This window comes from Eretmochelys imbricata, chromosome 6 (genome assembly GCF_965152235.1).
Source record: "Eretmochelys imbricata isolate rEreImb1 chromosome 6, rEreImb1.hap1, whole genome shotgun sequence".
NCBI classification, from domain to species: domain Eukaryota; kingdom Metazoa; phylum Chordata; order Testudines; family Cheloniidae; genus Eretmochelys; species Eretmochelys imbricata.
Window position 1 is genome coordinate 13,427,639 of NC_135577.1, and position 71,023 is coordinate 13,498,661.

A 71,023-nucleotide genomic window follows, 5' to 3' on the forward strand; every position below is an offset into this window, starting at 1 on the left:
CTCTCCGTCACATCGTGAATCCTAGCTCCTGACAAGTAGCAGACGTCTCGGTTTTCCTGGTCAGGGCGGCAGATAGATGACTCAGTCCCCCTGAGGAGACTCCCTGACCACCACCACCCGCCTCCTCCTCTTGGGAGCGGTGGTCGTGGAACCCCTATCCCTAGGACAGGGCATCTCATGCCTTCCAATCGGTGGAGTCTCCTTCTGCTCCCTTCCCTCAGATGTATCATCTAGTCCACTCTCCGCATTCGTACCATTGGAGAGAACATGAAAATGGTTGCTTACCTGTATCTGCATTGCTGGTATATGGACGCTCCCCTTTCTTCTTCTGGAGGTCACAAGCTGCCAAATTTCTTCACTGTCCTCCTGTCACTGCAGTGCAGCCTACTCTGAATCCTCAGAACATTGTGCCCGTAGAAGCATATCCTGACATCTGTCCAGGAAATTTTCAGTTTCTCTTAAGCAACGCAGGGTCGATACTTGTTTTTCCAGACCTTGAACCTTCTCTTCCAATGTGGAGACCAGCTTTCACTTTGTACAGACAAAGTCGCTTCTCTCCTGTGGAAGAAAGACAAACATGGCACATCCACTGCAGGTCACAACAGCTGAATGCTCCCCACCCATATTACCTTCTTTCTACGAGCTTCCTCAGGAGTTGTAGTAACTACTCAGAGAAGCCGTCAAGATGTAAGCCTCAGTGGGCTCTCCCCGGGCGAACTCCCAGGCAAACTCCCTCTGTTAGCCGCTCTGCTGCTCGCCGCGCAGCTGGTCCGCAGCTGACTGGCTTTTTATAACAGTCAGACCCACTCAAGGCTCACCTGGAACAAAGCACTCCCAATTCACGCTTTTCAAACCAACAATCAAGCACACGGTCAAAGTGATAATCAAGGTGGGTATCACTACAAAAAGGTTTTCTTCCCCTCCTCCCCCCTCCCCCCCCCGCTCTCCTGCTGGTATTAACTCATCTTAAATGATCACTCTCCTTACAGTGTGTATGACAGCACCCATTGTTTCATGTTCTCTGTGTATATAAATCTCCACACTGTATATTCGAATGAATGCATCCGATGAAGTGAGCTGTAGCTAACGAAAGCTTATGCTCAAATAAATTTGTTTGTCTCTAAGGTGCCACAATACTCCTTTTCTTTTTGTGAATACAGATGAACACGGCTGCTACTCTGAAACCTTTCTTGGACAGTGATATCCTTTTCCATGGCCACATAATCTAACTGAATATTTCTGGATGTGGTAGGGGTGATGACTGTGCACTGCATTGCCTTTGCAACTGGACTAAACTACACGCCTCTCTAAGCCACAGTCATTCCCCAGCTGCTTTTCCCCTTCCACCTTCCTGTGCGCACCTCTTGGTTCCCTGACAATGTGGCTTTGAACTGTCAATCTGTCTCAGGCATGTTTGAAATGTCTCATTACATTTCTCACAGGTTGAGGAGAAGCCTCCTTCCCGCACTGGTGAAGCAGTGGCTTCTAAACCACAACCAGAAACACAGGTAAAAAAAAGGAGCAAGTGACACTTGGGAATTCTGCAGCCATTCCATAGGTCAGCGACCCATTGCCAGCCCCAAGTGATGCAGAGAGAGGACAGGGGAGCTTCACCCCTCTTCCATCTCCTCTGATTGTCACTGTGTGTGTGTGTAAGGGAGAGGTTTGTGTGTGTGTGTGTGTCAAAAGGGGTGTGAGTACAATCCTGTGGTAATTCTGGTTTTTGTGGACTCTAATAGGCAACAATTTTTCTCCAACTCTCACAGGCCCCAGACCCACCACAAAGATCTCCTGCTTCTTTGTGTGATGGCCAAAAGGGACAAGAAGGAGAAATAGAGGTAAGGAGAGGGGAATGTGCAGCGACCCATTAGCAGCCCCAATTCAGTCAAGTAAGACAAGAGAGGAGCTTTACTCCCTTTCTACCACTACCACCTCTGACCATTACTGTGAGTGTTTAAGGGAAGGGGCGTTTGTATATGAGAGAGGTTGGTCAGCATCTTGTTTGTGCCCCACCAGTCCGTGCTAGTTGGCCCAGCCCAGAAGCAGAGCTCCACCGAGTGAGGCTGCTCCAAAGAAATGCCCTGGAGAAGTAACGTCTCTGTCAAGGTTCCTTCCCCACTCTGAACTCCAGGGTACAGATGTGGGGACCTGCATGAAAACCTCCTAAGCTTACTTTTACCAACTTAGGTTAAAACTTCCCCAAGGCACAAACTATTTTACCCTTTTGCCCTTGGACTTCCACTGCCACCACCAAACTTTATCTGGGTTCCTGAAAAAACGTAGTTTGGACACTTCTTTCCCCAAAAATCCTCCCAACCGCACCCCACTTCCTGGGGAAGGTTTGGTAAAAATCCTCACCAATTTGCATAGGTGACCACAGACCCAAACCCTTGGATCTTAGAACAATGAAAAAGCATTCAGTTTCCTTACAAGAAGACTTTTAATAGAAGTAAAAAGGAATCACCTCTGTAAAATCAGGATGGTAGATACCTTACAGGGTAATTTTAGATTCAAACATAGAGAATCCCTCTAGGCAAACCCTTAAGTTACAAAAAAGACACACAGAGAGGAATATTCATTCTATCCAGCAGAGCTATTTTCTCAGCCATTTCAAGAAATCATAATCTAACACATACCTAGCTAGATTACTTACTAAGTTCTAAGACTCCATTCCTGTTCTGTCTCCGGCAAAAGCATCACACAGACAGACACAGACCCTTTGTTTTTCTCCTTCCTCCCAGCTTTTGAAAGTATCTTGTCTCCTCATTGGTCATTTTGGTCAGGTGCCAGCGAGGTTACCTTTAGCTTCTTCACCCTTTACAGGTGAGAGGATTTTTCCTCTGGCCAGGAGGGATTTTAAAGGGGTTTACCCTTCCCTTTATATTTATGACAGTCTCGATTTCAGCCTCCGGCTCCTCCTCCATTAGCTGTATCCCCATGGCAACAACAGCCCCTATGAAACCACAGAGACCAATCCATCTGCCTGAAAACCTAGTAGTTCATGTGCAGCCTCCTGGTGGTATTAATGACTGTCAGGATCACGTGCTCGTGGCTCCTCCATACTTTCTCATCCCAGTTCAAAACTGGCCCTGGCATAAGTAATGGATGCCAGAAGAGGAATGGTGGGAGTTTTATTTGGATGCCCAGATCCAGAATTCCCTTAGTTCCTGGTACACATGCCTCAATGTGCCATGGCAATAGTCCCACTTCACAGCACCACGGGAATACTGAGTGGTTCACTTGAACAAGTGAAAATCTGTGTGGACAGAAGGATTAACAAGGAAGGTACCTCTATTAGGAAGATCAAATGATGTTAAACATTTTAACATAGGAATAGGCAAGGAGGGCTACAGGCCCCACAATTTTCTCTGTAGCCCTCCTCAGCCCGCCCCACTGGGAAATGTCTGTCGCCATCCTGCTCAAATGACATCATCATTTATTGCTTCCAGTGCCATTGTGACTGGCTTCCTTAGACAGTGATCTCCTTTTCCATAGCCACATAATATAACTGGATATTTCTATGTGTGCGCGCATCTGTTTGTGCTCACGCACAAATGCATAGCATTGCCTTTGCATCTGGATTAACTACATGCCTCTTTAAGGCACAGTAATTCCCCAGCCGCTTTTCCTCTTCCACTTGCCTGTATGCACCTCTCAGCTCCCTAACAATGTGGGGTTGAATGTTTTCCATCTGTCCCAGGCTTGTTTGAAATGTCTCATTCCATTTCTCACAGGTTCAGGAGAAGCCTCCTCCCGGCACTGGTGAAGCAGTGGCTTCTAAACCACAACCAGAACCACAGGTAAAAAAAAAGGGGCAAGTGACACTTGGGTATTCTGCAGCTGTTCAGTAGGTCAGCGACCCATTGCCAGCCCCAGGTGAGTCAGTAAGACAAGAGGGGAGCTCTACTCCCTTTCCTTCATTATTAACTCTGACTATTACTCTGGGTATTTAAGGGAAGTGGGGTTTGGATATGAGAAAGACAGGTCAGCATCTCGTTCCTGTCCCACACAGCCCTCAATGTGCCATGGCAACAGTCCCAGGTCATAGCACCACGAGAATACTGAGTGGTTGATTTGAATAAGTGCAAAACTGTGTGGACAGAAGGATTAACCAGGAAGGTACCTCTATTAGGAAGAACAAATGATGTGAACACACTTCAGTCCGATACAGTTAAATCACTGCTCTTCATGGGAACATATTAAATCAATGTAACATCACCGTGTAGACGTGGCCTAAAATAGGATTAAGGGCTGCATTTACACCACCTCTTAATATAACGAGGCCAGAAGCAAGGCTTGTCAGGATGAGGAAATTCCCCAAAAAGGATATTAAACTTGAGTATGGAGTGCAGGTGGAAGCTAGGGTAACTTATTTTCCCATAACAATGCTATCAACAAGCAAACCTCTCCGACAATTCTGATTCTAGAGGCCTCATGGTGTTCAGATTTTGATGACAATACAGCTGCCCTGTTTTGTAACTCTTGCTGAAGTTCCTGGGCAAATTAGTAAGAGCCAGTTTATTCTTTTGGTTTAGATATTAATGAATACTTTCTCTAAAACCCCACAACCTCTGGATGACATCTCTTCTTTAAGTCAAGAAACAAGATATTTTTGTCTTTTTAGAATAGTTTCATTCGCCCTTTCCCCCCACTTTAACTGTTAAGCATTTTAACCTAGGAATAGTCAAGGAGGCCTACAGGCCCAAAGAGTCTGTTGTTGCTCAGGAAAATGTTCCTCTCGAGCAAGCCCTAGGTAAAGAGGGTAAGAGCAGAATTTCTGTGAGGGGTGAATTGTTGCATAGAAAAGCCCTAGGGAAAGGAATCCTCATGGAGTATTTGCAAGCAGTTTACTGCAACTGAAGGGTGTGAAAGTGATTTAATCAAGAAAGTTTCAGTTCCTAATGGCCAGAAATTTTCTGTTGTGAATGGATCCACTGACTTTCCTGTTGAAAGACCCAGTGTGGATAGCTTTGAGAAGGTCTCAGAAGAAGTGAAAGCTGTTAAGAAAGTTAAACAGTCCTATAACCAAGTGGCTGTGTTTGGCCAGCTTGTTGGGGAGAAGACCCAATCCCAGTTTGACCATCTGTGGTTTTGGGGTGGCCAAAGGGCACGGGCCACATAAACCTTCCCACATGCGGTCTGCGAGTGCTATCGACCACCCCCAACCTAAGGGAGGGCTTGAAACTGGAAGGGCCTGATGTAACTCCTACAAAGGAATAGGAGAGATGCTGGGGCATCCATGGGAACGTTGGTGGTTTCGAACTTCCCCAGGTCACTGGCTAAAGCGACCCCGCTCAGTTCGATCTCGAAGGGGAGAGAGATGTGATGAAGTGGGACTGTTCTTAGTGGTTCCTCTGAATAGTGTGGGGGTGCCTCAGTTTCCCCTATGCAGTTCTTAAGTATCTAGGTGGTGCGATAAGGGTGTATGATCATTGCAGAGCCCTAGAAGGCAGGTGTGTGCAGGGGTCTGGACACAGAGAATGGCCAACACCCTGTTTCCTGGCAACTGATGGCCTGGGCCCTTCCCCCCTGCAAGGTGAGAGCTAAAGGGTTGGAGAACAAAGGAATCAGGTGACCTCCTGGCCCGGGAAAGGGACAAAGCCCAGAGGAGGAGGGGCTGGAGGGAGTTTCAGTTTGGGGCTGGCTGGGACATGGAGTGAAGTGCAGACGTGGTTGTCTGGCTCACTTCCCCCCCAAAATGGACCCAGCTGAGCGGTCCTGTTCTCTGCACCTGCAAACTCTGTTTTAGACCATGTTCCTGTTGTCTAATAAACCTCTGTTTTACTGGCTGGCTGAGAGTCACGTCTGACTGCAGAGTTGGGGTTCAGGACTCTCTGGCTTCCCCAAGACCCCACCTGGGCGGACTCGCAGGGGGAAGCGCACGGAGGGGCAGAGGATGCTGAATGCTCCGAGGTCAGACCCAGAAAGGTGGAAGCTGTGTGAGCTTTGTGTCCTGAAGACAGGCTGCTCACAGAAAGGAGACTTCCCCAGAGTCCTGACTGGCTTCATGGGGAGCAGTTCCAGAGCATCGCCCGGGGAATCCGTGACCACCTCAGCCAGCCCTACTGGAAAGTGTCTCTAGCCGGCCCGGTCAAATGACATCATCGTTTATTACTTCCAGTGCCGTTGTTACTGGCTTCCTGTGACAGTGATCTCCTTTTCCATAGCCACATAATCCAACTGGATATTTCTATGTGTGTGGGTGTCTATGTGTGCTCGCGCGCAGGTGCATTGCATTGCCTTTGCATCTGGACTAAAGTACACGCCTCTCTAAGCCACAGTCATTCCCCAGCCGCTTTTCCCCTTCCACCTTCTTGTGCGCACCTCTCAGTTCCCTAACAATGTGGCTTTGAACTTTATCAATCTGTCTCAGGTGTCTTTGAAATGTCTCATTCCATTTCTCACAGATTCAACAGAAGCCTCCTCCCCGCACTGGTGAAGCAGTGGCTTCTAAACCACAACCAGAACCACAGGTAAAAAAAAGGGGCAAGTGACACTTGGGAATTCTGCAGCCGTTCAGTAGGTCAGTGACCCATTGCCAGCCCCAAGTGAGTCAGTAAGACAAGAGGGGAGCTCTACTCCCTTTCCATCTGTATCACCTCTGACCATACCTCTGGGTGTTTAAGGGAAGGGGGGTTTGGATATGAAAGAGAGAGGTCAACATCTCTTTCCTGTTCCTCACACCCCTCAGTGTGCCATGACAACAGTCCCAGGTCATAGCACCACTTGAATACTGCGTGGTTCATTTGAATAATTGCGAAACTCTGTGGACAGAAGGATTAACAAGAAAGGTACCTCTATTAGGAAGACCAAAGATGTGAACACACTTCAGTCCTATATAGTTAAATCACTGTTCTTAGAGGGAACAAATTAAATCAATGTAACATCACCGTGTAGATGTGGCCTAAAATGGGATTAAGGGCTACATTTAAACCACCTCTTAGCATAATGAGGTCAGAAACAAGGCTTGTCAGGATGAGGAAATTCCTCATTAAGGATATTAAAATTGAATATGGAGTGCAGATGGAAGCTAGGGTAACTTATTTTCCCATCAAAATGCTATCAACAAGCAAACCTCTCTGACAATTCTGATTATAGAGGCCTCAAAGTGTTCAGATTTTGATGACAATACAGAGACCCCATTTTGTAACTCTTGCAGAAATTCCTGGGCAAATTAGTAAGAGCCAGTTTATTCTTTTGATTTAGATATTAATGAATAGTTTGTCTAAAACCCCACGACCTCTGGATGACATCTGTTCTGAAGTCAAGAAACAAGATTTTTTTTGTCTTTCTAGAGTAGTTCCATTCGCCCTTTCCCCCAACTTTAACTGGTAAACATTTTAACACTGGAATACATAAGGAGGGCCACAGCCCACCCAATTATCTGCGTAGCCCTCCTCAGCCTGCCACACTGGGAAGAGTCTGTCGCTGTCCCGGTCAAATGACATAATTGTTTATTACTTCCAGTGCCGTTGTTACTGGCTTCCTGTGACAGTGATCTCCTTTTCCATAGCCACATAATCCAACTGGATATTTCTATGTGTGTGGGTGTCTGTTTGCTCGCGCGCAGGTGCATTGCATTGCCTTTGCATCTGGACTAAAGTACACGCCTCTCTAAGCCACAGTCATTCCCCAGCCACTTTTCCCCTTCCACCTTCCTGTGCGCACCTCTCAGTTCCCTAACAATGTGGCTTTGAACTTTATCAATCTGTCTCAGGTGTGTTTGAAATGTCTCATTCCATTTCTCAAAGGTTCAGCAGAAGCCTCCTCCCCGCACTGGTGAAGCAGTGGCTTCTAAACCACAACCAGAACCACAGGTTAAAAAAAAGGTGCAAGTGACACTTGAGTATTCTGCAGCTGTTCAGTAGGTCAGTGACCCATTGCCAGCCCCAAGTGAGTCAGTAAGACAAGAGGGGAGCTCTACTCCCTTTCCATCTATATCACCTCTGACCATTCCTCTGGGTGTTTAAGGGAAGGGGGGTTTGTACAAAAGAGAGAGATGTCAACATGTCTTTCCTATCCCTCACACCCCTCAGTGTGCCATGACAATAGTCCCAGGTCATAGCACCACGAGAATACTGAGTGGTTCATTTGAATAAGTGCAAAACTGTGTGGACAGAAGGCTTAACAAGGAAGGTACCTCTATTAGGAAGACCAAATGATGTGAACACACTTCAGTCCTATATAGTTAAATCACTGTTCTTAGAGGGAACAAATTAAATCAATGTAACATCACCGTGTAGACGTGTCCTAAAATGGGATTAAGGGCTGCATTTACACCACTTCTTAGCATAATGAGATCAGAAGTAAGGCTTTTGAGGATGAGGAAAATCTCTAAAAAGGATACTGAACATGAGTGTGGAGTGCAGATGGAAGCTAGGTTATCATAGAATCATAGAATAGAATATCAGGGTTGAAAGGGACCTCAGGAGGTCATCTAGTCCAACCCCCTGCTCAAAGCAGGACCAATCCCCAACTAAATCATCACAGCCAGGGCTTTGTCAAGCCTGACCTTATAAACTTCTAAGGAAGGAGATTCCACCACCTCCCTAGGTAACGCATTCCAGTGCTTCACCACCCTCCTAGTGAAAAGGTTTTTCCTAATATCCAACCTAAACCTCCCCCACTGCAACTTGAGACCATTACTCCTTGTTCTGTCATCTGCTACCACTGAGAAAAGATCCATCTAGATCCATCATCTTTGGAATCCCCTTTCAGGTAGTTGAAAGCAGCTATCAAATGCCCCCTCATTCTTCTCTACTGCAGAATAAACAATCCCAGTTCCCTCAGCCCCTCCTCATAAGTCATGTGTTCCAGTCCCCTCATCATTTTTGTTGCCCTCCGCTGGACTCTTTTCAATTTTTCCACTTCCTTCTTGTAGTGTGGGGCCCAAAACTGGACACAGTACTCCAGATGAGGCCTTACCAATGTCGAATAGAGGGGAACAATCACATCCCTCGATCTGCTGGCAATGCCCCTACTTGTACATCTCAAAATGCCATTGGACTTCTTGGCAACAAGGGCACACAGTTGATTCATATCTGGCTTCTCGTCCACTGTAACCCCTAGACCCTTTTCTACAGAACTGCTGCCTAGCCATTCGGTCCCTAGTCTGTAGCGGTGCATGGGATTCTTCCAACCTAAGTGCCGGACTCTGCACTTGTCCTTGCTGAACCTCATCAGATTTCTTTTGGCCCAATCCTCTAATTTGTCTAGGGCCCTCTGTATCCTATCCCTACCCCGCAGCGTATCTACCTATCCTCCCAGTTTAGTGTCATCTGCAAAGTTACTGAGGGTGCAATCCACACCATCTTTCAGATCATTTATGAAGATATTGAACAAAACTGGCCAGAGGACCGACCCTTGGGGCACTCCACTTGATACCGGCTGCCAACTAGACATGGAGCCATTGATCACTACCCATTGAGCCCGACAATCTAGCCAACTTTCTATCCACCTTATAGTCCATTCATCCAGCCCATACTTCTTTAACTTGCTGGCAAGTATACTGTGGGAGACCATGTCAAAAGCTTTCCTAAAGTCAAGGAACAACACGTCCACTGCTTTCCCCTCATCCACAGAGCCAGTTATCTCGTCATAGAAGGCAATTAGATTAGTAAGGCATGACTGGGCCTTGGTGAATACATGCTGACTGTTCCTGATCCCTTTCCTCTCCTCTAAGTGCTTCAGAATTGATTCCTTGAGGACCTGCTCCATGATTTTTCCAGGGACTGAGGTGAGGCTGACTGGCCTGCAGTTCCCAGGATCCTCCTTCTTCCTTTTTTTTAAGATGGGCACTAAATTAGCCTTTTTCCAGTCGTCCGGGACTTCCCCCGATAGCCATGAGTTTTCAAAGACAATGGCCAATGACTCTGCAATTACATCCACCAACTCCTTTAGCACTCTCGGATGCAGCACATCTGGCCCCATGGACTTGTGCTCGTCCAGCTTTTCTAAATAGTCCTGAACCACTTCTTTCTCCACAAAGGGCTGGTCACCTCCTCCCCATGCTGTGCTGCCCAGTGCAGTAGTCTGGGAGCTGACCTTGTTCGTGAAGACAGAGGCAAAAAAAGCATTGAGTACATTAGCTTTTTCCACATCCTCTGTCACTAGGTTGCCTCCCTCAGTCAGTAAGGGGCCCACACTTTCCTTGACTTTCTTCTTGTTGCTAACATACCTGAAGAAACCCTTCTTGTTACTCTTAACATCTCTTGCTAGCTGCAACTCCAGGTGTGAATTAGCCTTCCTGATTTCACTCCTGCATGCCCGAGCAATATTTTTATACTCTTCCCTGGTCATTTGTCCAATCTTCCACTTCTTGTAAGCTTCTTCTTTGTGTTTAAGATCAGCAAGGATTTCACTGTTAAGCCAAGCTGGCCACCTGCCATATTTACTATTCTTTCTACACATTGGGATGGTTTGTCCCTGTAACCTCAATAAGGATTCTTTAAAATACAGCCAGCTCTCCTGGACTCCTTTCCCCCTCATGTTATTCTCCCAGGGGATCCTGCCCATCAGTTCCCTGAGGTTGTCAAAGTCTGCTTTTCTGAAGTCCAGGGTCCGTATTCTGCTGCTCTCCTTTCTTCCCTGTGTCAGGATCCTGAACTCGACCATCTCATGGTCACTGCTTCCCAGGTTCCAATCCACTTTTGCTTCCCCTACTAATTCTTCCCAGTTTGTGAGCAGCAGGTCAAGAGGAGCTCTGTCCCGATTTAGTTCCTCCAGCACTTGCACCAGGAAATTGTCCCCTACCCTTTCCAAAAATTTCCTGGATTGTCTGTGCACCGCTGTATTGCTCTCCCAGCAGATATCAGGGTGATTGAAGTCTCCCATGAGAACCAGGGCCTGCGATCTAGTAACTTCCGTGAGTTGCCAGAAGAAAGCTCGTCCACCTCATCTCGTGGTCTGGTGGTCTATAGCAGACTCCCACCACGACATCACCCTTTTTGCTCATGCTTCTAAACTTAATCCAGAAACTCTCAGGTTTTTCTGCAGTTTCATACTTGAGCTCTGAGCAGTCATACTGTTCCCTTACATACAATGCAACTCCCCCACCTTTTGTGCCCTGCCTGTCCTTCCTGAACAGTTGATATCCATCCATGACAGTACTCCAGTCAGGTGAGTTATCCCACCAAGTCTCTGTTATTCCAATCACATCATAATTCCTTGACTGTGCCAGGACTTCCAGTTCTCCCTGCTTGTTTCCCAGGCTTCTTGCATTTGTGTATAGGCACTTGAGATAACTCGCTGATCGTCCCTCTTTCTCAGTATGAGGCAGGAGCCCTACCCTCTTGCGTGCTCCTGCTTGTGCTTCCTCCCAGTATCTCACTTCCCCACTTACCTGAGGGCTTTGGTCTCCTTCCCCCAGTGAACCTAGTTTAAAACCCTCCTCACTAGGTTAGCCAGCCTGCTTGTGAAAATGCTCTTCCGTCTCTTCGATAGGTGGAGCCCATCTCTGCCTAGCACTCCTCCTTCTTGGAACACCATCCCATGGTCAAAGAATCCAAAGCCTTCTCTCTGACACCACCTGCATAGCCATTCGTTGACTTCCAGGGTTCGATGGTCTCTACCCATGCCTTTTCCTTCCACGGGGAGGGTGGACGAGAAGACCACTTGCACCTCAAACTTCTTTATCCTTTTTCCCAGAGCCACGTAGTCTGCAGTGATCCATGCAAGCAGTATCATTGGTGCCCACATGGAGAAGCAGGAAGGGGTAGTGGTCTGAGGGCTTGATGAGTCTCGGCAGTCTCTCCGTCACATCATGAATCCTAGCTCCTGACAAGCAGCAGACGTCTCGGTTTTCCCGGTCAGGGCGGGAGATAGATGACTCAGTCCCCCTGAGGAGAGAGTCCCCAACCACCACCACCCGCCTCCTTCTCTTGGGAGTGGTGGTCGTGGAACCCCCATCCCTAGGACAGGGCATCTCATGCCTTCCAATCGGCGGAGTCTCCTTCTGTTCCCTTCCCTCAGATGTATCATCTAGTCCACTCTCCGCATTAGTACCTGTGGAGAGAACATGAAAACGGTTACTTACCTATATCTTCATTGCTGGTACATGGACACTCCCCTTTCTTCTTCTGGAGGTCACAAGCTGCCAAATTTCTTCATTGTCCTCTTGTCCCCGCAGTGCAGCCTACTCTGAATCCTCAGAACATTGTGCCCGTAGAAGCATATCCTGACATCTGTCCAGGAAATCTTCAGTTTCTCTTAAGCAACGCAGGGTCGATACTTGTTTCTCCAGACCTTGAACCGTCTCTTCCAATATGGAGACCAGCTTTCACTTTGTTCAGAAAAAGTCGCTTCTCTCCTGTGGAAGAAAGACAAACATGGCACATCCACTGTAGGTCACAACAGCTGAACGCTCCCCATCCATATTACCTTCCTTCTACGAGCTTCCTCAGGAGTTGTAGTAACTACTCAGAGAAGCCGTCAAGATGTAAGCCTCAGTGGGCTCTCCCCGGGCAAACTCCCAGACAAACTCCCTCTGTTAGCCGCTCTGCTGCTCGCCGCACAGCTGGTCCGCAGCTGACTGGCTTTTTATAACAGTCAGGCTCACTCAAGGCTCACCTGGAACAAAGCACTCCCAATTCACACTTTTCAAACCAACAATCAAGCACACGGTCAAACTGTCCCCACAACAGACACTCAGATACTCACCAACACAGCCTCCTTAATGCAGCCCTTAGCGAACCTCCTCTCAGGCAGATCCCAGGCAAACTCCTCTCTGTTAGCCTCTCTGCTGTTCGCTGTTCCTTTCCCATCACAATGCCGTCAACAAGCAAACCAATCCCTCTCACAATTCTGATTCTAGAGGCCTTAAAGTGTTCAGATTTTGATAAGAATACAGTTACCCCGCTTTTGTAACTCTTTCTGAAATTCCTGGGGAAACTATTAAGAGCCAGTATATTCTCTTGGTTTAGTTATTAATGAATAGTCTGTCTAAAACCCCACAGTCTCTGGATGACATCTTCTTCTTCAGTCAAGAAACAAGAATTTTTTGGGGCCTTTTTTAGGATAGTTTCATTCCCCCTTTCTTCCCACTTTAACTGTTAAGCATTTCAACTTAGCAGTAGGCAAGGAGGGCCAAAGCCCCCACAATTTTCTGTTTAGCTCTCCTCAGCCCGCCCCACTAGGAAGAGTCTATCGCAGGCCCCGTGAAATGACAGCATTGTTTATTGTTTCCAGTGCCGTTGTTCCTGGCTTCCTGAGACACTGATGTCCTTTTCCATAGCCACATAATCTAACTTGGTATTTCTGTCTGTGCGTGTGTCTTTGTATGCTCGCGCGCACTTGCATTGCATTACCTTTGCATCTGGACTAAACTACATGCTTCTCTAAGCCACAGTAATTCCCCAGCCGCTTTTCCCCTTCCAATTTCCTTGTGCTCCTCCCAGCTCCCTAACAATGTGGGGTTGAATGTTTTCCATCTGTCCCAGGCATGTTTGAAATGTCTCATTCCATTTCTCACAGGTTCAGGAGAAGCCTCCTCCCTGCACTGGTGAAGCAGTGGCTTCTAAACCACAACCAGAACCACAGGTAATAAAAGGGGCAAGTGACACTTGGGAATTCTGCAGCCGTTCAGTAGGTCAGCGACCCATTGCCAGCCCCAAGTGAGTCAGTAAGACAAGAGGGGAGCTCTACTCCCTTTCCATCAATATCACCTCTGACCATTCCTCTGGGTGTTTAAGGGAAAGGGGGTTTGGATAAGAGAGAGAGAGGTCAACATGTCTTTCCTGTCCCTCACACCCCTCAATGTGCCGTGACAACAGTCCCAGGTCATAGCATCACTTGAATACTGAGTGGTTCATTTGAATAAGTGCAAAGCTCTGTGGCCAGAAGGATTAACAAGGAAGGTACCTCTATTAGGAAGAACAAATGATGTGAATACACTTTAGTCCGATATAGTTAATAAACTGTTATTTGAGGGAACATATTAAATCGATGTAACATCACCATGTAGAAGTGGCCAGAAATGGGATTAAGGGCTCCATTTACACCACCTCTTTGTATCATGAAGTCAGAAGCAAGCCTTGTGAGGATGAGGAAATTCCCCAAAAACGATATTAAACTTGAAAATGGAGTGCAGGTGAAAGCTAGGGTAACTTATTTTCCCATAACAATGCCATCAGAAGCAAACCAATCCCTCTCTGACAATTCTGATTCTAGAGGCCTCAAAGTGTTCAGATTTTGATGACAATACAGCTATCCAATTTTGTAACTCTTGCTGAAGTTCCTGGGCAAATTAGTAAGAGCCAGTTTATTCTTTTGGTTTAGATATTAATGAATACTTTGTCTAAAACCCCACGACCTCTGGATGACATCTCTTCTTAAGTCAAGAAACAAGTTATTTTTTGTCTTTTTAGAATAGTTTCATTCCCCCTTTCCCCCCACTTTAACTGTTAAGCATTTTAACCTAGGAATAGGCAAGGAGGGCTACAGGCCCCCCCAGTTTTCTGTGGAGCCCACCTCAGCCAGCCCCACTGAGAAGTGTCTGTAGCCAGCCCGGTCAAATGACATCATTGTTTATTACTTCCAGAGCCGTTGTTACTAGCTTCCTGTGACAGTGATCTCCTTTTCCATAGCCACATAATCCAACTGGATATTTCTATGTGTGTAGGTGTCTATGTGTGCTCACGCATGTGTTCATTGCATTGCCTTTGCATCTGGACTAAACTGCATGCGTCTCTAAGCCACAGTAATTCCCCAGCTGCTTTTCCCCTTCCACCTTCCTGTGTGCACCTCTCAGTTCCATCACAATGTCACTTTGAACTTTATCAATCTGTCTCAGGCATGTTTGAAATGTCTCATTCCATTTCTCACAGGTTCAGCAGAAGCCTCCTCCCCACACTGGTGAAGCAGTGGCTTCTAAACCACAACCAGAACCACAGGTAAAAAAAAGGTGCAAGTGACACTTGGGAATTCTGCAGCCGTTCAGTAGGTCAGTGACCCATTGCCAGCCCCAAGTGAGTCAGTAAGACAAGAGGGGAGCTCTACTCCCTTTCCATCTGTATCACCTCTGACCATTCCTCTGGGTGTTTAAGGGAAGGGGGGTTTGGATAAGAGAGAGAGAGGTCAACATGTCTTTCCTGTCCCTCACACCCCTCAGTGTGCCGTGACAACAGTCCCAGGTCATAGCACCACTTGAATACTGAGTGGTTCATTTGAATAAGTGCAAAACTGTGTGGAAAGAAGGCTTAACAAGAATGGTACCTGAATTAGGAAGACCAAATGATGTGAATACACTTTAGTCCTATATAGTTAAATCACTGTTCTTAGAGGGAACAAATTAAATCAATGTAACATTACCGTGTAGACGTGGCCTACAATGGGATTAAGGGCTGCATTTACCCCACATCTTAGCATAATGAGATCAGAAGTAAGGCTTGTGAGGATGAGGAAATTCCCCAAAAAGGATATTGAACTTGTGTATGGAGTGCAGGTGGAAGCGAGGGTAACTTATTTTCCCATCACAATGCCATCAACAAGCAAACCAGTCCCTCTAACAATTCTGATTATAGAGACCTCAAAGTGTTCAGATTTTGATGACAATACAGCTACGCCCCTTTTGTAACTCTTTCTGAAATTCCTGGGCAAACTAGTAAGAGCCAGTTTATATTCTTGGTTTAGTTATTCATGAATAGTTTATCTAAAACCCCATGATCTCTCGATGACATCTCTTCTTCAGTCATGAATAAAGTTTTTTTTTTTTTCTCTTTTTAGGATAGTTTCATTTCCCCTTTCTGCCCACTTTAACTGTTATGCATTTTAACATAGGAATAGGGAAAGAGGGCCAAAGCCCCCACAATTTTCTGTTTAGCTCACCTCAGCCCGCCCCTCTGAGAAGAGTCTGTCGCCGGCCAGGTCAAATGACATAATCGTTTATTGCTTTCAGTGCCATTGTTACTGGCTTCCTTAGACAGATATCTCCTTTTCGATAGCCACATAATCTAACTAGATATTTCTCTGTGTGCGTGTGTCTGTGTGTACTCGCACACATGGCCATTGTATTGCCTTCGCATCTGGTTTAAACTACATGCCTCTCTAAGCCAGTCATTCCCCAGCCTCTTTTCCCCTTCCAACTTCCTGTACGCACCTGTCAGCTCCCTAACCATGTGTGGTTGAACATTATCAATCTGTCTCAGGCTTATTCAAAATGTGTCATTCCATTTCTCAAAGGTTCAGCAGAAGCCTCCTCCCCGCACTGGTGAAACAGTGGCTTCTAAACCACAACCAGAACCACAGGTAAAAAAGGGTAAAGTGACACTTGGGTATTTTGCAACCTTCCACAGGTCTGCAACCCCTTTCCAGCCTCAAGTGATGCACACGGAGGAGAGGGGACCTTCACCCGTCTTCCATCTCATCTGACTGTCGCTCTGTGTATTTAAGGGGAGTTGTTTGTGTGTTTGCAAGGGGGTGTGAGGAAAATCCTGTGGCGATACTGGCCTTTTTGGTAACATTTTTTTCTCCAACTCTCACAGGCCCCAGACCTGCTCCAACGATCTCCTGCTTCTTTGCATGATTGCCAGAAGGAACCAGAAAGAGAAAGAGAGGTAAGCGGAGTGGAACATGACATTGCAGCTAAGGAAATAGTGCACAGTGACAGATTTAAACTGTTGGGACGGGTTTCATTGCTGAAGGGTCTGGATTTGGCCACTGTCAGGTTACGGTGCCCCATACAACCTACCTGTAGCAGATGGCAAACACAGGTATATCTTGAGAACTTTTTATTTCAAATTATGAATGTTATCTGTGTTTGGCACAGCCCATGAAAGCATGAAAACTTCAAATGCTGCTGTCTTGAGATGGGCCTGTTGTTATGGAGCCACAGAATATTCACAGAGCTTTGTTTCAGTGGAGGTTATGTGCATTTGTTCTTCTTGGCTCTCTGGATGGGTTCTCTGTGGAATCTGGAACCGCTAAGTCGTGGTTAATATGAGATCAAGGCAGTTTCTGCACACACTAATGTGTGGGAGACTGGGCATGGATGCGAGTGATCTGGCTGAAATCAATTTGCATAAGGCTGAGTTGATCCTGGTACGTTGGGGAAACTGTCAAAGGAGGTGGTGAAGATGATTTCTCCCCATTGGTTGACAATGTGACCATTTGTGACCTGTGTTGCATTTCGGTTATATGATTGTGCCCCTAGCTGCTCTTAGCTGGTGACTTAGTAGAAGGGCCGAGGGATGCATCTGACTCTGTCCAGGATTTTGTGAATGTTTCATTCGGATGCAGAACGCACTCCCATGGTCTGTGCCTTTGTCACCTCCAGACTGGGTAACTGCAACCTGCTCTTGGTGTGGCTGCATCCTAAATCAAGCTAGAATTTTAAGGTGGTGTGAATGTGGGAATCAGATTATTAAGCAGTGCTGCCTGGGGCACTGCACTGCCTTTGGTTTCTGGTTTGACTATAAGGTGCTGGTTTTCACCGATAAAGCCAAGAAATGCTTGGGACTTTGCTGCCTGAGGCATTCCCTCGTGCTGTGCTACCATAGCTGCGCTCAGAGGTGGCACTGAAGCTGGAGTTCCCTTCAATTTAAAAGAGAGAGAGTTACTGGCAGGAGGCACTGCAAGAGGTGACCTGAGCTCTGGAACAAGTCCCCCCTCCTCCTCCTCGAGCTGAAACAGTTTAATCCAGGGGTGGGCAAACTACAGCCCGCAGGCCAGATCCGGCCCGTGAGTCATTTTAAGCCGTTCTGCAGGCCGCACCACGCGGCTCAGCCCTGCTCTGATGCTCCAGCCTGGGTGCTGGGTTGGAGGCTACACCACGCGACTACCATAAGCCACGGCATGGCCCCGCTCCGGCTCCTACGTGCTCCAATGGGAGCTTCAGGGGCAGTGCCTGCACATGGGGCAGCTTGGAGAGCCGCCTGGCCGCGCCTCTGTGTAGGAGCCAGAGAAAGGACATGCCACTGCTTCCAGGAGCCGCTTGAGGTAAGTGCCGCTTGGAGTCTGCACCCCTGAGCCTCTCCCAATGCCCCAACCTCCTGCCCCAGCCCTGATCCCTCTCCTGCTCTCCAAAACCCTCAATCCCAGCCTGGAGCACCCTCCTGCACCCCAAACCTCTCATCACCAGCTGCACCCCAGAGCCCGCACCCCCAGCCGGAACTTGCACCCCTTCCCGCACCTCTTCTCCAGCCTTGATCCCCCTCCCGCCCTTTGAACACCTCGGTCCCAGCCCAGAGCACCCTCCTACACCCCAAACTTCTCATCCCTAGCCCCACCCCAGAGTCCGCACGCCCTCCCGCACCTCAACCCCAATTTTGTGAGCATTCATGGCCCTCAATACAATTTCTATTCCCCGATGTGGCCCTCGGGCCAAAAAGTTTGCCCACCCCTGTTCATCTGTTGATCCTTTGGGCATGTTGCTAATGGTCTCTCTTTGCAAAGACTTTTGGAAAGGAGGAGTCTTGGTGGAGATGAAGGATGTGAAGTTTTGAGGGAGTCTGAGTTGGGGGTTGAACCATGTGGAGAGGAGCTATGCTTGTTAGCTGCTGATCTTACTGTTTCTCTCTGTCACCCCATGTTAAAGGTGCAGATTTTAAAGATGGACCTTTCTATTCATGTTTTTTTTAATTGAAATTGTCATAAATATAAAGGGAATGGTAACCATCTTTATGTATACAGTGCTATAAAATCCCTCCTGGCCAGAGGCAAAACCCTTTCACCTGTAAAGGGTTAAGAAGCTCAGGTAACCTCGCTGACACCTGACCCAAATGACCAATGAGGGGACAAGATACTTTCAAATCCGGGGGGGAGGGGGGGGAAGGCTTTTGTCTGTCTGTGTGATACCTTTGCCGGGAACAGATCAAGGATGCAAGCCCTTCACTCCTGTAAAGTTAGTAAGTAATCTAGCTAGAAAATGCATTAGGTTTTTCTTTGTTTTGGCTTGTAAATTAGCTGTGCTGGAGGAAATGTGTATTCCTATTTTCTGTCTTTTTGTAACTTAAGGTTTTGCCTCGAGGGATTCTCTGTGTTTTGAATCTGACTGCCTGTGAGATTATCGTCCATTCCAATCTTACAGAGTGTTTCTTTTATCTTTGTTTTGTTCTTCTAATAAAGTTCTGTTTTTTAAGAATCTGATTGGGTTTTTAGGGTCCTAAGAAATCCAAGATTGTCTGTGCTTAACTTGTTTATTCTCAAGCCTCCCCAGGAAAGGGGGTGTAAGGGCTTGGGGGGATTTCTGGGGAAGAGGAGCTCCAAGTGCTCCTTTTCCCTGTTTTTTTGTTAAAGCACTTGGTGGTGGCAGAATACCCTAGTCTAAGGGCAAGATTGTGTGCCTTGGGGAAGTTTTTAACCTAAGCTGGTAGAAATAAGCTTGGGGGTCTTTCATATGGGTCCCCACATCTGTACCCCAGAGTTCAGAGTGGGGAAGGAACCCTGACAGAAATAAAGATATGCGGTTCAATGATTGATTATTATTCTTTATCTTTGCTTTTCAAACACAGGTTAAAGAAAATCTTAGCAAAGAAAAAGCAGGATAATAGTGGAGATACTTCAAGAATTTAATTGATTTTACCAGAACAAAGTTAATGTGTGTGTCTATTATTCCCCAAATTGCGTTGAAGTTGTACTGCCCCAGCTTCTCTCAATACAGGAGAATTGTTCAGGGATTTGCATGATCACTATATGACTATTTTTACCATGGTTGGCTAATTTAAAAAGAATCTCAACCATCATAATTCACAACAAAAAAGCCAACCACCAGGATGCTGCATAATAGAGGATTTAAAATATTTACCTCATTCTTATAGACTAGATATTAAACTATTGGTAGTAGTTGTATGATTATGGCTATTACAATATGCATTATGTGCAATTCAGTAGCACCTAGAAGTCCCAGTCATGGAGTAGGACACCATTGTGCTAGACATTGTACAAACACAGATCAAAAAGACAGTCCCTCCCCCAGAGAGCTTCCAATCTAAGTATAAGACAAGAGACAACAAATGAACACAGAGAGATGGGGACTACAAGGAAATAATTAGGCAGTATGGTCAGCATGCGGTGGCTCGGCAACTGTTTATGGATAGTGCCTCTCAAGCATGGGAGGCAGCACGGAGGTGCTTGTTTGAAAATTTAACAAGTGGGTGACAGGCTGGGATCATAGGCCAATTGGAAGTGTGAGTCGACTGTTTGATACTGAATGAGAGGTGATAGGTAGGGTGAGGATAGGCCATGAAAGGCCTTGGAGGTAAAGTCAAGCAGTTTATGTTCAGTGTGATAGAAAATGGGGAGCCAGTGAAGGGACTCAAACGGAGGATCGACATGGCCAAAGTAACGGGCTAGCATTCTGAATGGAGATGAGTGGGCCAAGATTGCATTTGTTAGGGCCAGAGAGAAGGATGTTGCAGTAATCAAGATGTAAGATGTTGGGAGCCTGGATGAGCATTTTAGCTGTGGATGGAGAGGAAAGGCCTATCTTGGAAATGTTCTGCAGAAAGAACCAGTAAGATTTAGATATAGCCTGGATGTGAGGACTTAGCCCTGGTCTACACTGGGGAGGGCTGGGGGAGATCGACCTAAGATATGGAACTTCAGCTACGGGAATAGTGTAGCTGAAGTCGACGTATTTAGGTTGACTTACCGCGGCGTCTTCACGGCGCTGAGTTGACTGCTGCCGCTCCCCCATCGACTCCGCCTGCACCTCTCGCGGCGGTGGAGTTCCGGAGTCAATGCGAGAGCGCTCGGGGATCGATTTATTTCATCTAGGCTAGACGCGATAAATCAACCCCCAATAGATCGATCGCTACCCGCCGATCCGGTGGGTAGCGTAGACCTGCCCTCAGAGAGTGATCTGAGCTGAAGATAGTATGTGCTTGAGTGACTGGCAGGAGGGGGCAATATCCACAGTGGTTGAGAAAAGGGGGTGGGAGGAGGCTTGAGGGGGAAGATTAGGAGCTCTGTTTTAGCCCTGTTGAGATTAAGCTGATGGCTAGACATCCACAAGGAGATGTCAGAGGCTGAGATTTCAGTCTGGACAGAAGGAGAGGGTAGATCTGTGAGTCAGCAGCACAGAGACAGTATTTGAATTTGTAGATGGACCATTGTTTTTGTGTGGTGCAGCAGAGGGATGCTAGGGTGGCAGGGCCCACTGGTGTGATCTGAGGTAGCAGGAGGTGCTCTGGGTGATACCTGCTGAGATGGGCCCATTAGTTTGATCCAGTGTATCAATTCCTATCTTCCTGTTCTGAATCTGACAGGGTACTGCTCCTCTGAACTCCCATCCCTGCACTTTCAACAGACATGCACGTGTCAATTTCTGATCCCGGCCCACCCGGTAACCCCATCTGGCTCAGGGAACTAATGCAGTTTTAAAAAGAATTACTATTGAGTGGGATGGGGGAAGGGAGATGTAGGCTTCTTCTGGGAGTGCAAGGAAGCTGTGGTGGGAGCAGATATTGAGGAGGCTGTAGTTAGCTGGGGTGCCAGGGTGAGGAGGAGGGATAAAATGAGATAACCGTGCTTGTTGTGGGTATTTGTCTGTTGTGGGCAATCTGCAGCCCGGGGGCCGCACACGGCTCGTCAGGGTAATCCACTGGCGGGCCGCAAGATGGTTAGTTTACATTGACTGTCTGCAGGCATGGCCCCCTACAGCTCCCTGTGGCCATGGTTCACCGTTCCTACCAGCGGATTACCCTGACAAGCCGCATGTGGCCCGTGGGCTGCAGGCTGCCCACCACTGGTATATGTACACTTGAGGCAGCCACCATTCAGAATAGAGGAATGTAAGTAACCAGCCACATTGGATGTGTATCAGGATGGATAGCCCATGTCAGTATAACAGAAATAATTTAATACTTCTTCAGTCGCTTCCCTCTGCCTCTCTCAATCTGCTTCTCATGTTTTCTTTCCCCAACTTCTTCCATCTTTATCTCCACTTCCTCTCTGTGTTTTCTCCTGACTCTTTGTGCTCAGTTTCTGCATGTCCTTATCTTTTCTTCTGTTTTTCTCACCCTTTCATCTGGCTTCCTTTTTTCTTCCATTTTCCTCTGGGCAGGGGTGTCCCTCCATATTTCCCCTAGTGTCACTCCTGTGGTCTCTTATTATTCCTTTCTCTTTCGCTGTTGTTCTTTGTCTCTGCTCCTCCACTCCTTCCTTTTCCTGTTTTCTGTTTCCTTGTTTTCTGAGATTCTGTTTTTTTGTCTTCCCTTACACCCTGATGCTGCGCTCCCTGTCCCACATCCCTTCACTCCAGGATAGCAGACTGATCTGCCATGTCAGCCACTGCTGCTAGAACTGATTGAAAAGAGCTGTGAAGAAAACTTTCCCACCAACTGAAACTGAATTTTTTGGTCGGAAAATTTGAATTCTGATGAAAAAAAAGATTTTCCTGGGGGGGGTGTCAAAATGAACATTTTCATTTCAAATCAACATTTTGAAGCAAAATGGCAAGTGTAATTTTGTTTGACAAGGGTTGTTTTGAAGCAAAATGACAAGTTTAAATTTGTTTCAACTTGAAATATTGGTTTGATTCTTCAGTTTAAAAATACAAAACAAACTCGTCTTTTATGTCAAAATGTTGATTTGAAATGACAAATTTAGGATTGGCTTGTTTGAAAATTTTCTATTCTTCAAGTAACTGTCCACATGGATCCATTCTGGTGTGCATGAGCCTCATGTACACACAATCAGATTCTTTTGGTCAGCAGTGCCTCTGGGGACCACATCTTCAACCACACTGCCCTCTGTGACACTTCCCAGGGGTACCAAGTGTTGTGAGGCACCTCTCTACCACCTGCCCTTAGTGTGAGGATGCCTTGTCTGTGCATGCTGTGGGTCAGTTCCCCAACCTCAGCCCTTGGCAACATGATCTCTCCCTCTAGGCCTCTGCAGGCTCTGTTCTTTCTGTACAGGTTAGTGATAGGCACACATCCACCCCCACATCCTATGACCCTGAACCACTGGACACTCACAGAATTCCCAGATCCACTGCTCCCTAAAGAACAGCACGCCCCAGCTTACCAGTCACAGCTTAGAACACAGGTCTGCTTAACACACAGTTCTTCGAGATGAGTGTCCCTGTGGGTGCTCCACTTCAGGTCAAGGTGCGTCCCAGCGCCTTTGATCAGAGATTTGTACAGCAGTACGCCTGTGGGCTGCGCACCCGCTGTGCCTGCCTCTCGAGCTGTCAGTGTTTGAACAGTGTGTGCACAGCCCGGGATCCTCAGTTCCTTCTCTACTGTCCCCGGCTACAGACGGAGTTCAACAGTGCCCTTTGAGATTAGATAGATAGTTTGTTTCTCAGTTTAGTTATATAGTTTTAGACATTAGAGTTACTAATTAGATAAGTTACATTAATTGTTACATTTATTTCTTAAAAAAAAACCCCTCCGCGGTTTGGATATGACTGGCTCCCCAGGCTTCAAGAGATGCACCTCCTGTAGGGATGCCATCCATTCACAGTGCGTACGATGTTTGGGGGAGTCTCATGTACCCCCAAAATGCAGTTGTAATAGCACATCTCAGAAAAAAAGGAATCCTCATATTTCCTTACCTGGACGATTGTCTCCTCAAGTCTCCCACTCAGTTAGAAGCGAACCACGCAACTCTTGTAACCCTTCACTGCTTCTGCACCCTGGGCCTGCAAATAAACAAAAACAAATCTACTTTACAACCTACCCAACAAATCAACTTCATCGGTGCACCCCTCGATTCCACCACCGGTCTTGCGTCTCTCCCCCAGGACAGATTCCACACAATGTGCAACCTTATTACCCAGATACATGCCAGCCCAGAGACTACAGTCCAAGACTCCCTACAGCTCTTAGGACATATGGCCGCTTGCACATTTGTGGTCACAAATGCTCACCTTTACATGTGATGCCTTCAGGGTTGGCTAACCACGGTATACAAACCAAACAAGCACAGCCTAAGCAAGTTAATAACAATACACCAGAATGTCAAGGACTCAAGTCTGTGGTGGACCTCTCCCATCAACCTCTGCACCAGGATTCCCTTCAGACAGGATCCCCCTTTGATTACCATCACCAAAGATGCATCCCTCACAGGATGGGGGGCACACATCGGCCACCTCACCACTCAAGGTCTCTGGGCCACTTCAGAAACCAAGCTTCACATAAACTTGCTAGAACTATGAGCCATACACAATGCCTGCCTCCATTTCCTTCCCATTATCCAAAACCACCGAATTCAAATCATGACTGACAACACTGCATGCATGTTTTATGTCAACGGACAGGGTGGAGCCCGGTCACACTCCTTCTGCACAGAGGCGGTAAAAACTTTGGAACTGGTGCCTTCAACACGATATCCATATTTCCGCCTAATACCTGCTAGGTTCTCAGAATACCACCACAGATGAGCTCAGCTGATCATTCCCCTTACAACATGAGTGGAAACTCAACAGCACCATTCTTTCCAACATCTTCCAGACCTGGGGTTATCCCCAACTGGATCTATTTTCTACAGCAACAAACAAAAAATGTCTGACATTCTGCTCCAGAGCAGGCCTGGGGAAACACTCACGGGGGGACGCCTTTATGCTCCCATGGACCGAAACTCTCATGTATGCATTCCCACCAATGCCTCTATTGCACAGAGTAATTCAAAAGATACGAACAGACAGAGCCAACATCATTCTCATAGCCCCTGCATGGCCCAGACAATTGTGGTACCCCTTCCTATTGCACATGTCAGTCAAGCCTCCCATTTCCCTTCCCCCACTCAACAACCTCCTATCACAATGCCGGGGACAACTATTTCACCCCGACATACAACACCTCCACCTGAAGGCCTGGCTGATCAATGGCTCTCTAATGCAGAGTTAACATGTTTGGACCAAGTACACACTGTCTTGCTGCACAGCAGAACACACAACACGTGCACTACCTGCCTGCATAAATGGAAACGGTTCACAGCTTGGTGTGCTGACAGACAGACTTCTCCAGCTTCTGCTTCACTTCCATTGATACTGGATTGCCTGCTACACCTTAAAACATCTGGCCTCTCTACGAGCTCACTCAAGGTCTACCTCGCAGCAATCACCGCCTTCCACCATAAGATTGACAATGTTACAGTCTTTGCCCATCCAATCACCAAAAGGTTCCTGAAGGGCATCCAGACGTTATACCCAGACGTAAAACCGCCTGCTGCACCTTGGGATTTACACCTAGTCCTCAAAGCCCTGATGGATAAACCCTTTGAACTGATGGCTACCTGCTCCCTTCTCCATCTATCCATGAAGACCGCCTTCCTCATAGCAATCACATCTGCCAGAAGAGTAGGAGAAATGGGGACGCTTATGGCCGACCCTCCGTATACCACGGTCTTCCAAGATAAGGTCACACTCCGCACACATCCAAAGTTCTTACCTAAGATACACTCTTCCTTTCACCTCAATGAACCTATACACCTCCCAATATTTTTCCCAAAGCCTCACGCGAACGCCTTTGAAATGACAATGCACACTCTTGATGTGCATAAAGCATTATCCTTTTACCTGGTGTGGCAAATTGCCGGCACTATTTTGATGGGTCTCGCGCTTTCTCTTCTCGGGTAGGGTTCAGGGCACCATTTCTCACCCCTGAACTGGGGTATTAACTGCCCCACTAGTGTCCTAGAGGAGGGGAGTGGAGAGGGAGGGACCCGGGCCCATCCTCTACTCCGGGTCCGAGCCCAGGGGATAGTGGTAAACCACTTGAACTAGTGCTTCCTTCCCCTGGGCTATTTCCCTCTCCTGCTCTTCAGCTTGTGGGGCTTCCTGCCCTCTCTCTCTGCACAAGCCGGGTGTCTCTTTACCTAGGGTCTTGGTCTTCTAGCCAGCCACGGCACTTCTCCAAACTCTCCTCTACTTCAACTCCTCCAAACTGCACTCTGCTCCAACTCCTTCAAACTGCTCTCTGTTCCAACTCCAAACCTCTCTGCTCCAACTCCTCTTGGTCTGATTGAAGCAGGGTTTTTTTATCATATGACTGGCTTCAGGTGCTCTAATTGGATTCAGGTTCTTTAATTGGCTTCAGGTGCTTTAATTAGTCTATACCAAACTTTATTCCCTCTACAGGGAATAAAGCTCCCTTCTAGTACTCTCCTGCTGCCCTCGGGCCATGCTGTATCACGCTGGATAGAACAAAACCATTTAGGAAAACCCCCAGACTTTTTGTCTCTACTACTCACTGCTCACAGGGCAATGCTATCTCTACGCAGAGACTTTCCAAATGGATTGCTGACTGCATGCGCCTTTGTTACCAACTCAGGAAAATACAACCTCCTTTATCAATTAGGACACATTCTACCAGAGCTGTCTCCACCTCCACGGCTTTTCTCCGTAATGTCCCATGGTATGACATATGCAAGGCAGCTACCTGGGCATCTAACCTTACCTTCGCTAATCACTACGCTCTCATCCACACTGCAGCATCCAACACCAGACTGGGTAGAACTGTCGACAGCCTTCTTACCTCATCTGAAGTCCCAGCCATCCTAAAGAATACTGCTTTTCAGCCACCTGAAGTGGAGCACCCACAGGGACATCTCTCTCGAAGAACTCCACGACTTGCCCTCCTCCCCTCTACTTTGGAATTTGTAACACACTCCAGTGTAGAGAAGGAACTGAGGAGCCCGGGCTGTGCACCTGCTATTCAAACACTGACAGCTCGAGAGGCAGGCAAAGCGCGTGCACGGCCTGTAGGGGTACTGCTGTAGAAATCTCCGATCAAAGGCACTGGGATGCACCTTGACCTGCTGTGAAGCACCCACAGGGACACTCATCTCGAAGAACGTCAGTTACTGCACAGGGTGAGTAACCTCCTCTACTTAGATTTGTTTATAGTGAAAGCATGTATAAGTTTATTGAACAAAGAACAGAGATTCAAGTAATAGCAAGTAGAAACACTGGAAATAAATGGTTACATATAAAACAAAATAATGATACGTATTCCAGAGCCTAGACTTAATTAACAAGACATGCCCTTTTTCTAATAACGTGTAGCTCACCTCAAACTCTTTGCAGTATTTTTCAGCCAGGCCTGGCTCTGAGCCTTTTTTTTCATGAAACAAGCTTGTCTCCTCAGCAAAGAAAGCAAAGTGTAGCTCTGTACCTACAATAATAGTCCAAAAATCAATTGTCTTCACTTGTAAACAGGCCTCCCGCCTGCTGGTTTATTTCTTTCTGTAAATTCTGTCTTGAAGATGTCACAATCCCTTCATTAACATTCAGCTCAGAATGTAAACGGGTGTCCATTTTAAATAATAAAATATTCAATTTACATATAGCCAAACAGATAAACATCTCTTGCCTGAGAGAAATTTGTTTATCATGTTCTGGTGACCAGCTCCAACTCAGATGTTAAGAACATAACTTTCGATATATATATATATATATATATATATACACATAACTCCTTACATATTGTCCATACCTACATTTCACAATGATTACAATGACCACCGTGACACAGACTTTCAGTAGGCACCTTACCTTTTACACTCTTTGGTGAACTTGTACATAGAGGCCAGACCCAGCAGATCCCTGTAATCCTGATGCACCCCTGTACCCTCTGCCAGTTGACACCAAGAGGTCTCTAGATTACAGCCGCCTCCCCTCCCACTCCCCCCCCAAGAGCACAGAGGACAGAGCATGCCCAAACATCCCTCAGTTCCCTCTAACCTCCTGTGGTTGAGAGGCAGAACCCTTGGCATTGCCCAGTGCTCTTGCACTCTTCATGAATTACATGCCTTTTGTGTGTATCAAGTTAGTAAATTAGTCCAGAATTAGATAGTATAGTTGTTAGATGGTCTGATTGTTTTTATGTCTGTGGGTCCCTGCTTTTCAGAATGTGCCCCTCTTGTGATGCAGCTATTCTGCTGAATGATGAACACGAGGAGTGCCTTTTTGTCTTGGGGAAGGGTATATCCCCAATAGGTGTTCAATTTGTCCTTTTTGTAAAGGAACTCAGAAGGTGAGAGAGGCTCACCTCACACTATTCCTCCTCATATCTGAGCCTCCAGAGGAAAATGCTGTGAGAGCCCTGAACAGGCTTCATCCCTGAGTGAGCCTGTGAGCTGTGCCTCAACTTCAAGGTCTTGGACTCACTTGTCAAAGAAGGGGTCAGTCTCTGAGACGGGAGGAGTAGCTAAGTCCTTCCCCAGAGCTGAGACCTAGGTCACCCCTCCTATGCCTAAGGAAGTGAGACACAAGAATCACCATGTGTTACGATTTTTCTCAGACCACAGTCGCAGTGTAGACAGAGGCCTAAGATGGGTCCCTCTGGTGTCACAGTACTGACTGTGAAAGGAGAGCCTGAAGTACTGGCTATATGTGCAGATGGCTTTTCCCCCAGCACTAACCTTCAGTACCGATACCGTTTGTACCCATCTCTCTGATACCCAGCACTTTGGGACCCTCTGCCTCAGGACTGAGTGATCCCCAGCACCTCGGTACATGGTTATCACCACAGTTCCTGCCTGAGACGACATTGTTGACTTCCTCCCCTCCACAGTAGAAAGGGCACAAAGTACCTCAGAAAGGGTAGCCCCACTGCTGGAGAAGATGTACTTGTCAGGGTTCCCTCGCTACTCTGAACTCTGGGGTAAAGATGTGGGGGCCCACATGAAAGACCCCCTAAGCTTATTTCTACCAGCTTAGGTTAAAAACTTCCCCAAGGCACAAAATCTTGCCCTTAGACTAGGGTATTCTGCCACCACCAAGCGCTTTAACAAAGAACCAGGGAAAAGGACCACTTGGAGTTCCTCTTCCCCCAGCAATCCCCCCAAGCCCTTACACCCGCTTTCCTGGGGAGGCTTGAGAATAATATCCTTACCAATTGGTACTGGTGAGCACAGACCAAATCCCTGGGTTTTTAGGACACTGAAAATCAATCATAAGGATGTCGGAGGGTCAACCTACCCTGGGGAAAATGTCTGTTAATGCCTGGCACACGCTTTTAGCGCTGGTATTGCGTAGAGCTACTGCTTCCGGCCATTGGGTGGCAAAATCCATGAAAGTCAGTATGTACTGCTTTCCTCTGGCTGTCTTTTTCAGGAAAGGACCCAGAATATCCACAGCTACTTGCTGAAATGGAACCTCAATGATGGGGAGTGGCTGGAGAGGGGCTTTGACCTGATCTTGGGGGTTTCCCACTCTGTGGCACACCTCACAAGACCGGACATAGGTAGAAACATCCTTGCCCATTCCCTCCCGAGTGGAAGGACTTCCGCTAATGTTCGTTGGTCCTGTTTACCCCAGCATGGCCACAAGGATGATTGTGGGCTAAACTCAAGAGCTTTACCCGGTACTTAGTTGGAACTACCAACTGTCTCTGAGGATGCCAGTCTTCCTGGTGCCCACCAGAAAGAGTTTCCTTATATAAAAGTCATCTTTCTACAACAAACCGGGATTGATTAGAAGAGCTGAGAGGCGGTGGGTTGCACCATACCACAGTCCAAGCTCCCTGGAGGCTTTCACCTGCTTCCTGCTTGGCGTGGAACTGTTCCCTTAATGCTGGAGACATCAGTTCCTCACTGGATTGTGGACTTGAGCTTGGTCCAGCTGGAAGCAATGTAGGTGATGGGCCTGTTTCTGTTGACTGTGAACCGCTCTTGGCTGGTGCACTATGTTGGGGTTTAGGCTCTGGCTGAGCCTGTTGTGTAGGGTTACCTGCTGCTGCCAGTGCAGTTGGGTGGGGCCCTCTGGCGTTGGGGTTACGAGCACTGGATTCAGTGCTGGCAATGGTTCTGGTGCTGGTTGCTCCGCCCATTCCAGTTCTTGGAATGGCTCTGGCTGGGTCTCTGCGATTGGATCCACTACGGCTGTTGCAGATGTTGGCATGGGGTCTGGTTCCACCACCTCAATCTGGGTCTCTGGTAACACAGACTGGGCCCTTGTAGTAGGCTCAGGAACAGGGATAGGTTTGGAGGCTCGCTTAGCCTGGCTGCGGGTGACCATTCCCACCCTCTTGGCTAGCTTCACATGGTTGGCCAAGTCTTCCCCAAGCAGCACGGGAATGGGATAATCATCATAGAAAGCAAAAGTCCACATTCCTGACCAACCCTTGTACTGGACAGGCAACTTGGCTGTAGGCAAGTCAAAAGAGTTTGACTTGAAGGATTGAATCGTCACTTGGGCCTCTGGGTTAATGAATTTGGGGTCCACTAAGGATTGGCGGATAGCTGACATCTGTGCTCCAGTGTCCCTCCACACGATAACCTTTTTCCCACCCACACTTACAGTTTCCCTTCGCTCTGAGCATATCTGGGAGGCATCTGGGCCTGAGGACCTTTGGTGTGACCCCAGTACAATGAACTGCAATCTGTTGGGGTTCTTGGGGCAGTTGGCCTTTACATGCCCCAGGTCATTACATTTAAAACATCACCCAGCTGACTGGTCACTGGGGTGAGGTGGGTTGCTGGAGAATGGTGTGGTGGGACAATAAGGTGTCTGGGGTTTTCCTTGGGGTGTAGGTGGGGCCTTGGGCTGCCCATGGTGGTATGGCGTGGTCTCGGGGTGTCCCTTTTGGTATCTTCCCAAACTGTGACTATGGTTGTTCCTCTCTGCTACCTCCACCCATTTTGTTCCGATTTGCCCAGCCTCTCTGGCAGTGTGGGACTGCTCATATTGATCAGCATAAGAGGCAAGACTTTCGGCTGAGTCCATTTTCTTTTCCCACAAACACTGCTTTACATCATCATTGGTCATAGTCAGGAACTGCTCCTGTACAACCAAATCACACATTACTTTAAAGCTATTTACTCCCCTTCCTTTGACCCATTTATCTAACAAATCCTTCATCTGGTTTACATAAGCCACATTACTTAGTGGAGCCCCTCTCTTAATGGCTCTAAATTTTACTCTGTAAGTTTCAGATGTAATTTGAAATTGTTTCAAAACCAAATCCTTAAATATACCATAGTCAGAAGCATCCTCAATAGGCATCTTGTTGAATATGTCCAGAGCTCTTCCAGTCAATTTTGCTACCAATGCAGTTATCTTGTGATCTTCAGGAATGCATGGAGGGTGCACAGTCTCTCAAAGGTGATGAAATATTCAGCAATATCACCTACTGCCAGGCCCTGCCTTCCTCTCCCCAGCATGCTCAGTTAACACTGTGACCTTAATTTTAGTGGTTATGGCACATCTGGTGCAAGTGTGAATGGAAAATTCATAACATTTTGTTCTTCTGTCAATGTTTGTGCTTAACTTAAATAACTCCTCTCCCTCCCTGGTATTTGTACCTCTGTTGTTTTTCTAGAGTACAATCATAGCTCCCCTCAGCCTTCTTTTGGTTAGGCTAAATCAGCCAAGCTCTTTGAGTCTTCTCTCCTAAGGCAGGTTTTCCAGTCATCAAATAATCCTAGTAGCCCTTCTTTGTACCTGTTCCAATTTGAATTCATTTTTCTTTAACATGGCCATCCTGCCACAAGCTTCTCATTGCTCTTATTAAAAACTGAGGCAAGGTGTTCATTTAGCAGTTAGGTCACACCTATGTAACCCTTCTGTGAGCTGGAGCTGACAGCAACCAGGGCCGGGTTCAATATCTAGGGGTTCCTTTCCATCAATACAACATGGAACCGGCTCGAGCCCCCACCCAGTAACCTGGGAAATTTACACTCCACCCCTGGGCACCTCTGAGATGCAATACCTCCCCACTCTCAAGCACAGAGTCTGAGTGTAGAAAAGAAACTTCTAATAAAAGTAGGGAAGTAACTTGTTAATTTGGGAAAACCCTGCAGACAGGGTTTATAAACATAAACCATGAGTAAAAGACCCACCCCGAAGTGGCTGGGCAGTGTCCTTTTCCCCTCAGGTTCTTAAGTCCAGCAACCCAAAAGGCCATTTCATGTGCCCGTCCCTTCTCTGCACCCCATTCACAGTTGCTGTCCTTGGACAGTGAAGCCCCAGAGTTCAGAGATGCATCCACAGAGTTCTCTTCCTGCCCTGGGTGAAAATGGCGGGGTAGAAGGAGGCCTTACTCGCTCTGCTCCTCGGGCACTCGTTCACTGACCCTCTCTCCAGGGCTCTGCTCTGACACTCTCCGCCAGCCACCCTGCTGGCTGCATCAAGGTCTCTTCTGGGCCCCCCACTTGACACAGCTCTCAGTGATTTCAGCTGTTAGTGGGGGAGCCTCACTGCTGGTGCACACTGGGCAGTCTCTTGCATCGGAGACACTGTCCCAAAGCAGGTCTAATACTTAGACCTAGGTATCTGCGATTTCAGCTCTGCAGCATGTAACAAGACTCTCAATTGAGTCTAAATTAGCTCTGTTATACAGCGGAGAGAGGAAGGGGCAAATGGTGTTTGGGACCCTTAGGCAAAGCCGGTAAGGCCCACAACACATGTACATACATGTGTGTGTGCGTTCCTTCGGGGTATGCTTGGTACAGTTCTACTGCCCTTGATTCACACAACAAGGATAACAACCCTTTATTACTCCTACCCCACTAACAAAGAAGCTGGGGATCCAACACCAGCCAAAGGTGACCATTTGGGAAAGCAATCCCATCATGCTGAGCAGCTAAGCAGGGTGGGTGTGTCCATGCACACAAGATCAGCTCCTGAAGTCCTTTTCCACAGCTCACCACAAGATGTCAGGGGAGAGGTCATTCAAACTCTGCTTACAGCTATATCTTTAATCTCCACCCCACCTTCAGTGCTTAGCAGTCCCACTTCTTCTTTCCTCGTTTTCTTTTTATTTATAAGGCTATTTATATGCCCTTCCCTACAGGTGTCTTCCTGGATGCAGACTCCAGAGAGTTTCAGCAACTTTGACTGAAAGTAATTCCAAGCCTCCTCCACATCCAGATCCTTGAGATTTGCAGGCCATCCACTTCCCTAATTAATTCCCTTAATTTTTTACAGTTTGCCCTTTTGAAATCCAGGACTCCCTTCTGCCGACCTGTTTTGCTTTATCCTTCCATTTAATTTAACCTGAATTAGCTCATGGTCACTCGAACCAAGACTGTCCTCTACAGCCAGTTCTTCAGTGACGTCCTCGCTACTTACCAATACCAAATCTAAACTGGCATCACCTCTGGTTGGTTCGTGACTATTTGGTGAATATCCAGGCCCTTCCATTATTAATAGATTTCTCCCCCAATCTCTGTCTTGAAAATTAAAGTCTCTCATAATCACACAATTGCCAGTGGTATTTCTTTCATTCAAACTATTAAAGGGGTCTCTATCCACACCCAAACTGGACCTTTGGGTCTGTAGCAGACCCCAAGCACTCTCCCCGGGGCGCCTCTGGTAGCTTTCCTCCCCTACAGTGATTATGACCCAAACAGATTCTGTTTTATCCATTCCATCCCTTCTCATTTCTTTACACTCCACCTCATCATGAATATACAATGCTACTCCGCCACCTTTGCCTTTTTTCTTTTTGTCCTGTAACCGAGCCATGGCTGTTATTGCCCCATGGTTCTGTTCTCCCCATAATATCTGGTTTCCCGTCCTTCACCTGTAGTTCTACTTCCTCCATTTTGTCACCCAGGCGCCTGGTGTTGCTGGGCAGACATCTTACTGAGTCCGCTTGGCTTTGCTCAGATTTCTCACCCAGGTAGGTACAGTCCTTTTACTGCCAGTATCGGCCACCTGACTGTTAGTGTCGGTTGTTCCTCTTGTCGTCCATTCTCCAGCCCCTGTCATTCCTTTCTCCATTGCTGTGTCCTCTCCTACTTGATTTGCCTCCCGCTCAGTGTAAGAATCAGGCCTTGAGATTCCAAGGCCATCTCCGAGGGTTGCTAGTTTAAAGCCCTTTTAATCAGTTGTGCCAACCTCCATCCTGGAAGTCTGTCTCTCTCCCTACTCAGGAGGTGTCCATTCCATGAGACCAGTCCTCTGGCCATGAACGCCTGTTATGCTCAAAAGAAACACACAGGACCTTTTTCAGGGCAAAAAAGGCAATATGACACATTTATTGAAGATACAACAATTACCATATGCATTCAATCACACCACACAGACACACACCAAAGGTTCTGCAGCTGGATCTTATAGTTACCCGTTCTTAGTGTTGCTCGGTCAGTTCCAGTGGCCAGCAGAAACTGCACATGAGGGAGGGTGAGCTGGGCTCTGTTGAACATGTTCGAAGCTCTGATGTTGATGCAGAATGAATCCAAAGTCCCATGGCAATACACCCTTCTTTTGTAGTGATAAATTCCCATACAAGTCTCTGGACCTTTTGTGTTACACCGGAGCTGTTCAAGGTTCCTCCAATCAGCATTATTTGGGTTGTTACTAGGAGTTATCCACAGCTGTTTCTTATCACGTCCCTCTGGCTCCACTCTTTATCTTGTCCTTGGGGTGCATACCTTTGCTTTAGGGTCGTCAGTCTGCCATCTGGGTGAAAGTTGGCACCCCTTGACTCCTCCACTCCCTTCTTGATCATCTGGCCTAGCTGTCCCTTCTCAGTTAATTACCATACATTCTTCATTCTCACTGAACAGTAAATAAGGCAATTACAGCCATAAAACTTCTATCCTTCTCAAAACGATCATTAGCAAATCAGTAAAGAATAAACTCAGAACAATTTCTTCTTACTAATTCAAAACTAGAAAAATGGAGTATAAAGCAAAATAAGTAAAATGGAGTACAATTTTATTTGAGAAAATTTCTTCTCATTAGGCTTTTGGCCTACAAGCCTCCCAGTGGTCAAACATCCTCAAGCCCTCCTTAGCTACACTGCCTGAGACCTCTGTTAATCATCTGCATCTTGTCTCGTCTTTGCTTTTCTCCTCCCACTGAAGATCAACTGAGTCTCCATTTCTTTAAGGTCTTCCCCAGCCTGGTGCAGTCTCCCTTGATGTGTTCCAGCAAGAATCTAGGGGTCTTTCCCCTCCAGAGAGTTCTGGCTCTGATCCAGCCCTAGGGCAGGGGGATGGGCTGGCTTGGGAGGGTGGGAATGGGGCATGGGGCTCTGATCAGGGAGCTGCAGGACAGGCTCACGTGTGGGTTGGAGTCCCAGATCTAACACTGCTCTCTCCCTGCAGCAGGGGCCGGGGGCTCAGCTGGAGTTGGGGCGCCCGGTACAGCTGGTGCATCTGGACGAGGAAGGGGGCCTGACCCTGGACGAGGAGGCCCTGAGCGGCTGCCTGGAGCAGGGTGGGGTGGGGGATGCCCCTGTCTGCCTGGTCTCCATTATCGGGGAGCAGCGCTGGGGCAAATCCTTCCTGCTGAACTACCTGCTGCGCCGGCTCCAGAGCCCGGTGAGTGTGAACGGGAGCAGGAGTGTGCTGTGAGTGTAAGCAGCCCCATCCTGCCCCCTGCTGGCAGGTTCAGAGCTAAACATGTGTCTGTGAGCAGCCCTCCCCGCACCATGTCCAGTTAGCTCGGGCCATGGCTGGACCCTAACGCATCTGTCTGCCTGTCTGAAACACAGCGTGTCTCTCTCTCTCTGTGTCTAGACAGCAGTGAGTCTGTTTGTCTTTCAGATTACGAGTACACCCGTCACCATGTATTCCTCCCCCCCACACACACACTAACACAATTAACCACTGTGCCCCTCCCAGGGTTTGCAGTCTGGGGTAAGAGGGGGGTACCAGTCACTCTCCTCCCCCACCCTGCACTGACCTCTCCCCTGCCATGTTCCCTCCCCGCAGGACGTGAGGGATGGGTCATGGATGGGCCAGGAGGACAAGCTCCTGGAGGGGTTTGAGTGGCGCGCGGATGAGCAGCAAGTCACCAAGGGGGTGTGGGCATGGAGTCTGCCCTTCTGGGTCCCAGCCAAGGGGGAAAAGGTAAGTGGGGGTGTTGGGGGTGCACAGGGAAGGGGGAGGAGGCCATGTGGGGGCTGGCAGAAGGGAATGGGGAACAGGGTAGAGGGCTGGGAACAGAGGGAATGGGGGAAAACAGGGAGAGATGGACCAAGACATGGGAAAGGAGGCCCCAGGGGAACCAGGTGGAGAGAGAAGAGGGGGAATGAAGAAGAGACAGAAGTAGGGAGCTAACACTGGGGGACTTCCAGGGAAGGCAAGAATGAGATGCCAGGTGCCATGGGTGCCAGTGGGCAGGCTCTGGGGATAGAAGGGCTATGGGTGGCTGGACAAAGCCAGGAGCTGACCCGGGGCTCTCACTCTTGCCCCCCCGCTCCCAGGTGGCCGTGCTGCTGGTCGACACCGAGGGCTCCATGGACATTGAAAGGAACAAGGAGACCAGCATCAAACTCGCTGCCTTATCCATGCTGCTCAGCTCCTACCAGGTTGGGAAGTTCCCTGGGGGCCACTGTGCTGCAGGCAGCGGGGCAGGGGCTCAGCAGGGGGGGCTCTCCCCTGGCAATCAAGGCTGCCCCAATGCCCCAGTGCAGCACTAGGGGGTGCTGTGCTGCAGGGATTATGGTGAAGGCTCAGCAGGGGGCGCTTTCCCCTGGCACTCAGGGTTGGCCCCGATGTCCCAGTGTGGCACTAGGGGGCGCTGTGCTCGAGGTGGCTGACGTGCCTGGGAAGTGGCCTGGGGCGGCCGCCACTACTCATTGCTGTAGCTCTCTCTGTCTACTGATTATTTGCAGATACTGAACATTGGCCGTCGGGTGAAGGACCCGGATCTCGAATACCTGGAGGTGAGGCCGGGCAGTGCAATGCAGAATGTGGCCAGGCCAGGTTCTCCTGTTAGTCCCACAGGGTTATTATCCCTCCCCATAGGTCCTGGAGGGAAACTGAGGCCCAGAGAGAGAAACTGACTCTCCCATAGTCACGTGGGCCTCTGGAGTCAGCACGGGCACCGCACGGCCCAGCCTGGTTCTCTGCTCCCAGGTGTCCGGCATGGGCCACTGGGCCAAAGTTAGGCCCCCTCCCTCCCCTCCAGCCCAGCTCTGCCATCAGTGGGAAGGCTGCTGGGGCCAAGGGCTGGGGCGTTTGCTCTGTCCCCTGCTCTGCTCTGTTCTTCTCTTCAGGCTCTTACCCAGCCCCAGCCACGCCGGGTCGAGTCTCTGTGAGTTGCGTCCTTAGCACATCACTGCTGCCTGTGGCATACGGCGTGTCCTGCCCCTGTACCGTGCCCCGGGGGGATTCTCTGTGTGGGGGAGGGGTCAGCGGGGGAGGGTTTTATTTGCCCTCGCTGCCCTGGGTTCTGTCATTGGCAAAAACTTAGTTCACGCAGAGATATGGAGGCCCAGGCAGAGCTCAGGGAAATGCTGCATGGCCAGGATTGTTCGAGGCATGAGCAGAGCTGTGATTTGACCCCTAGGGCTGCACTAAGAAAGTTGATAGCATCCTTCAGCCTGAAGCAATTGTGTGTTTGTGGAGTGGAACCCCTTGGTAAAAGGACCCCAAATGCGGATCACTGACCCACTCCCGCTTCCCCCCACACATCTATAGAGCACCCTGGAGAGAAGGAGAAAGCCCTGAAACCAGACAGAGGAGGGGTGCGCACTGACAGTCGTTGCCCCGGTGCCAAACCCCTGTGTCCCATGGCCTCCCTCCTACTTCCATGGCCAGGTGCAGCCTCATTCTCTCTGCCTCACTGAAATCGTCTCTGTCCATCTCAAGATTCGTTTTGCACTCGCTGGGCCTCGCTCTCTGCCCTGGGCAGAGGGAGAGGCTCAGATGTGGGGGTAGGGGGTGCTCAGGACCCTTTCTGTTCACAGGCAGGATTACTTCCCCCCAGACTAAACGCCTCCCAGGTCCCCCAGACTTACCCCACCCCTCTTTTCTCTCCACAGATGTTTGTGCAGGTGGCCGAAGTGGTGGGAGAGGCCTACGGACTGGAGCCCATTCAGGTGAGACGGTTTTCCTCCTGTCTGCCCTGCCCCATGTATCCCCATATTGCACCCCTCACCCACTGCACAGCATGCTTCTGTCCCATGCACCCCTTGCCCCACTCCCACGGGGTTGACGTTTCCCCAGAAGACACCCCGTCTTTTCCCCGTCCCAGCCTCCCTCCACCCCCCCAGTGACTCCCAGTGCCCTCCTGTCTCCCCTGCAGCATCTAGACCTGCTGGTGAGGGATTGGAGCAGCTCCCAGATCCTCGGAGTCCAGGGTGGTGAGAAGTATCTGAGACAAATCAGACAGGTGACTGGGGGACTTGGGGGGAATGGGACCCAGGGCCTGTATCATCTGGGGAGTGGTAGCTGCCATCCAGACTCAGTGCTGGGGACCGGCTGGCTCAGGGGGTGGGGAATGGGACACAGGGCCTTTCCCCTCTTGGGGGCTGGTAGCCCCAATCATTATAAAGGTTGCCTGACAAATCCCATGATAAGACCCCTTTAAAGTTACTTATAACTTTGCCAAACTTTAAATGTTTGGGATGAAATTTTCCATGCTTGTTCTCTGCCTCCAGCTGAATTTGTGCTTCCTTCCTCCCTCCAGCTGTTTCTGAGAATGAGGCCAAAGAAAAACATTGTTTGGCAATATTGAAAGTAAATTCTTATGTTCCTTTTTTTAACATCTGTAGCCCCCTTGCCCTCCCTGCTTCAGAGTAAGGACTCTAAATATGGTGGTGGGTGGAGTGGCCAGTGTATCAAAGATATGCCATGGGATGTTCCCAAGAAAATCCCCCACACATTAGGGCAAGAAACCAGCTGTTGGACAATCTCATTTTGCACATGCTCAGGAGAGACTGGCTGGAGTTTAGCTGCTAAAGTCTCCAAAGAGTTCGTCCATGCTGACCTTGCTCCAGCCCCTCACAGCTCCGCATTCTGCCCAGACTGAGCATGCTCCGTCCCCACAGAACAACGAAACATACTCCAGCCTCGGGATACAGAAGCAAAGCTGGACTTTCTCTGCAATTACTGCTCCAGGCCAGGCACCACACCCGAGAGGGGACCTCCTGTCTCTCCCATGCTCTCAATGAGCCCAGGTGGCACGGGGAAGGAAGCTGCTTGATTGCAGTGTGGAGGGGAGAAAAGCCATGCCCGGGGTAGAGAAAGGAGCATGCTGGGACAAAGCGTCTGGATAGACTGGGTACAGGGTGGGGGGAGGCTGAGATCTGGGACTCACTCCTTTCTCTTCCTACAATCCCCTGCCTCGTTCACTGCACCCCTTCCAATGCCTACCACAAACCAGGCCGGGCTCCTCCAGACCCTCTCTTACTGCCCAGACGGTCTGGCTAATGTTAACACATGTTTTTGTGTGTCAATGTAACGATTCCACCTGGCTCCGGCAGAAGCTGGAGGCGACATCCTCCTGCAAACACCCCAAGACCCTGGAAGTGCTGAGCAGAAGCAGGAGCCGCTGCTACCTGATGCCCTTACCTGGGAAGCGGATCATGATGGGGAGCAAGGGAACCTTGAGAGGTAACAGACCTGGGACAGAGGCTCTGAGCCCCCTGCCTTGTGCAGAACAATGTGACTTGGGCGCTGATCATCCCTACATGTGGAAGGTAGAGAGAAGTGGGATCAGACAGGCCCTATATTCTCCCACCATCGTCCGTCACTCTTCCCTTTGCAGACATGGATGAGGATTTCCGGGAGAGCCTGAGTGACTATGTCACCACCCTGGTGAGCTCGGCCAGTCAACACATCCAGACGAACCGGCATGGGGAGCTGCTCACCGGGACACAGCTCGCTGCCAAGATAAAGGTGGGGACCGGCCAGCTCTGCTGGAGGGAGCAGGAAGGGGATGCTCTCTCCTTGGAGTCAGTGATGACCCCAATACCCTGAATTCCCCAGTTGCCCCACCCCAGAGGCGGTTGCATCTCAGCGCCAGGCGAACCATCCCCACATTCACAGCCTTTCTAAGTCCTGTGGAGTCTGTGACGTGATGATTTCTTTTGGTTCCTTTGCAGAATTTATCTGATGTGATGAAGAAACATTGCTTCGGCTTCTCCTCTCCCTGTCAGGTACCATCTCTGCCTCTGACCTGATAGTGGGTTGTTGCCCCTTTCCCATTCATACCAGGGCCGGTGAGGTGCTGGGAACTGGGGCCATGCGACTGGAGGTGCCTGGGAAAAGGTCTCAGGTTCCTGGACTCCAAAGTAGAAGAATTTGACAAGACCAGAGGGTAGCTGATGCTGGAGGATTTTCCCAGTCTACAGATGCGTCTCCAGTTCATGAGGCCCATAACATCAACATGCCTGTCCCCGGGCATGGGGATACACCTGCCCTTTGTATTTTGGCATGTAAATGACAGCAGTTTATCAGAACTGGCCCAAAAGTGGGGATATTTGTTTAGGTTTTCATGCAGAACCCGTTGAGTTTCCTACAAAACCCCCATATGTTTCCATTTGGCAATGCTGCCAAGGTGGCTCCTGGGAACTGTAGTTCATAGAATCATAGAATATCAGGGTTGGAAGGGACCCCTGAAGGTCATCTAGTCCAACCCCCTGCTCGAAGCAGGACCAATTCCCAGTTAAATCATCCCAGCCAGGGCTTTGTCAAGCCTGACCTTGAAAACCTCTAAGGAAGGAGATTCTACCACCTCCCTAGGTAACGCATTCCAGTATTTCACCACCCTCTTAGTGAAAAAGTTTTTCCTAATATCCAATCTAAACCTCCCCCACTGCAACTTGAGACCATTACTCCTCGTTCTGTCATCTGCTACCATTGAGAACAGTCTAGAGCCATCCTCTTTGGAACCCCCTTTCAGGTAGTTGAAAGCAGCTATCAAATCCCCCCTCATTCTTCTCTTCTGCAGGCTAAACAATCCCAGCTCCCTCAGCCTCTCCTCATAAGTCATGTGTTCTAGACCCCTAATCATTTTTGTTGCCCTTCGCTGGACTCTCTCCAATTTATCCACATCCTTCTTGTAGTGTGGGGCCCAAAACTGGACACAGTACTCCAGATGAGGCCTCACCAATGTCGAATAGAGGGGAACGATCACGTCCCTCGATCTGCTCGCTATGCCCCTACTTATACATCCCAAAATGCCATTGGCCTTCTTGGCAACAAGGGCACACTGCTGACTCATATCCAGCTTCTCGTCCACTGTCACCCCTACGTCCTTTTCCGCAGAACTGCTGCCTAGCCATTCGGTCCCTCGTCTGTAGCGGTGCATTGGATTCTTCCATCCTAAGTGCAGGACCCTGCATTTATCCTTATTGAACCTCATCAGATTTCTTTTGGCCCAATCCTCCAATTTGTCTAGGTCCTTCTGTATCCTATCCCTCCCCTCCAGCGAGTCTACCACTCCTCCCAGTTTAGTATCATCTGCAAATTTGCTGAGAGTGCAATCCACACCATCCTCCAGATCATTTATGAAGATATTGAACAAAACCGGCCCCAGGACCGACCCTTGAGGCACTCCACTTGATACCGGCTGCAAACTAGACATGGAGCCATTGATCACTACCCGTTGAGCCCGACAATCTAGCCAGCTTTCTACCCACCTTATAGTGCATTCATCCAGCCCATATTTCCTTAACTTGCTGACAAGAATACTGTGGGAGACCGTGTCAAAAGCTTTGCTAAAGTCAAGAAACAATACATCCACTGCTTTCCCTTCATCCACAGAACCAGTAATCTCATCATAAAAGGCGATTAGATTAGTCAGGCATGACCTTCCCTTGGTGAATCCATGCTGGCTGTTCCTGATCACTTTCCTCTCATGCAAGTGCATCAGGGTTGATTCTTTGAGGACCTGCTCCATGATTTTTCCGGGGACTGAGGTGAGGCTGACTGGCCTGTAGTTCCCAGGATCCTCCTTCTTCCCTTTTTTAAAGATTGGCACCACATTAGCCTTTTTCCAGTCATCCGGGACTTCCCCGGTTCGCCATGAGTTTTCAAAGATAATGGCCAATGGCTCTGCAATCACAGCCGCCAATTCCTTCAGCACTCTCGGATGCAACTCGTCCAGCCCCATGGACTTGTGCACGTCCAGCTTTTCTAAATAGTCCCTAACCACCTCTATCTCCACAGAGGGCTGGCCATCTCTTCCCCATGTTGTGATGCCCAGCGCAGCAGTCTGGGAGCTGACCTTGTTAGTGAAAACAGAGGCAAAAAAAGCATTGAGTACATTAGCTTTTTCCACATCCTCTCACTAGGTTGCCTCCCTCATTCAGTAAGGGGCCCACACTTTCCTTGGCTTTCTTCTTGTTGCCAACATACCTGAAAAAACCCTTCTTGTTACTCTTGACATCTCTCGCTAGCTGCAGCTCCAGGTGCGATTTGGCCCTCCTGATTTCATTCCTACATTCCCGAGCAATATTTTTATACTCTTCCCTGGTCATATGTCCAACCTTCCACTTCTTGTAAGCTTCTTTTTTATGTTTAAGATCCGCTAGGATTTCACCATTAAGCCAAGCTGGTCGCCTGCCATATTTACTATTCTTTCGACTCATCGGGATGGTTTGTCCCTGTAACCTCAACAGGGATTCCTTGAAATACAGCCAGCTCTCCTGGACTCCTTTCCCCTTCAAGTTAGTCCCCCAGGGGATCCTGGCCATCCCTTCCCTGAGGGAGTCGAAGTCTGCTTTCCTGAAGTCCAGGGTCCGTATCCTGCTGCTTACCTTTCTTCCCTGCGTCAGGATCCTGAACTCAACCAACTCATGGTCACTGCCTCCCAGATTCCCATCCACTTTTGCTTCCCCCACTAATTCTACCCGGTTTGTGAGCAGCAGGTCAAGAAAAGCGCCCCCTCTAGTTGGCTCCTCTAGCACTTGTGCCAGGAAATTGTCCCCTATGCTTTCCAAAAACTTCCTGGATTGTCTATGCACCGCTGTATTGCTCTCCCAGCAGATATCAGGAAAATTAAAGTCACCCATGAGAATCAGGGCATGCGATCTAGTAGCTTCCGTGAGCTGCCGGAAGAAAGCCTCATCTACCTCATCCCCCTGGTCCGGTGGTCTATAGCAGACTCCCACCACTACATCACACTTCTAAACTTAATCCAGAGACACTCAGGTTTTTCTACAGTTTCGTACCGGAGCTCTGAGCAGTCATACTGCTCCCTTACATACAGTGCTACTCCCCCACCTTTTCTGCCCTGCCTGTCCTTCCTGAACAGTTTATAACCATCCATGACAGTACTCCAGTCATGTGAGTTATCCCACCAAGTCTCTGTGATTCCAATCACATCATAGTTCCTTGACATCACCAGGACCTCCAGTTCTCCCTGCTTGTTTCCAAGGCTTTGTGCATTTGTATATAAGCACTTGAGATAACCTGTTGATCGCCCCTCATTCCCAGTATGAGGCAGGAGCCCTCCCCTCACAGACATTTCTGCCTGTGCTTCCTCCCGGTATCCCGCTTTCCCACTTACCTCAGGGCTTTGGTCTCCTTTCCCCGGTGAACCTAGTTTAAAGCCCTCCTCACTAGGTTAGCCAGCCTGCTGGCAAAGATGCTCTTCCCTCTCTGCCCAGCACTCCTCCTTCATGGAACACCATCCCATGCTCAAAGAATCCAAAGCCTTCTCTCCGACACCACCTGCGTAGCCATTCGTTGACTTCCACGATTCGACGGTCCCTACCCAGGCCTTTTCCTTCCACGGGGAGGATGGACGAGAACACCACTTGCGCCTCCAACTTCTTTATCCTTCTTCCCAGAGCCATGTAGTCCGCAGTGATCCGCTCAAGGTCATTCTTGGCAGTATCATCGGTGCCCACATGGAGAAGCAGGAAGGGGTAGCGATCCGAGGGCTTGATGAGTCTCGGCAGTCTCTCCGTCACATCGCGAATCTTAGCCCCCGGCAAGCAGCAGACTTCTCGGTTTTACCGGTCAGGGCGGCAGATAGATGACTCAGTCCCCCGGAGGAGAGAGTCCCCGACCACCACCACCCGCCTTCTCCTCTCCATGCTCCTCACATGCCTCATTCTCCTCTATGGGTTGGTGTGATGGGGGGACATGCACCTCTCTTGAACACCTCCTGTCAGCTGGGTGTGATCCTGCACTCTTCCCTTTTTATCATCCTGGTGCCCCTTGTCAGCGGTTGCCATAGTCAGGGGTGCCTCAGCCCTTTGGCTAAGTCACACGTAGTCTAAAGACATACAAAGGAACAAAGGAACCTCTTCCCGGGTAACACAGTCCAACAAATGGTTGGCCCTCTGTGGGGTCTTGAGCCTCATCTCTGGGCCTGTTTAAACTGTAGCCCATTTCTCAGGCTCTAAAACTAAACTTGCCCCCTTTTCAGGGCTCTGGCCACTGCACCAGTGGGGGACCTGGGCTAGCTCACTACTCTGGGTCCCAACCCGGTGACCCTGCAAGTAGCGGCCACCTGCTGCTTTCTTTCCCAGTTGCTACTGCTGCATTTCCTGGGCTGCTTCCCAATCTGTCCCACCACCTTCTTGGGTTCTCTGTCTGTTCCCTGTGTGAGCAGGGTCTCCCCCAGACCTCCTTGCCTGGAGAGTTTCTTTGTCTCTGTCCTAAGTTCTCAGGGTCTTCTCTCAGGCCTCTGTGCCTGGACACCTTCCCAGTCCTGTCCCTGTGTGAGCTGGGTTTCTCCTGTGGAGTCTCACAGCCTTTTAGGCCTTCTTTACCCTTCTGGTCCCAGCCAGCAACTGCCCTACTCAGCCCTTGTAGCTCCTTTTAACTGAGCCTGCTGCACCCTGATTGGCTGCTTCCCTGCAGGCCTGGAGGACCCACCCACATTGCTCCTTTTCCTGGGATGGGGTGTGCTAGGACTGCAATACCTCCAGCAGGAGCCCTAAAGGGCCTGGTACACCCCATCCCAGTTGAGCATCCTAGTTGAACAGCATCTCCCATGAGCCTGGTCTTAGAAGACAATGGGGCAACTAGACTTCCTCTCCCATGATGCACCAGCATCTCCTTGTTTGGTGAGGGGAAGCCAGGCATCATGGCCCTGTGGCACCATGGGAGTTCTAGTTTGACCATGGAGCTGGGAATATAGAGGAGAATAAGGCAGCCAAACTACATTTCCCACAATGCACCACAGTGTCCTTTTTCGGTGGCTGTAGTGAATCATGCGAGGGAAATGTGGTGAGATGGGGGAAGGTGGGTCAAAAGGCTCTACTGTGATCCTGAATTCAGGGACTTAGGGATGGAGGGTCTGAGCCTGAGTCAAGCTGGGAGCTAGAGTTTAAGGCCTGTTGCTTTACAGCCTAGCCTTAGCCCTGCTGGACTTGTGCTCTGGGAGGCTGCCCAAAGTATCCCACAATTGCATGGGGCCGACTTTTTCTCCTGTGGCCAGTCAGGTTTGCTGAACAATTCAGTTTTCCCAGGCTGCACCACCACCAAAGGGGGAAAGGGCAGCTGCAGCAGGGGCAGGTGAAAGCAATTCTGGGATACGGGTGGTTTCACTCTGGCCTCCATAACGCAGTGTAGATGCTGGAGCTCCAAGCTGGAACCCAGGGTTCAACCAGTCCTAACCTGGGGTTACAAATGCGTGTAGATGCTCCAGCCCTAGGTTAACAACCCTAGGAGCTGCTAACTCCATTCCTACTAACTCTGGGCTTACATGGCAGTGTAGACATAACCATAGGCATGGACAGTAAAGCTCTCTTGGGTGTCAGCTTCAGATTGGCTGGGATAGGTGCGACGCAGGCCCTCTTCTAGAGGAGAATGGCGGGGGGGGGGGGTCACAGCTTATGTACATGGGAGGAATAGATTGACCTAGCTATTCTGGAATAAATATTCTGCAGTAGCCACTCCAGAATAGTGCAACAGCAGAGACTGTTCTGGAGTCATTGTGTTACTGGGTCAGTTTAGGGCACCCCACCTACCTATGCTACCAAGGGCTCAAGGCGTGACCCAGTCAATTTAAGGTACCCTCACCCTTTCCCTACTGAGGGCTCAGGGTGTACGACATATAAGTGCATAAGAACAGCCATACTGGGTCAGACCAAAGGTCCATTTAGCCCAGTGTCCTGTCTTCCCACAGTGGCCAGGGCCAGGTGCCCCAGAGGGAATGAACAGAACAGGTAATCATCAAGTGATCCATGCCCTGTCGCCTATTCCCAGTGTAACCCATCTGCCTGTCAGAGTTGGCAGCAGCAAGGGCCGGGTTCAGTATCTAGGGGTTCCATTCCAATTACAGTGCAAAACTGGCTCAAGCCCCCACCCAGTGACCTGGGACAAATATATACCACCCCCGCTGGGTGCCTCCAAGAGGCAATACTTCCCCTCTCGAAAGCACATAGTCTGAGTGTAGCAAAAAAACGTTTAATGACAGAGAGAAACAATGTGGCATTATGTTGGGGAAACACCACCAACAGGATTCATAACACAACCCATGAGCAAAAAACCCACCCCAAGCAAATTTGTCCATGTCCTTTCCCTTTGGTTCTTGAGTCCAGCAACCCAAAATCACCCGAAGTCCCAAAAGTCCAATGACCCAAAAGTCTCTGTCCCTGGTCAGGGGAGCCCTAGAGTTCGAAAGTTTATCTGCAGAGTTTTACCTCCCAACCTGGGTGGAGATTGGCGGGAGGGGTTAAGGAGCACCTTACATGGTCCACCTCTCCATGGGGCTCCGCTTCGCCAGCCACTCCGCTCCACCAGCCACTCTGCTCTGCTCGCTGTTCCGCCAGCTGCTCCGCCCCACCAGCCGCTCTGCTCGCCGTCCCGCAAACTGCTCCACCATATATCTTCAGGTTTCAGAGTAGCAGCTGTGTTAGTCTGTATTTGCAAAAAGGAAAGGAGTACTTGTGGCACCTTAGAGACTAACCAATTTATTTGAATATAAACTTTTGTGAGCTACAGCTCACTTCATCAGATGCATCCAATGAAGTGAGCTGTAGCTCACGAAAGCTTATGCTCAAATAAATTGGTTTGTCTCTAAGGTGCCACAAGTACTCCTTTTCCTTTTGCATATATCTTCAGGCTCCCTCACTACTTAACACAGCACTGTGATTTCAGCTCGTAGTAAGTTCAGCTCTTTTGTGATTTCAGCTTTAGTAGGGGAGCCTCAGTGCTGGTGCACCATTAGCCCAAAGTGAATTCAGCTCAGCAGCCTATAACTAGACTCCTAATAGAATCAAAATTAGCTCTGATATTCCACAGTGGAGAGAGGAGAAAGTGCAATTAGCATATAAGGCCCTCACCAGGGGGCCCATGCCACCAAGTATTAACACCTATCCCCAGCCTTTTTCCATTCAGAGTTTTGGAACCCAAGTCCCTTGCCTAGTGAGTGTTACTTAGTTGATGGCGAGTCCCTCCATCATAACAAAAGGCCAAGTACAGTTCTACTGTCCTTGATTCCCATAGTCAGGGTAATAAAAATTTATTCTTCCTGCCCCAATAACAGAGACACTGGGGATCCCACAGCAGCCAAAGTGACCATTTGGGCAGCTATGGCCTCATTCTAGGTGGGGTGGGTGTGCCTATGCAAATGAGATCAGCCCCTGAAGTTCTTTTCCACAGCTTGCCACACCTCACCACCAGATGTCAGGGTGGAGCTCATCCAAACTCTGCTTACACCAGCTTCTGGCAAACCTGTCCATACCCATGGGATCAGGAAGAAACCTGGTCCATTTAAGTATCCGCCCTTCCCCTCAGGGCTGTACAGGTATGCAGAACCTTTTCCCAGCAAAAGAGCCTTACACAGTTGTGCTCTAAACATCTATTTATTAGCAACACACACAGAACACATATACCAATCAAATCCCTTATGCTCACCTCTCCCGATATACAGACAAATTTCATCAAATGGCCAGTCAGGATTCATTCATCAGGGGTTCCTGGAGCCCATACATGTCACGGTCGTGCAGGGGGTAGGATGATGTAGCTTGATGTTGTACTGCAGTCTGGAGTTCATTCCCAAAGTGCATTGTTTTTCATTTCCATTATATAGGTAAAATTAGCTCCCTCTTTCATGTTTACTAAACCTATCACATTATCCCACACCCCTAAATAACAGAAATTTTAAACAATTACACCCTGGCACCTATGTGTCCTTCTTCCTGCCCACGTTCTGTACATTTTCTCTTTCATGCCCAAATGGTAACTTGGTTTTGACCTTCACTGTTTGTGCAGAGGGTCAGCATAAAATGCTGGTCAGAGCTTATCTTACCATTTGTTCAGTCTCTTCTGTATCCTCCCTAATTTCCCAGCCCCTGGTGTCTCCACTTCACAACCTCCATGGTTATAACGCTCGTGAGAGACATTCCTGAGCTGGGGCTGCTTTAACAGCAGCAGAACATTCTTCTTCTTTACACTTTTAGTGGTGATATCCCTGAGTATCACCCAAGGCTGGTTTAATGTGCGTGAGGGGTGTGGGGGGGGGGCTGATCAGGTCTCAGGCCAACAATTGCTCCTCCTCAACAAGATTTAACCCAGCCCAGAACAATACCCTTCCCCCCACCAAAAAAAAAAAAAAAAAAAAGCTGAGATTCCCATCCAAACCATCTGCCTCCTGGGAAATCGATAAAACCCCCAAATACCGACAGACCTGTGAGAGCCAGCATCACTGACATGCTCACACGTGTCAGCCTCAGGCCAAGCCCAGCTGGGAAAGGGGTTTGCAAAGTCCTGGGCTACAGGAAGGTGCTGCAATTGGAAAGTGCAGGCCAGGGCAGGGCAGAGAGCCGAAGCTGGGCTGCCGTGAGGAACAAACTGGAGACTGGCGGCACAAGAAGCCCCAAGCAGCTGCCATACCAGCTAGCAGCATTGCTGTTAGGTGAGCCTACTGTGGTGGAAGCGGCAGCCACTAGGTGGAGCTGAGTCCCCATAAACTGCAGCTCACCCCAGCATTGTCCTCCCTGCACAGATGGCCATCACCTTCCACAACCAGAGAGTCATGGACAGAGCCCGCGCAGGCCACGCTGTGTTTCTGAGGGAGAAGGTGAGTCGGGGGGATGGGACGGAGCAGGAACTGTGCCCCAGTGAAGGGAACCCCAGAGAACAATCCCAGCCAGTCCCATGGGCTGTGGGCTTTGGGGCAGGAGATGGGAGTTCTCATCTCCGGCTCCCAGTGTGGTTGCGGAGATGGGAGACTCCAACCCATGTCCAGTGGGGTGGAGGGAAGTTGCTGTTCTGTAGTCAAAGGGTCCATGGGTGAGACATGGTGGCACAGCCGCTCCTTCTAACAGCCTTGGCCCCCCTCCTCTCTCGCTCAATGCAGGACAGCCTGTCCCAGCGCATGGATGACTGTCTGAAGGTGACACCGAGCGCAATGGCGCAGCAGTTCGGGGAGCAGCACAGGTCACTGCTGGAGCGATGCCGGGAGGAGATGAAGGAGCCGGAGGAGACCCTGCTGACGGCGCTGGAGACAGAGCTGACTCGGGGGGCCAACAACTTCCTGGAGACCTACAGAAGGCGCTATCAGAGTCACGCCACCAACAAGAGTGTCATGGTCAGAGCCCGCAGAGACCAAGCTGACTTTTTGAGGGAGAAGGTGAGTCAGGGGTTGGGTCTGTGCCCCAGCCAGGGGAACGCCAGAGAACCCCTCTAGCCAGGCTCTGGGCTTTGGGGCAGGAGACAGGAGTTCGTATCTCAGGGTCCCAGGGTGGCTGAAGAGATGGGAGGCTCCAACCCATGTCCAGTGGGGGCCGTGACCTTGGTCAGGGGGGTGGAGGGAAGTTGCTGTGCTGTAGCCAGAGGGTCCATGGGTGAGACAGGGTCGCACACCCGCCCCTTCTAACAGCCTTGGGCCCCCTGCTCTCCCGCTCACCGCAGGGCAGCCTGTCCCAGCGCATGGCCGACTGTCTGAAGGTGACACCGTGTGCAATGGCGAAGCAGTTGGCGGAGCAGCGCAGGTTGCTGCTCGGGCGGTGCCGGGAGGAGCTGAAGGAGCCGGAGGAGACCCTGCTGACGGGGCTAGAGGTGGAGCTGACTCGGGAGGCTGAGGCCTTCCTGGAGACCTACAGAGAGTGCTATCAGAGGCACAACATCAACCAGAGAGCCATGGACAGAGCCCACCGAGACCACGCTGACTTTCTGAAGAGGATGGTCAGTCTGGGGAGCAGGGGTTTTTGCCACATCCAGGGGAACCACAGGGTAAAATCCCAGACAGCCCCACAGGGTCTGGACTTTGGGGTAGGAGATGGGAGTACATACCTCTGACTCCCAGGGTGGCAGCGGAGATGGGAGATACCAACCCATCTACAATGGTGGCTCTGATCTCAGTCAGGGGGTCTGTGCAGAGCCCCACAGGATACGGGACCCAATCTCAGTCACAGGAGGGGAGGGAATTTGCTGTGCTGTAACCGGAGCATCCATAGGTGAGACAGGGTCACACACCCGCCCCTTCTAACAGCCCGTACTCTCCCCCTCCTCTCCCGCTCAATGCAGGACGGTCTGTCCCAGCGCATGGCCGACTGTCTGAAGGTGACACAGAGTGAAATGGCAGAGCACTTCTTGGTGAAGCGCAGGTCACTGCTGGAGCGATGCCGGGAGGAGATGAAGGAGCCGGAGGAGACCCTGCTGACGGCGCTGGAGACGGAGCTGACTCGGGAGGCGAACACCTTCCTGGAGACCTACAGAAGGCGCTATCAGAGTCACGCCACCAACAAGAGTGTCATGGTCAGAGCCCGCAGAGACCAAACTGACTTTTTGAGGGAGAAGGTGAGTCAGGGGTTGGGTCTGTGCCCCAGCCAGGGGAATGCCAGAGAACCCCCCTAGCCAGGCTCTGGGCTTTGGCGCATGAGATGAGAGTTCGTATCTCCAGCTCCCAGGGTGGCTGAAGAGATGGGAGGCTCCAACCCATGTCCAGTGGGGGCCGTGACCTTGGTCAGGGGGGTGGAGGGAAGTTGCTGTGCTGTAGCCAGAGGGTCCATGGGTGAGACAGGGTCGCACACCCACCCCTTCTAACAGCCTTGGGCCCCCTACTCTCCCGCTCAATGCAGGACAGCCTGTCCCAGCGCATGGCCGACTGTCTGAAGGTGACACCGTGTGCAATGGCGAAGCAGTTGGCGGAGCAGCGCAGGTTGCTGCTCGGGCGGTGCCGGGAGGAGCTGAAGGAGTCGGAGGAGACCCTGCTGATGGCTCTAGAGGTGGAGCTGACTCGGGAGGCTGAGGCCTTCCTGGAGACCTACAGAGAGTGCTATCAGAGGCACATCATCAACCAGAGAGCCATGGACAGAGCCCGCCAAGACCACGCTGACTTTCTGAGGAAGAAGGTGAGTCTGGGGGGCAGGGGTCTGTGCCACAGCCAGGGGAACCACAGGGAAAAATTGCAGCCATCCCCAAGGGGTCTGGGCTTTGGGGTAGGAGATAGCAGCTCGTACCTCTGATTCGCAGAGTGGCTGCGGAAAAGGGAGATTCCAACCCATCTACAATGGGGGCCGTCACCTCAGTCGGGAGGGGAGGGGGTGTCCAGCACCCAGCACAACAAGGACCCCAATCTCAGTCACAAGAGGGAGGAAGTTGCTGTGCTGTAGCTGGAGGGTCCATGGGAAAGACAGGTCGCACACTCGCTCCATCTAACAGCCTTGGGGACCCCTATTCTCCGCCTCCTCTCCTGCTCAATGCAGGATGGCCTGTCCCAGCGCATGGCCGACTGTCTGAAGGTGACACCGAGCGCAATGGTGAAGCAGTTGGCAGAGCAGCGCAGGTTGCTGCTCGGGCGGTGCCAGGAGGAGATGAAGGAGCCGGAGGAGACCCTGCTGATGGCGCTGGAGACGGAGCTGACTCAGGAGGCCGACACCTTCCTGGAGACCTACAGAAGGCGCTATCAGAGTCACGCCACCAACAAGAGTGTCATGGTCAGAGCCCGCAGAGACCAAGCTGACTTTTTGAGGGAGAAGGTGAGTCAGGGGTTGGGTCTGTGCCCCAGCCAGGGGAACGTCAGAGAACCCCCCTAGCCAGGCTCTGGGCTTTGGCGCACGCGATGAGAGTTCGTATCTCCAGCTCCCAGGGTGGCTGAAGAGATGGGAGGCTCCAACCCATGTCCAGTGGGGGCCGTGACCTTGGTCAGGGGGGTGGAGGGAAGTTGCTGTGCTGTAGCCAGAGGGTCCATGGGTGAGACAGGGTCGCACACCCACCCCTTCTAACAGCCTTGGGCCCCCTGCTCTCCCGCTCACCGCAGGGCAGCCTGTCCCAGCGCATGGCCGACTGTCTGAAGGTGACACCGTGTGCAATGGTGAAGCAGTTGGCGGAGCAGCGCAGGTTGCTGCTGGGGCGGTGCCGGGAGGAGCTGAAGGAGTCGGAGGAGACCCTGCTGATGGCTCTAGAGGTGGAGCTGACTCGGGAGTCTGAGGCCTTCCTGGAGACCTACAGAGAGTGCTATCAGAGGCACATCATCAACCAGAGAGCCATGGAGAGAGCCCACCGAGACCACGCTGACTTTCTGAAGAAGATGGTCAGTCTGGGGAGCAGGGGTCTTTGCCACATCCAGGGGAACCACAGGGTAAAATCCCAGACAGCCCCACAGGGTCTGGACTTTGGGGTAGGAGACGGGAGTACATACCTCTGACTCCCAGGGTGGCAGCGGAGATGGGAGATACCAACCCATCTACAGTGGTGGCTCTGACATCAGTCAGGGGGTCTGTGCAGAGCCCCACAGGATACGGGACCCAATCTCAGTCACAGGAGGGGAGGGAATTTGCTGTGCTGTAACCGGAGCATCCATGGGTGAGACAGGGTCGCACACCCGCCCCTTCTAACAGCCCGTACTCTCCCCCTCCTCTCCCGCTCAATGCAGGACAGTCTGTCCCAGCGCATGGCCGACTGTCTGAAGGTGACATGGAGTGAAATGGCAGAGCACTTCTTGGTGAAGCGCAGGTCACTGCTGGAGCGATGCCGGGAGGAGATGAAGGAGCCGGAGGAGACCCTGCTGACGGCGCTGGAGACGGAGCTGACTCAGGAGGCGAACACCTTCCTGGAGATCTACAGAAGGCGCTATCAAAGTCACGCCACCAACGACAGTGTCATGGACAGAGCCCGCATAGACCAAGCTGACTTTTTGAGGGAAAAGGTGAGTCAGGGTTTGGGTCTGTGCCCCAGCCAGGGGAACGTCAGAGAACCCCCCTAGCCAGGCTCTGGGCTTTGGCGCACGCGATGAGAGTTCGTATCTCCAGCTCCCAGGGTGGCTGAAGAGATGGGAGGCTCCAACCCATGTCCAGTGGGGGCCGTGACTTTGGTCAGGGGGGTGGAGGGAAGTTGCTGTTCTGTAGCCAGAAGGTTCCTGGGTGAGACAAGGTCGCACACCCACCCCTTCTAACAGCCTGTGCCCCTCCTTTCCCCTTCTCCGCAGGGCAGCCTGTCCCAGCACATGGCCGACTGTCTGAAGGTGACACCGTGTGCAATGGCGAAGCAGTTGGCGGAGCAGCGCAGGTCGCTGCTGGGGCGGTGCCGGGAGGAGATGAAGGAGCCGAAGGAGACCCTGCTGATGGCTCTAGAGGTGGAGCTGACTCGGGAGGCTGAGACCTTCCTGGAGACCTACAGAGAGCGCTATCAGAGGCACTATCAGAGGCGCATCAACCAGAGAGCCATGGACAGAGCCCGCCGAGACCACGCTGACTTTCTGAGGGAGCATGTGAGTCTGGGGGGCAGGGGTCTGTGCCACAACCAGGGGAACCACAGGGAAAATTGCCAGCCAGCCCCATGGGCTCTGGTATTTGGGGTAGGACACAGGAGCTCATACCTCTGACTTCGAGGGTGGCTGCGGAGATGGGAGATTCCAACCCATCTACAATGGGGGCCCCAGTCTCAGTCACTGGGGTATGGGGAAATTGCTTTGCTGTAGCCAGAGGGTCCATTCGTGAGACAGGGTCGCACACCCACCCCTTCTAACAGTGTTGGGCCCCCCTCCTCTGCCACTCAATTCAGGGCGGCAAGTCTAAGGGCATTTCGAGCTTTCCGAAGACATCAAGCGCAATGGCGGAGGAGTTGGCGGAGCTGCGCAGGTCGCTGCTGGAGCGGTGCCGGGAGGAGATGAAGGAGCCGGATGAGACCCTGCTGACGGCACTAGAGGAGGAGCTGATTCAGGAGGCTGAGACCTTCCTGGAGAGCTACGGATGGCGCTATTGGAGTCACATCATTAATAATTTCATGGAGTTGTTGGAGAGGTTTCATTCCGTATTTTCGACTTTGTATTATTTTTTCTTTTCTTTCTTCTGAGGCTGCAAAGCTAAGCAATGACAGTTGGGGTGGGGATGGGAGTAGGGTGGGCAGTACTGTGACAGATTTCTGTTACCGATCTGCCTGAGACATCAGTTGATCAGGCCAATGCCACAGGATCATTTTTGGGGAGGAGATGATGCAACACACCAAGTGTCTAATTTTAAAGCTTTATGAATAAAATAATAAAACAGCGGAGAGTGTTTTGGGAATTTCCCACATTACTGAAGGAAGGAAAAAGCAAAGTGTTAGTACCCCCAGCCCTAACCCACAGTCATACTTACTCCTGTACTGCCCGAAACTGGCCAGGCCTGGGTGTAACATCATAAGAAAAGGATGGGGAAGGGTGGATGGGAATGGTGTCCTGGTCCCAGGCCGTCCAAGGATCCACTACTGATCTTTGAGTTGCTCCAGCTTTCAGGAGAGTTTTAAGTCCTGGGTTTCTTGGGGGGTATTCCACTCAGGGACCTCTGCTTCTGGTGTTGTTTGTGCCAGTCCAAACCGGCTCTCTGTGGTCTCTTCACTTTTCCAAAACATCCCGGCTCCAGGGGCATGAGACTCAGCTCCCCCTCTTGTCATCTTGCCAGTGTTTTCAACCTCTGCATCCTTAAACTTTGTTTTCCTTCATGCCGGCCTTGCTGTCTTGCAAGTCTGTTCAGCTGCATCTGTCTTTCTGACAGCTAGTCAGTGAATTCAAGGCCCCCCCGTCTTTCTTGACAGGCAGCCAAGCGTCAGCTGTGAGCTTTGGCTGAGTAAGCTGGAGTATAAATTAACCAGTTCTCTGCTTTTTTCCCTCCTTCCCCCTCTGGCCTTTCGCCACCTACAAAAAAATCTTCCATTCCACACTCACACCTTTAACCCTTCCCAAAATGCCCTGCAAGGCTTGCAACCACATTAGCAATATACAGTGCATATACAATGCTAATCTGCCTCCCCCTGGGGGTCCCCTGAGGGAGGGGGCCATTGGGGTGTAACACTACAACCAGGAGGTATATTGGTGTGGCGGTGGGTGGCAACATTGGGCAGAAGGAACCCACAAGAGCTGCAGACACCCTGTCATAAATATAAAGGGAAGGGTAAAGACCTTTAAAATCCCTCCTGGCCAGAGGAAAAACCCTTTCACCTGTAAAGGGTTAAGAAGCTAGGATAACCTCGCTGGCACCTGACCACAATGACCAATGAGGAGACAAGATACTTTCAAAGCTGGAGTGGTGGGGGAAACAAAGGGTCTGGGTCTGTCTGTGTGATGCTTTTGCCGGGGACAGAACAGGAATGAGGTCTCAGAACTTAGTAAGTAATCTAGCTAGATATGCATTAGATTCTGTTTGTTTAAATGCCCGAGAAAATAAGCTGTGCTGAATAGAATGAATATTCCTGTCTATGTGTCTTTTTGTAACTTAAGGTTTTGCCTAGAGGGATTCTCTACGTTTTGAATCTAATTACCCTGTAAGGTATTTACCATCCTGATTTTACAGAGGTAATTCTTTTATTTTTCTTCTATTAAAATTCTTCTTTTAAGAAACTGAATGCTTTTTCATTGTTCTTAAGATCCAAGGGTTTGGGTCTGTGGTCACCTATACAAATTGGTGAGGATTTTTATCAAACGTTCCCCAGGAAGGGGGTTGCAAGGTTTTGGTGAGGATTTTTTGGGGGAAAGACGTTTCCAAACAAGCTCTTTCCCAATAAAATAAAACCGGTTAGACGTTTGGTGGTGGCAGCAAAAGTCCAAGGGCAAAAGTAAAATAGTTTGTACCTTGGGGAAGTTTTAACCTAAGCTGGTAAAAGTAAGCTTAGGAGGTTTTCATGCAGGTCCCCACATCTGTACCCTTTGGTTCAGAGTGGGGAAGGAACCTTGACATGGTGGCAGAGCGGTGGAATCAACTTGAAATCATTTTGAGATTTTTTGAACCAGGAGCACAGATTTGAAAAGGTAATATTTTTTTTTTCCTTTGGGCTGCTGGAAAGCAGGTTAAACTGAAAACAGTTTTTTTTTTCCTCTGCTTTGGGGCCAGAGCGGAGACAAAAGGGAATTGTCTTGTGAGCTGGAGTTCTCTACCTAAAGGCAGGGTAGTTAACCTCCTGCAGGGAAATTCACAAGCCTTCACAGACCTGAAGTTTTGTTTTTCTGCCTATTTGCCTGGAAACAAAGGTGTTAGGTTTCTTTTTTTTTTTTTAGGATTTCTCTGTAGGCTGACAATCACTATCAGAGAATATAGGTATCATATTACACCACAGCAAAATTTTACAAGCCAAGGTTTTTTTTTGTTTTCTCTCTCACTCTTCGGTGTAAAGTTAGTTAAAAACAGAGAGGTTAGGATGACAGACTCCATGGCTGGAATTAGCCAGGTTTGAGGCTGAGGAAAAAGAAAAGGAACATGAAAGACTGGTAGAACTCAGACGAATGGAGATGGAGGAGAAGGAAAAAGAGAGGAAGCATGTGGAGGAGATGGAGAAGATAAAGGCTCAGCAGAATATACCAACAAACCCTAGCAATCCTTCTCTAGGTACCACTTCCCATCCCAGAAAGTTCCCCACCTACAAGGCAGGTGATAATACCGAGGCCTTCTTAGAAAACATTGAAAGGGCCTGCCTTGTGTACAGCATCTCTACAGACAAATACATGGTAGAGCTGAGGCCGCAGCTCAGTGGACCCTTAGCTGAGGTGGCAGCTGAAATACCTAAAGAACACATGAACTAGTATGAACTGTTTAAATCCAAGGCAAGAGTCAGAATGGGGATAACACCCAGGCATTCTTGTCGGAGATTCAGAGCCCTAAGGTGGAAACCAGACGTGTCATTTACCAGACATGCCTACCACATTGTGAAACATTGGGATGCCTGGATATCAGGAGCACGTGTTGAATCTCCAGAAGATTTGCCCTTCCTAATGCAAATGGAGCAGTTCCTAGAGGGTGTTCCTGAGAAAATAGAAAGATACATCCTGGATGGGAAGCCCAAAACTGTAATCGAGGTGGGGGAGATTGGACCCAAATGGGTCGAGGTGGCAGAAAAGAAAACTGGTCGCAGTTGGAGAGGATACCAGAAGGGACAACCTCAGACCACCCCTTACTACCGGGGGCTGCCCAAGGCTCCAATTACCCCCCCAAGGAACCCTCCAGACACCTTATCGTCTCGCCACACCATTCTCCAGCAACCCACCTCACCCCAGTGACCCGTCAACTGGACAATGTTTTAAATACAATGAGACGGGGCATGTAAAGTCCAATTGCCCCAAGAACCCCAACAGATTACAGTTCATTGCACCAGGATAACACCAGAGGTCCTCAGGCCCAGATACCTAACAGATACCCTTGGAGCGGAGGGAAACTGTGAGTGTGGGCAGGAAAAAGGTCACCACGTGGAGGGACACCGGAGCACAAGTGTCAGCTATCCATGCTTCCTTAGTGGACCCCAATTTAATCAACCCAGAGATCTAAGTGACGATTCAGCCATTCAAGTCCAACTCTTTCAATTTGCCTACAGCCAAGTTGCCTGTCCAGTACAAGGGCTGGTCAGGAACGTGGACTTTTGCAGTCTATGATGATTATCCCATCCGCATGCTGTTGGGGGAAGACTTGGCCAATCGTGTAAAGTCAGCCAAGAGGGTGGGAATGGTCACCCGCAGCCAGGCTAAGCAAGCCTTCACATCTAGCTCTGTTCCTGATCCTTCTATAAGAGCCCAATCTGTGTTACCAGAGACCCAGACTGAGGTGGTGGAACCAGATCCCCTGCCAATGACTGCAACAGCAGTAGTGGATCCAGTCCCAGAGACCCAGACAGAGCCAGTCCCAGAACCGGAACTGGCGGAACAACGAGCACCAGACCCATTGCCAGCACTGAACCCAGTACTTGCAACCCCAACACCAGAGGGCCCCACCAAACCTGAACCAGCAGCAGCCGATAACCCTACACAAGAGGCTCAGCCGGAAACTGACCGCAACATAGTGCACCAGCGGAGAGCGGTTCACAGTCAACGGAAACAGCCCCATCCCCTACCTCGCTTCCAAAGGGACCAAGCCTAGGTCCACAATACAGTGAGGAACTGATGTCTCCAGCAGCAAGGGAACAGTTCCAGATAGAACAGAAAGTAGATGAAAGCCTCCAGAGAGCTTGGACGGTGGCACAGAGCAACCACCGCCTCTCAGCTCTTCTAATCGATGCAGGTTTGTTGTAGAAAAAGGACTTTTATACAAGGAAACTCTTTCTGGTGGACAACAGGAAGACTGGCATCCTCAGAGACGGTTGGTAGTTCCAACTAAGTACTGGGTCAAGCTCTTAAGCTTAGCTCATGGATCATCCTCGTGGCCATGCTGGGGTGAACAGGACCAAAGACCGGTTGGGGAGGTCATTCCACTGGGAGGGAATGGGCAAGGATGTTTCTACCTATGTCTAGTCTTGTGAGGTATGCCAAAAAATGGAAAAACCCCAAGACCAGGTCAAAGCCCCTCTCCAGCCACTTCCCATCATTGAAGTTCCATTTAAGAAAGTAGCTGTGGATATTCTAGGTCCTTTTCCGAAAAAGACACCCAGAGGAAAGCAGTACATACTGACTTTCATGGATTTTGCCACCCGATGGCTGGAAGCAGTAGCTCTAAGCAACACCAGGGCTAAAAGTGTGTGCCAGGCACTCGCAGACATTTTTTGCCAGGGTAGGTTGGCCCTCCGACATCCTCACAGATGCAGGAACTAATTTCCTGGCAGGAACTATGGAAAACCTCTGGGAAGCTAATGGGGTAAATCACTTGGTTGCTACTCCTTACCACCATCAAACAAATGGCCTGGTGGAGAAGTTTAATGGAACTTTGGGGGCCATGATACGTAAATTCGTAAATGAGCACTCCAATGATTGGGACCTAGTGTTGCAGCAGTTGCTCTTTGCCTACACAGCTGTACCACATCCCAGTTTAGGGTTTTCACCATTTGAACTTGTATATGGCCGCAAGGTTAAGGGGCCATTACAGTTGGTGAAGCAGCAATGGGAGGGGTTTACACTTTCTCCAGAAACTAACATTCTGGACTTTGTAAACAACCTAAAAACCAACCTCCGAAACTCTTCAGCCCTTGCTAGAGAACCTACAGGATGCTCAAAAAGAGCAAAAAGCCTGGTATGATAAACATGCCAGAGAGTGTTCCTTCAAAGTAGGGGATCAGGTCATGGTATTGAAGGTGATCCAGGCCCATAAGATGGAAGCGTCATGGGGTTGGCCATTTATGGTCCAAGAGCGCCTGTGAGCTGTTAGCTATCTCATAGCATCCCCCACCTCAAACTAAAAGCCTAAGGTATACCATATTAATTCTCTAAAGCCCTTTTATTCCAGAGAATTAAAGGTTTGTCAGTTTACACCCCAGGGAGGAGATAATGCTGAGTGGCCTGAAGGTGTCTACTACGAAGGGAGAAGTGCTGGTGGTGTGGAAGAGGTGAACCTGTCCATGACCCTTGGGCGTATGCAGCGACAGCAGATCCAGAAGCAGCGTACTAGCTATGCGCCAAAGTTCTCAGCCACCCCAGGACTGACTGAATGGGCATATCACTCCAATGACACAAGTAATGCTCACCCAATTAAAGTCCAACCTTACCGGGTGTCTCCTCAAGCTAAAACTGCTATAGAATGGGAGATCCAGGACATGCTACAGATGGGTTTAATCTGCCCCTCTGGCAGTGCATGGGCATCTCCAGTGGTTCTAGTTCCCAAACCAGATTGGGAGATACATTGTTGCATGGACGACCGTAAGCTATATGTTGTAACTCGCCCAGACAACTATCCAATGCCACGCACAGATGAACTATTAGAGCCCAAGGGGTACTGGCAGGTACTGCTATATGAATCTGCCATGGAAAGTTCAGCCTTCACCACACATGTCGAGCTGTATGAATTTAATGTGCTCCCTTTCGAGCTGCGGAATGCACCTGCCACCTTCCAAAGGCTTGTAGATTATCTCCTAGAGGGATTAGGAGCATATGCAGTTGCCTACCTTGACGATGTGGCCATATTTTCGGATTCATGGGCAGAACACCTGGAACATCTACAAGAAGTCTTTGAGCGCATAAGGGAGGTAGGACTAACTGTTAAGGCTAAGAAGTGTCAAATAGGCCTAAACAGAGTGACTTACCTTGGACACCAGGTGGGTCAAGGAACTATCAACCCCCTACAGGCCACAGTGGATGCTATCCAAAAGTGGCCTGTCCCAAAGTCAAAGAAACAGGTTCAATCCTTCTTAGGCTTGGCCGGATATTAAAGGTGATTTGTACCACAACACAGCCAAATCGCCGCCCCACTGACAGACCTAACCCAAAAGAAACAGCCAAATGCAGTTCAGTGGACGGAAGAGTGTCAGATGGCCTTTAACCAGCTTAAAGCAACACTCATGTCTTACCCTGTGCTAAGGGCCCCAGACTTTGACAAACCGTTCCTAGTAACCACAGATGTGTCCGAGCGAGGTGTGGGAGCAGTTTTAATGCAGAAAGGACCGGATCAAGAATTCCATCCTGTCGTGTTTCTGAGCAAGAAGCTGTCTGAGAGGGAAAGCAACTGGTCAGTCAGTGAAAAAGAATGTTACGCCATTGTCTACGTTCTGGAAAAGCTACGTCCATACATTTGGGGACGGCGTTTCCACCTGCAAACCGACCATGCTGCGCTATAGTGGCTTCGTACCGCCACGGGAAATAACAAAAAGCTTCTTCGGTGGAGTTTAACACTCCAAGATTTTGATTTTGACATCCAATACATCTCAGGAGCTTCTAACAAAGTGGCTGATGCACTTTCCTGTGAAAGCTTCCCAGAATCAACTGGTTAAAATTGTCCGTGAGAGGTGGAAAATATTGTTAGTCTTTATGTACTTGGTAGTATATTTAGAGGTGCATGTGTCTTATTAACTCTTTTTTCTCCTAGAGCTCCAGGAAGAAATCCCAGCCAGCGTTTCACCCTATCTGTGATTTGGGGAGGCGCGGGTTGTCAAATATAAAGGGAAGCGTATAACCACCTTTCTGTATACAGAACTATAAAATCCCTCTTGGCCAGAGGCAAAACCCTTTCACCTGTTAAGGGTTAAGAAGCTAAGATAACCTTGCTGGCACCTGACCACAATGACCAATGAGGAGACAAGATACTTTCAAAGCTGGAGGGGGGAGAAACAAAGGGTCTGTCTGTCTGTGTGATGCTTTTGCCGGGACCAGGTCAGGAATGCTCTTCAGAACTCCTGTAAAAAGTTAGTAAGCAATCTAGCTCGAAATGCATTAGATTTTCTTTTGTTTAAATGGCTGGTAAATAAGCTGTGCAGAATGGAATGTATATTCCTGTTTTTGTGTCTTTTTGTAACTTAAGGTTTTGCTGAGAGGGGTTCTCTATGTTTTAAATCTGATACCCCTGTAAGGTTTTTACCATCCTGATTTTACAGAGGTGGTTCTTTTACTGTTTCTTTAATTAAATTTTTTTTTTTTAAGATCCTGATTGCTTTTTCCTTGTTCTTAAGATCCACGGGTTTGGGTCTGTGTTCACCTATGCAAATTGTTGAGCATTTTTATCAAGCCTTCCCCAGGAAAGGGGGTATAGGGCTTTGGGGGGATATTTTGGTGGGGGAAGATGACTCCAAGTGGGCTCTTTCCCTGTTCTTTGTTTAAGACGCTTGGTGGTGGCAGCATAGGGTTCAAGGACAAGGCAAAGTTTGTACCTTGAGGAAGTTTTTAACCTAAACTGGTAAGAATAAGCTTAGGGGGTCTTTCATGCAGGTCCCCACATCTGTACCATCAAGTTCAAAGTGGGGAAGGAACCTTGACAACGCCCAAAACCATTGTTTGATAATATAAAGGTGCATATAATGAATATTAATAGCTATATACTGAATATAATTATACCCGCCCCTGTTTACAGCATTAAGCATATTATGCCCACATTTTTACCTTGAAGATACATTTCTTTGCAATAATTGTAGCCACAAGTTCCCTTAATCAGCAGTTCACAGGGGAAGGAGGAAGGGCCATGACCCTGAGCTTGTTTATGTAGCTGGAAAAGGAAGGGTGGGTGGGGAGATACCCTTTGTGTGAAGAAGTGTTATCCTTCAGACAGTCACATTCCTTATGCAGCTGCAACGCTTATCTATCCTTAACAGGCAGAAGGGAAGGGAGAGGGATGGGAACTTTATCCATCAAGGAAACAAACAGTGCCTGTCTGTGACTTTACTCCCTAATACCATGCTAGCACACCAGCAGTTTCCCAGCTCTTTGCTAACCTTTACATATCCCAACAACTACAGACAGATATTAATGTCCAGTGTGCTCCCGGCTTGAATTCGATACATTACAAAACACTATTTATGGCTACAATCCATGCCAGCAGTTTGTTAGGTGAAGCGAGTTTGTCAGGCCTGTTAGGAGTTGCTGACACAGGGCACTGAAATCTCTGCCAGCTGGTACCGATGGGCCTGTGTGTCACACAGTCATTGGAGGTTTTCAAGAGCAGGTTGGACCAATGTCCCTTCTTAGAATCTGTGGGTGACGACTCCCCCTCTCTGGGGTGGTGCATGGGTGACCAGTCTGGGCCACGATGCAGCCCTGTTACCACATTCATCGCCCCAGACTGGGGTCACCATTCAGATCAGTGGGTCCTCATTGGATGGCTCGGCAGTGTTGTCCTCCTCCTCCCTTTGGCCTCTGGCAGCCCTGGCCCTTTTGGTTTCCTTCTGCCCTATGTCCACACCCATGCCCCAGCCCACGGATACCCCAGTCACAGCACCTGCTCCAGCTCCAATGGCAGCAATCCTGGCACCGGCAGCTCCATTCACCAGCACTAGGACTGGTACCCGCATGCCGACACACACCACAATGACAAATTTCTTGAAGCACGGGTCTCCAGGAAGGTTTTCACCTCCTGTGTCAGCTCCTCCTCCAGCTCTGTCACAGGGCCTCTTTCTCTGGTTCTCCTGCATGTCTGTCCGGCACCATCACAGCAACTGCCCACGCTGCTCTGCCATCTTGCTCGGCCTCACCTTCAGGCAGGTAATCAGGTTCTGGGAGTTGCCATCCTGCACCCGCCGGGAGAGGAGATGGCCAAGAGCATCAGAAGGGGCAATTGTAGCACAGACCCAGACCGAAACTGGGTCCCCGTCACACAGGATACTGCACAGATGCCCCATGAGTGATATCGGGGCCTCCATCACACCAGGTGCTGCACAGACACCCCGCCAACTGAGATCAGGTCCCCCCATTTTGCCAGACCCTGCACAGATCCCACCCCCTTGATGGAGAACGGAGACACCAGGCACTGCACAGATCCCCCCCTCCTCCACTCAGATCGGGCCTCCCCTTGTGTCAGGGTCAGAGTCTCCCATCTACACAGCCACCCTATAAGCGAATATGAACTCCAATCTCCTGTCCCAAAGCCTGTAGTCAGTGGGGCTGGCCAGGCTGGTTCCCTGGGGTTACCTTGACTGGGGGCACAGCCCCCCACTCCTCGGACTCACCCTCTCCCTCAAAAAGAGAACATGGTAACTCTCTGGTTCTGGAAGGTGATGGCCATCTGCTCAGGGAAGACAAAGATGTGGTGAACCACATTTTATGGGGCCCTGTCTCCACCTCATGGCTGCAGTTCCCCCCACAGCAGCCTCACCTAATAGAGCAACGCTGTTAGCCAGTTTGGCACCTACTTGGGGCTTCTGGTACGACCACTTTATAATTTGATCCCCACAGCAGCTCAGCATCGGCTCCCTTCCCTGCCCTGCCCAGCGCTTTTGGCACGTTCCTGTAGCCAAGGTCTTTGGAAACCTCTGTCCCAGCCAGGCTTGACCTGAGGCTGACGCCTGAGAGTGCATCAGTGACACCGGCTCTCACGGGTCTGGTGGTATTGGGGAGGGTTATCACTCTCCAGGAGGCAGGTGGTTTGGGTGTGAATTTCAGCTCTTATTTGGGGGTGGGGGAGGGGTATTGTTTTGGCTGGGTTAAATCTTGTAGTGAAGGAGAAATGGCTCCAGAATGGTCTCTGCTGTGGCGCTATCCTGGAGAGGTTATTGCAGAGTAACTGTTCCAGAAGAGCTAGGCCGGACAATTCCCCCATGCAGAGTAGCCCCCTGCATCCAGTTCTCCTCTAGAAGGGGGCCTGGGTAGCACCCATCCCAGCCAATCCTAGGCTGACACCCAAGAGAACTTTACAGTCTATGTCTAAGGGTCTGTCTATGCTGTGGGGGAAGGCGGAACAACCATGACTTGAAGGGCTTGGTGAGGGCTGTGCAGGAAGATCAGGCCAAAGAAGCCAGCACAGAGGTTCTGCTCAGCTGGATCAATTCCCACCTCCCCAGAGGCCCTGTGATGCCAGGTGGAAAGGTCTGTGCTGCCGGCTCCAGCACGGGGCGGGGGAAGGTGGAAATATGGCTGGAGCACACTGTGCTGTGGTTATGCCCCGCTCCCCAGAGGGGCTAGCAGATGGAGCCCCTGAATCCACCTTATCCTGCCCCCTTCCCTTGCCACTGCATGTGCCTCCCATGATGCACCAGGGCCACGGTACTTGCAGCAAGAGAGGAGATGCTGGTGAGTCATGGGAAGTGTGGTTCAGATGCCTGATTCTCCTCTATACCCCCAGAACTCAGTGTGAACTAACCTCCCATGGTGCCCTGCAGCAGTCATGCACTGCCTCCCCTCACCAAAAAAGGAGACTGTGGGGCATCATGGGAAATGTAGTCTGGTTGTCCCAACCTCCCATTCTCCTCTGTAGGCCAGGCTCATGGGAATTACATGCCAAGTTGGGAGCCCAAATGTAGCCAATCAACACTCACCGCCACAGCACCTCCTGCTGGTCATGTGGGAATTAGCTCTTGTCCAGCACCCTCTGCAGGCTAGTGTCTTGCCTGCCTTAGGCCCCTGTGTCCCTCCCAGACCCCAGTGCCCTTTACCTTGGGGTTCTGCCCCTACAGCAGTCCCCACACTTTGGGTCTCCCCTCCCAGGGGAACCCCAACTCTCTATCCCCACCTTGCCTCAATGGCTACTGCCAGTCATCATTTAGCCCCTTTCTCAAAGGGCAGACTGCAGTCCATAACAGCCACTCATCACCGGCATGGGGGTTGGACCAGCTGCCTCCGCCTATCCTCAGGCTGCACCCCTGTAGCCCCAGTACCTTCTTAGGCCTAAACCAAGGCCTCAGCCTGGGGAGTTGACAGGCTAGAGCTACCCAGCTCCTTTACCCTATTCCCCCTTACTGCTCAGCCTCAGGTACCCTTGCTCCTTCAGACAGCTAGGTCCTTCTCTCTCTACCAAGAGGGAGAGAAACTCTGTAACTGCTGGCCTTGCAGCTCTTTTATAGGGCTCAGCCTGGCCCTGATTGGCTGCCTCCCAGCCTTTTCCTATTGGCTTTCAGCCCCAGCCCTCTCCAAGGGCTGGCCTTTAACCCTTTCAGGGCTGGAGCGGGGTGACCACCCCATTACACCAACCTATAGAGGAGAATGGGGAGGATGAGGTGCTGGACCTACAATCCCCATGATGCAGAAGCAGGATCTCATCTCCTGGGGAGGGGTGGTGGTGCAGGGTGCCTGCAGTGCATCATGGGAGATGTATTCTAACCAGGTGCCCAACCCAGGAGAATAGAGAATGTGAGTCACAAGAACTACAATTTCCAGGACCTGCCACGATGACCTTTCCACACAGAGATATTTTGGGGTTAGCTGGAAACTCCATGTTTTCTGCAGGAAAAACACCCCAATTTTCAGACTAGTTCTAACAAGCTCCTCTCATTTAAATGCTGATAGGCGTCTGCTGAGCAAAAACAGGATTTAGTTCTATGGGTCTCATAAACTGGAGACATGTCCGTAGGCTGGGCGAACCCTCCAGCACCAAATTCTTTTACCCCAGAGTCCAAGAACCTACGATTTCACCCAGATCCTTCCCCTTTCACCTCCAGCAGGATGGATGCATTTCCTAACCCCACCCCAGCACTGGCATGGACGGGCTAGGAGAGGCACCCCACGTTTGGGTCAGAGGCAGAGAAGGTACCTGAAGTTAAAGGAGAAGCTAAAGTGACATTCTTTCACCAGCTCAGAGAATTTTGCAAAGGAACCAAAACAAACAGTTGTGACAGAGGACACCACAGAGCTTAGAAAGAGTGTGAACAATGAGCAGGGCTCGCCCCATGCTGAGTTGCAGCTGTCCCTGGGGTGGGGCAGCTGGGTAACAGCCGCACGGCAACGCTGCACAGGAATGTGGGTAATCACTGACAGTGAGGGGAGCATGCCCCCCTGCCTCATTCCCTGTGTCAAAGTCAGTGGTTTCCTATCCATGTCCTAATCCATCTTGACTCTGCTTAGAGACTGAGCTCTCCTCCCAGGCTGCCCTGTCCTCACCTGTATCCCAGCAGTGAGGTGTGTCTCAGTGAGCGGCTTCCCATTCCGGTCCCTCCAGATGTGTCGACTGGCTGAGCCCACGAGAGCAGTGACGTAGTCCCTCAGGCTCTCCCGGAAATCCTCATCCATGTCTGCAAAGGGGAAAGAGACAGACGATGGTGGGGGAATCTAGGGCCTGTCTGATCCCTCTTCTCTCCACTGTCCATGCATGGGCATGAACGGTGACCCAGTCGCATTGCTCTGCACATGGGAGGGGAGTCAGAGCCAGTGTCCTGGGTCCGTTACCTCTCAGCCTTCCCTCGTTCCCAGTCATGATCCCTCTGCTGGGAAAGGCCATGAGGTAACAGCATGTGCTGCTTCTGCTCAGTACTTCCAGGGCCTTGGGGTGTCTATGAGGAGACGTTGCCTCCAGCATCCACCGGAGCCAGGTGGAATCGTTACATTGACACACAAACACCTGTGTTAACGTTAGCCAGACCTGCTGGGCAGTCAGAGAGGAGCCTGCCTTGTTTGTGGTTGATGCTGGAATGGGAGCAGTGAACGAGGCAGGGGATTGCAGAAAGAGAAGGAGTGGCTGCCAGTCCCAGTCTCCCCTTCCAGGCCACCCCCAGGGTCCCAGTCTCCCCTCCCAGGTCCAATCTCTCCAGACTCCTTGTCCCAGCCTACTTCTTTCCCTCCCCCTTGTCCTGATTTGATCCCTTTGTGCATTGCACTCAGGCAGATTCCTTCTCCGTGCCACCTGGGGTCATTGAGATGGTGGGAGAGACAGGTGCGCCCCATCTCAGTTCTGGTGCCCCAACCCACCTCAACTTGGAGCAATAGAGAAAGGTGCAGAGCAACTACCCCAGGCACTGGCCCCAGCAGCCTACCCACGAATAGCGGAGCTGGGCTGGAGGGGAGTGATGGGTCCTAACTTTGGCCCAGTGCCCAATGCCCGACACTTGGGAGCAGAGAGCCAAGCTGGGCCATGAGGTGAAAGTGCTGACTCCAGAGTCCCATGTAACTGTGGAACCAGTCATGTCCCCCCAAGCTATTCGGATAATCGGGAGTAAGTTGTATCCTGTTGCAAACTATGAAAATGCATGAGTCAGCCCATATTTCTCTCACACTGTAAAAAGGATGATAGCTAAAGTGAGAAGTGGTTCAACTTGATTGGCCACATGTTATTAAATATGAAGGTTTGTCACCTGACTTGCCCTCAAAGACGCATCCAGGAACCCTTGAAGGAAACTTGTGCTCAAATCTAATAAGAACCATACAGCTGCTCAGCTCAAGTGCAGTCGAACCCAGCAGAACTAAAGTTCCATCTAGCTGTAGAGGCTGAGTTGGAACATCAACTTCTATCTCACAGACAGGCACCGATGGCTTGTTTTCTGCATGTAATTCCTTTCTGCTCCAGTGCTGTATGATCTATACTCTGTTTAACTACTTACATTTGTAGGCTGTGAAGTCTGAGGATGACTTAAGGGCATAATGGGTTTGTTCTTTGCCAGCCAAACTCGGGCCTAAATGTCAAGAAATAATTTAAGGAGAGAGGACTGAAAACTTTTTGTCAAACTTCTTTTCAACAAAAAGGGGATTTGGGACCAAATTGAGTATGAAAGAAAAGGAAAATAGTTTTGTAAAAATGAAAATTGTGTGTGTGTGAAAGAGAGAGAGATTAATTTAAAAAGTCAGGGAAGGGAGGGAAATGGAATGATTTTGAAAGGAAATGAAAATTGCCAAATTGTTTTTGGGCTGAGCCATTTGTCAAGGGAGGTCAGCATGATGTCATCCTAAGAGGAACACCTGGGACACACAGATGGTCGACAGAGAGTCTGTATCCGCCAAAAGCAAAGGTATTTCCTCTAATGTAACTTCTGGATAAAGAAGTGAAACGTTTATGGGTGGTAATAGGTTGAAAGGGATTTCAGAATGCTGTTGCACAATGTTCTGTTCTGTGTATCACGCGACCACTGGGAAGACCTCATCTGCAATCCTGTGTCCAAATCTGGCACCTATCTATTTAGCTGAACAATGAGGGCGCTTATGGGGGGCATGAACCTCATCTGTAAGTACCTACAAGGGGAATGGAAATTAGATCTCAGAGGGATCCTCCATCTATCTGGTCTGACACAACCCAGTGGCTGGAAGTTGAAGCTTGACAAATTCAGACTGGAAATAAGGTGTCAACGTTTAACACTGAAAATCACTGACCATTGGCATGGCTTACCAACAGGTGTGGGGGATTCTCCATCACTGATCACTGTAAAATCAAGCTGGGATGTTTTTCTAACAGATCTGCTCTAGATGAACCAAGAATTAGCTCTGGGCCATTCTCTGGCCCGGATTATACAGGGAGATCAGACTAGGTGATCACAAGGTTTCTTCTGGCCTTGGGATCTGTGACTCTATGTTACAGCAAGAGGGCTCTGTGCTGGGCCAGGTGCAGAGAGGGGCTGCTGGTGCGAGCAGTGGGATGGAGAGCCCATCTTGTGGGAAGAGACTCAAAGAGCCTGGCTCATTCAGTCTAGTAGGATGGCTGAGTGTGGTTGTGATTGCTCGCCCGGAAGGCATGGGTGGGAGGAATTCCAAGAATGGGGAAGAGCCATGGAAGCTGAAGGACCTTGTGGCAGAAGGACAATGGGGGCTGGACCAAAAGCAGTGGGAAATGAGAAGGCGGCTCCTAGCACCCAGAGATGGCAGGTTCTGGAACAGCCTCCCAATGGGAGCAGTGGAGGCTGGGGTGGGAGGGAGCAAGAAACCCAACTTGTTTGGGGAAGGTGCTTGAGAGAAAGCAGAAGTCACTTGGGACTGACATCTGTAGAGCATTCAGTGTTCGTGATTAGTGTTGTTCTGCTGGAAGATGGCCAGGCAAAGGGTCTTGGGTGCAGGACCATCCCAGAGCAACGGAGGCATTTAACAATCTCCTTTGTGTCCGTCAGGAGAGATTGAAGCAGGTCTGCACTTTACATTCAGGTTGGTAGATCTACATTGCTTGGAGGGGGGTGAGAAATCGACACACACACACCGCCCCCACAATCACTATTGCTAGGCGGACCTGACCACCAGCGGAGACCCAGCTAGGTGGATGGATGGTGGCTTCTGTCAGTGTAGCTACTGAAGCTTGGGGAGGTGGGGTTTGAACCCCCTGCCACCGCTGTGGGCTGTGTCTTTATGGCAGGGTTACGTTGGCATAGCCGTGGTGCTGCTGCTGTGCCACTATCATCCCAGCCGTGGAGGCTCGGCCTGAGACGCCCCTGTTGGAGCAGAGCGGGGTCGAGCCCTTGCTAGCTGAAGGATCTGATTCTTTCTTCTCTGTATTCACTGGGAGACGGCCCAGTCTCTGTGGTGTGTTAGGGCGGGAATGGCTGTGCTCCTCCATGAGCATGTGTAACAGGCCACAATGGGGAGGTGCTAAGGAGCGGTCTTCCAGATTGAAACACCCCTGCAGTTCGGCCTCCTCAGAGCCAGGAATGGGGGGGGGGGTAGTTTTGAGGAAAGTGTCCACAGAAACCAACAGCTTTATCACCCACAAAGAGAGGTGTTCAGTGTGTGACTACCTGGGGAGGATGAAGGGGCACATAGAGCACCTGGCATGGGGGAGGAGTACAGGGGGCACAGGGGGTGCCTGTTGTGGGGGGAAGGGGGCACACAGAGCTCTGCCTGCTCCCTTTAAGTGACTGTTACCCCCTATTCCCTACATTATTATTTGTTTCCGTGCTGGCCGTGCCCTCACCCATTCAAGGTGCCAGCATGTTACCCCCCCATCTGGACACTTTGGCCCAGCTGAGACCAAGGGGCTGCAGTGCAGGGACATGTTCATTTTTCCCAGTGCCTGGCTCTCTGTTCTCCAGCCACCTGCAGAGCTTTTGGCTGGCCCCACCAGATGCCCAGGGCTCCGTATGCCCTTCATTCCCCCTCTTTCTGGTTTTCCGGTTTTCACCAAAACCGGCCAGGCTCTGGCCATTTACACATAGATAAGCCCCAGAGATTTTGGGTGGGATCAGAGGTGGCGTTGGGAAGTGAGTGTGTTGCAGCTGGCCGGCCAAGGGGAGAAATCGCAGCACTTGAAGCGCAGCCCCTCGATTCGCTCGTCCAGTTAATTTTTCAAACATCTTCCAGGTGCATAAGTTCCATCTTGTGCTAGCTGGGGACCAGATGCCTGCCGCTGGATCATCTGGCATGGGCGGCTTGGTAAATATGCCCCCCCCTCCAAGTGTATGACCACTCAGCCCAATGGTGCTAACGCTGCCAGGCTGTGAATGCGATGAGCCAAACGGGACATGAGGATGTATCGGGCAAGTTTAAAATTAGTTTCACTTGGGAATCAGACATGGGAGAAAGGAAAAGTGGGGAATGTTTCACAGGTCAAGTAAGAGCCTGAAAATTTCTCTTTCCATTGGAAAACTGCAGGAGCCAGGAAGCCTGGGTCTCATTCTCTTTTACTCCAACCATTAGACCCCACTCTCCTCCCAGAGCTATGGAAAGAATCCAGGAGTCCTGACTCCAAACCCTTCCTGGACTAACCACTACTCCCCTCTGTCTGTCTCTCAGGGTGACCCCACCACTTCCCTTGAAGCCAGCGCCAGGGGGGATTATGCAGAAACTCTGGGAGGACCTCACCTGCTCCATCTGCCTGGACATCTTGGAAGACCCCGTCTCCATCGATTGCGGCCACAACTTCTGCATTGCAGCTCACTGGAGCTAGGTCTCATCCCAGCCATACCGGTGCCCAGAGTGCTGCCCACCCCTGCTCCAAGCACAGGATGATCCTGGACACATGCGTCAAAAACCTAGGACAGAAAATCAGAGACACACCACGTGAGGGGAGAGAGACAAAGCGGATGGTGGAAATGGGACATGAGGCCTTTCTGTGATAGGGGGCACCGGCTCTGATCCAGGAGGCCATGGACTGGCTGGCTCAGAGGGTGGGAATGGGGCATGGGGCCTTTC

At 50.0% G+C, this 71,023-nt stretch overlaps 1 protein-coding gene and 1 pseudogene across 1 annotated transcript; both read left to right on the top strand.

Moving 5' to 3' along the window:
* Nucleotides 1-4,304: 4,304 nt before the first annotated feature.
* LOC144266441 (uncharacterized) lies at nucleotides 4,305-53,778 on the top strand. The gene is made up of 25 exons (XM_077819894.1): nucleotides 4,305-4,364; nucleotides 6,408-6,473; nucleotides 13,471-13,536; nucleotides 14,823-14,888; nucleotides 16,177-16,242; nucleotides 16,479-16,550; nucleotides 34,942-35,157; nucleotides 35,551-35,688; nucleotides 36,045-36,149; nucleotides 36,456-36,506; nucleotides 37,608-37,664; nucleotides 37,871-37,957; nucleotides 39,051-39,180; nucleotides 39,335-39,465; nucleotides 39,672-39,725; nucleotides 48,479-48,553; nucleotides 48,833-49,105; nucleotides 49,387-49,659; nucleotides 50,002-50,274; nucleotides 50,556-50,828; nucleotides 51,183-51,455; nucleotides 51,737-52,009; nucleotides 52,352-52,624; nucleotides 52,904-53,185; nucleotides 53,479-53,778. The coding sequence occupies exons 1-25, from the start codon at nucleotides 4,305-4,307 to the stop codon at nucleotides 53,767-53,769; spliced, it is 3,924 nt and encodes a 1,307-aa protein (XP_077676020.1). The 3' UTR covers nucleotides 53,770-53,778.
* Nucleotides 53,779-70,667: 16,889 nt separating this feature from the next.
* LOC144266442 (RING finger protein 112-like) overlaps nucleotides 70,668-71,023 on the top strand; it is a 3,066-nt pseudogene continuing 2,710 nt past the window's right edge.

Bases quoted from the DNA above. Each gene is read 5' to 3' on its own strand.
- LOC144266441 (XM_077819894.1), top strand. From the start codon at position 4,305: ATGAGGAAATTCCCCAAAAAGGATATTAAACTTGAGTATGGAGTGCAG. The intron at 35,689-36,044 runs GTAAGTGGGGGT...CCCCGCTCCCAG, and splicing joins TCCCAGCCAAGGGGGAAAAG to GTGGCCGTGCTGCTGGTCGA. The intron at 39,466-39,671 runs GTGGGGACCGGC...GTTCCTTTGCAG, and splicing joins AGCTCGCTGCCAAGATAAAG to AATTTATCTGATGTGATGAA.